The 72,089-nt window shown below is 40.3% G+C and overlaps 1 protein-coding gene across 2 annotated transcripts; it reads right to left on the bottom strand.

The window, feature by feature from the left end:
• Positions 1–20,499: 20,499 nt before the first annotated feature.
• Positions 20,500–70,967, bottom strand: LOC150090154 (E3 ubiquitin-protein ligase PDZRN3-like). Of its 2 annotated transcripts, none has more exons than XM_090389760.1 (8): positions 70,699–70,967; positions 41,885–42,132; positions 40,223–40,346; positions 36,347–36,445; positions 35,360–35,422; positions 35,124–35,222; positions 32,724–32,792; positions 20,500–22,450 (listed from the first exon to the last, which is right to left on the bottom strand). In XM_090389760.1, the coding sequence occupies exons 1-8, from the start codon at positions 70,717–70,719 to the stop codon at positions 20,687–20,689; spliced, it is 2,487 nt and encodes an 828-aa protein (XP_090245886.1). In that variant the 5' UTR covers positions 70,720–70,967; the 3' UTR covers positions 20,500–20,686. The 2 variants fall into 2 exon arrangements, with proteins under 2 accessions (XP_090245886.1, XP_090245887.1); XM_090389761.1 differs by lacking the exon at positions 70,699–70,967 and adding an exon at positions 51,632–51,840.
• Positions 70,968–72,089: the final 1,122 nt, after the last annotated feature.

Below are 72,089 nucleotides of genomic sequence, written 5' to 3'. Positions count from 1 at the left end.
ATAGAGATAGGAAGAACAAAAGATGTCGATGGAAAGTAAAGAGGGAGAGAGAAGGACAAAGAAAGAAAGGGAGAGAGAGAAGGAGAAAGAAAATTAAAAGGAGATACAGAAAAGAAAGAAAGAATAAAAAAGCAAGTGACACGAGAAACAGATCCATCGAAAACAGGGGAAAACAAGCAACTGAAATAACTCATTCTCCATTACAAGTTTTGCTACAGATTCCAGCTAGATGCCCCCTCAACTCCCTCTAACTTAGCCCTCGTGGGTAGCACAGTTCGTAGGATCGCAGTACTCCCCACACTGGGTGGAAAAGACGCGAGTTCGAATCCCATCGATGATGGAAGGAATTTTTATGGGCCTTTTTCACAATGTGGCCGAGTTATTCGGTCTCAGGCAAGGGTAGCATAATTTGCTTCCTAGATATTTAAATTTTTTGTCTCGAAAACAGAAAATCAACCATAGAACACACCTAATTTACAGAAAACATACACGGAGCAATATGGCCTTATTCGCTAATGCTCATAAAACCCAACAACTCTCTAATTTATGTGGCAACTTGCGAACTACCCGATAACGCCATTATCACTTCGCCCATACTGCAGAGATCTCTCTATTTCGGTCTGCTGAATTTCCGGCGCACATGAAGGGCCATCAACACCGATGTTTACTGTTCAAGTGTCACCGACACGTATTGCAGCTACCAAGGAAGGACGAGCACCTCTTGGAGGAAAGTGGCAAAAACGGAGGAAGTAGCTGTCATCAAAAATGTCCTCAGAAGGGATCCACGCAGACGGAGGAATTCTCTTCTTTCTCCGATCTCTGTTTACGGGACGAAAGCAACGAACGACAATACGTCCATTGTGTCCCTGCCAAAAAGAAGGGCTTCTTCGACACACTACAGTTGCATCACCCACCTCAAGAAATGGCCAATTAACAGTAAATAAAGTGAACATCCATTGGGTTCACCCCCAACGACCCTTTCTTGCTACTTAACAACTCGACTGGCAGCCCTCATGAATAAGTCGTTTGTGTCCAACAAATGACTTACTGTAGCTCGGAAGTTTCGAGTTTTATGGCAGTCGACCTACGACATTCGTTCCTTTGTCTCGTTGGCCTTCTTTCTCCCACATCCTGTTTCCTTCCCCCCGATTTAACTATCTCAGTATTGTTGGACTAGTGCCAGTTACCTCTTCGCACTCGAAGTCCAATCCATATCCTTTCACAACGCTACCATACTGTACGTGTGAAGTCTTAGCTACCGAGGAACCTTCTGAGCATGCTCGCCCCGAGTTACAGTGCTGGTTACCATCTCTAATAAAACATGACACCATTTTAACTGTTGTGGAAATGTCTTTTAGTATTTTAAGAAGCTTTTACGATATCTCTTTTGTGACATTAATTCAGACTCCAAATAAATCTTTAATTCCGCATTGGGGAAGGTGGGGGTTAAGAAAATCCTCCTCTCTCTCTCTCTCTCTCCATCATCAATCACAATTGTTTCCGGTACAGATATTGCTCTGTTCTTCTCCTAACCAATCTGTGTCAGCCTTTTAACTGGCTGAGAAAGATGATTGCTAATAAGTGTCAGAGGAGATGTTTCTGTCTCAACTAATAAATATTAGGGGAAATTACTGTTTCTTTTATAAAACAGTGGTGTAGATATAAATGCCTAGTTTTCCTTTCATACTAACCCCTTCATCTATCAGGTCGAAGATTGTGAAGCTGGCGAAGGGGTCGTCATCTGAAAATTAAATTTATTGTAACGTTTGGCCGGGCCTCACATTGCTATGAAATAATATAAAACATATTATTTCATTTATTTAGGGGTGCTCTCATGGGTAGTACATTGGGTAAGATCAGCGTCTTCCCCACACCGGGTGGAAAAGACCTGAGTTCGAGTCCCATCGATGGCTGAAGGAATTTTTATGGGTCTTTTTCCAACGTGGCTGAGTTATTCGGTCTCAGGTGATGGTAGCGTGGTTTTTCCTTCCATAAAACAGAAAATCTACCACAGAACACACAATCTTTGCCTTTGCACATAATAGCCACTGCTGCTAATGCGCCAGAAAAAGAATTTTAAATCCATCCATCCATCTACAGAACACACGCAATTTACAGACAGTATATACTGAGCAATATGGCCTTAGTTGCTGATGCTCCTAAAATCCTACTACAACAACATATTTGGGGGTTAATTTCTCTAAATACAGTTTGTTTATTTTGTGGTTTTGTAATAGATATAAGAAGAAAAGCATATAAGCAAAGGTAGAACTACGAGGAGTCGTCAAAGAGGTCTAAGTACTTTTGATCAAAGAGTGCAGAAATGTTAAAGAAATCTATATTGCTGTAGTGAGGTTTTAGGATCTTCAGCGACTAAGACCATATACTGTCTGTAAATTGCGTACGTTATGTGGTCGATTTTCTACTGCTGGACGAAAAACCCGAAAGTTTCCGGAAGAAAAAACCATGCCACTCTCGCCTGAGACAATAAAAAAATCCATGAAAAACTGACTAGAGCGTTTGGGAGTGAGTAGAATTCAAAAGAGAACGGGAATCAGTTGAGGATTATCCAAGATCTGATCAGCCATCTGAAGCAATCAATTTTTTAAACAGTTGCCATCGTTGAGAAAAGAAATTTTAGAAAACAGAAGAAATTAAAGTGTTCGGAACTTGAAAACTTGACATTTCCCATGGAAGCATTTTAACAATAATAGACGAACATTCGAGAATGTCCAAAGTTTATGCGAGATGTGGTCCCAGGATCCTTTCTATTCACGGACAATTCAAAATTAATCCTTGCTAATGCAGATAGATTTTTATCCCGTTTGGTGACTGGTGATGAAAATTTGCTACATTTTTATGGTCCCGAATCTAAATTATAAAGCATGAAGTGGAAACACAACCGATCTCCAACCCTGAAAAGGTTTCGAACCCAATTGGAAAAATTTTAGCTTCGGTTTTCTGGACACAGAAGGATTGTTGCTAATTGGATACCTTGCGCCTAATACCATATTAACAGAGGAATGTTATGACAACCTTATGCCAAAATTAAAATCTGCAATTCGGAACAAAAGGCTCGGAAAGTTGGGTCTTCGGGTTTTTCTTCTTCGTGACCATGAATTCATACAAAATCATAGGTTGCACAATTTCAAATTCATGAATGTGGACTTGAACAATTAAACCAATCCCGTACAGTACAGATCTGGTCACAAGTGACTGTCACTATTACTTGAAAATGGTGAAGAGCTAAAAGCAGTTATGGAAGCGTGGTTTGATACCCAACCTCAAGATTTGTTTGAAAGATTAAGTCCTTTTCAGATTAAATACGATAAGTGTGTATTGAACTCCAGGGTGAATACATTGGAAAAAAAATAATAAAAAATAGAATTTTTTACCTATGTCTTTTATATTCCGTTCTTAGAGCTCTTTGATGATCCTCATGGTTTACTAGGCCGCCCTCATCAATGTCTATCAATCACAATATGGGAAAAAAATCTGAACCTTCGCTGTCAGAAAGTGCATCTGCCACGTGAAGCGTGCTTTGGTACTATACATTTAAAGAACTCTTCGCACTGACCTATCAGTTGACCTTCGATTTATCTGGGACTGTTAGAGTGTAATTACATGGAACGCTGACTGCTTCGCCATGATTTAAATAAACCAAAGGTTCGGACAAAATTGCGTAATACGTATAATCACCGTATCGTAAACAATTTTTTCCATTTTTCTTTCGCTCCACGGTTTGTTTCTATTGGACAACCATGATCGTACAGTATTTCGTGTCCAAAGGTCATCTGTTTCGCACGTTAAAAAAAGTTATTTAAAGCAAGTTTCGATCATTATGGATCTGTCTGGAATTCAACCGTATTTCTGTTATTTCTTTTTCCTTCTGTATATCAAAGAAACGTGTTACAAGAAGAAGTAGAGCGAGTAGGTACAGAAATGATATTGCGCAGTTAATCAATAAACAGGAGGGTATAAGATCAATGAAGTCTTAGTTATTAAGCGGACAGATTACGAGGTCTGTTCCAGAGAATGAGCATTAAAGTAATCAATATTAATGAAATAATGATGAGGATATAATTAGCATCAGTCCCCATTGGTGTAGATAATTAAATTTCATTCAATGAAATCCAAGCCTTAAGATCATTGTATTTTTCCATGTCATACTGCGAGTAGATCAACAGGAGGGATTAGTAATAACACGCACTGATTCCAGAAGAATGAAATGAAATGGTTAATGGAATGGGCTTTTTTTTCCGTTGTGATTTCAAGCTGTAACACTCACACACTAATTGGAGAAGCCCCTTAAAAAAGAAAACAAACAAACAAAAAAAGATAAATAGGATTAGTTGTGGTTTTAGAGAATTCAGACTAGAAATATGGGAAAGATGTTGCCAAAGACTTAATAAGCTTAATAGGACTATAAAATAAAAAAAGGAAGGCTCTAACAGGACATGAAATCATTCACCATAATAATGCCAGGCCACACGCCGAAATTGCCCCAGACTGAAATTGCAGACCTAGGGTGGACAGTTTCCCTCTTCCTGCTTTAGGTCAGACTTGGCTCCTTCTAATTTTTTTTCTATTTGGACATCAAAAAGATATTTTTGTGGGAAACACTTTTTTAGCAATGAGGAGCTGAAAAAGACAATGGGAGGTTCACTTTAACAGCAGAATCCATCCTTTTGCCACAGTGTATATACGAGTTGGAAAAAAACGATGGCAGAAACGTACTAATAAAGATCAAGTCATCAACAATGCCACCTGGTCCCAGAAACAATCCAGCACATCAACGCAGGGCTGTATCTATGGTTGTGTCTGTGGGTGTACGTCCAGATGAAGTACACTCATAGACACAACCAGGTCGCCAGGATAATACATCAGAAGCAGGCGCAAAAATACCAGTTGATCAAAGAAAGTGTACCGTATTACAAGCATGAACCACAGGCCATACTAGAGATCCCTACTCACAAACTATACTGGGGGCGGGCGCCATAATAACGAACAAGATAACAGACCAAACATTTTCTGTTTACGCTTACTATAACTCTCATCAACAAGAAGGAAATTTCTGCCTATCTGATCAACACAGCGGTGCCCAACGCCAGCAACCTCAGAAAACCTACGAGGAAAAGATCAAGAAGTACACAGGCCTAAGACAGCAAGTCAAAGAAATGTGGCATATGGAACGAGTAATGCCAACCTGATCTCCATGTCAACCACTGACATGGTGCCAAAGAGCTTCCATAAGAAGCCACCAGCAATAGGCCTTTCAGAAACACTTTCATGAAACTCCGGAAAGCCGCGATCATGAACATCTGAATGACAGTCAGATAGTTCCTCGACCAACAGTAATAATAACAATAATAATAGTAACAGGATACATCCAACCAACCATGCACTTGGTACCAGTACCCGTCACAGGGTGGAATGTCCCTTATAGACAATACTTTGTATTTTGTAGAAAAATTCCCATAAGGAAAAAAGTCATAATAATAATATCTTTAATCTTTATATCTATTAAGGTTAATTATTCCGTTGTACTACAACGATTGCACTTTATAATCCTCTCCAAACGTTAACAATCGCACGATCACCTTACATTTTCGATTGCATTTGATTCTGTTTGTGTATGTTTTCCGGACGTTTTTCCATTCCTAAAATCTCGAATGGCACTCATGTTTGGACACAGGACAAACTCAATATTCTTCTCTGCTCTAATAACACCCTTTAAGCTCGCGCCAACAGTCATACCTCATTGGAAGTCCACGAAATCCTAACGATTCCCAATTGTCGTTATACTGAATTAAATGCGACTTTATAGCCCTTTTCTGCACATTGATTTGCATTTATCTCAATGTTTCTTCGTTTATTGGTAGGAAAGAATCCACTTGCTGAAAACTTAAAATTGTAGCAAGCTTTTATTAACAAACAAAAGAATTCTTTACGTCTATCTCCTGCGAGATACTTAAATAAAAGAACGAAGTTTGCTGCTCATTTTCCAAGCTGAAAACGGACAAGAACAATCAGCCGGGTTAAGTTGCTTTCCCAAGAGAGATTGTACGCCGGTCCCAAATCTGAACACGGTGCCATTTGAGGCTTCCCTTAAGTATAGTTATTAAGGAAGCACTCTAAGAAATTGATAATGGTCCATATTATTCTGAAGCGTGTGTGAACTGATTATGAAGTCAGTTAAGAACGAACAGCAATTTGCCTTGAGCCAGCGCCACTCGCATCATTAAAGAGAATGCCATCATTATCCAACTAACAGGCTCGTGGTCCTAATACGTTGTCTGAAACGTCTGGAATCTTCAGAACCATTTCGTCCCAATAAATAGTGTATTTTACATCTACCGTTGTGTCCAATGTCTGTCTACCTTTAATTAAGATCATTTCTGCGAATTGAGATCGCTTCTTCGAATTCCAACTACCTGGGAACCGAAGAAAATTGACGAAATAGCGATGCTATGGGAAAAGTGGCGTTCCCAGACCAATACTATTTCGTGCATTTTCTCCGCAGGACGCAACAGGAAACAATATTTCCCCGGGGAAAGTAATCCCCGAAGTGGCAACGCTGATTTAAAAAAAAAAAAGAAAGAAAAAACTGGTAAAAGAATGCCAAGCAGATAAATCCTTGCAGGGATTCCTTTCAGAAGATGGCGAATAGAGACCTCTGAGTCGCTGTACGTGTACAAATACGGGTTCGTTAACTGCTACATAATGCAAGGACGTCCGTAATCTAGTGTGCACGTACCACCGAATTAGGGCCCCCCCCAGGTACGCCGTAAGATGTTAATAAGAAACTGTAAGGAATGTCACGCCACAGCCGACAGAGTGTCGGCGATCTCATAAGGCACGATGTCATCGAGGTTGGATTAGAGTCAGGCGTTCCATATATCTGACACGTGTTGTCACGTGCCACGTACTCGAGCTTCCCCCTTTCCTCGGGGGTGGTAATTAATCACGTCCCCCATATTACGATGTATGTGTGGCGGAGAAGCCGCACATTACACTGACAACGTCATTAGGGATAGCGACATCCCACGTGCACTCATTCGTCACTGGAATGGTTACTCGGCGTGACACCAGTAAACCGAGAGGGGGGTTGAAGAACCAACTGCACGAGGCTCTACCAACGGCACTTAATATTTTGGCCATCTTGGATTAACCGACGTCGGTGCCATGGTTACCGGTGTTGTTATGTGTGCGCGGCATCCGAGATTGGAGCACGAGCAGGAAGAGAATTTGTTCGGCATAAAACTCGGCTGGTAGAGGGATGGGTTCCCCCTCTGGTGAGGGATTTATTTGGTCGCTTTCAAAGGAAACGTAATAACGTCAATGCTGCGGCAAAGAGGACCGGAGGAATATAGTTGGGTCACGTGCCTGTACGTAATGACCTTCGCACAAAGACAACGTCTTCAGAGAACTCTGATCTCATTGATGCGAAATGCGTTCGCAGAATTCTTGAAGAAACCATTTCATTCTGTGAATTTTGAAACTTAATACTCAACGTTATTATATGCAGACAGAAAGGAAAATCTTCCTCCTCTATTTATATATGTGAGTGCTACGTGACAATGTCTGTCTAGAAAGGGACAATGGAACTGATACTATTGACGTTTTTTTCTGCTGGAAGGGAAGCTTGGTTCATTTTGTTTTGATTCACTCTAATCAGAAGTTTTCAGGACAATCTTTTCCTTTTATGCGTTTTCGCCATTAGTAGTATTTAAACTGCATAGATAATACAATGGTCTTAAAATTTTTACCTTTGCAACGAGTTGGACTGAAGAAAGACCGATTGGTAACGAAAATGCGAAACGGAAATGATGCAAATGGCATCACTTCCTAAATGGTACTAATCACGCTAACTCAGTAACTAACGTTGATTCGATAGAGTACGTAGCGGGCGTAGGCATATAAGGTTACATCGTTCATAACTTCGGTTCTAGCTGTTCGATTTTAAAAATTTAACCAGTTTTATTTTCGTTAAAGATGTTTTCATAAAAAATAAAACATCGTTCGTGTGTATAGGGTACACATACTGCTTTTTCTTTTAAGGTGAGGCACTGCTTTGACAGCCTGTTTTAGGGCTCACTGGTCCCTCATCAGAGAGCAGATGGTTTCTTTAGGCATTACTCAGACAAAGCAATTGCATAGAAGTTTTTCAATGTGAGCTGTCATGCCATATCAGGGCTTTAAAGTTATAATATAGTTATATGGTCTTGGTTGGTTGGTTGTAGTTGGATTTTGGGAGCATCGGCAGCTAAGGCCATGTACTACCTGTGAATTGCGTGTGTTCTGAGGTTTCCAGGATAAAAAACCATCTACCCTCGCCTGAGAACGAACAACTCGGCCACGTTGTGAAAAATGCCCATAAAAATTCCTCACCTCATCGACGGGATTCGAACTCGGGTCTCTTCAACCCCGTGTGGGGAGGACTGCGATCGTACCAACTGTGCTACCCACGAGGGCTATGGTCTCAAGAGAGTTGTAAGAAGTTTAATTGACTGTCATCTCATTTATTTTTTTCGGCAGCAGGATTTAAGCTGCTTAAATAATACAATGGTCAGAAAAACTAACTACGAGTCCTCCTTGTTTTAAAGTAGTGCAATACCAGGAAAATTCGTTATAAAAAAGGAAAAGTTTGTTCTTCTGTGAGCATTAAGCTTATTGCTATTTTTGCCCCTGCGGCTGACTGCAACGTGAAAGTTGAACTTCCTTCAAAACCAATCTTCTATTGGAAGAGCGAGCTATTGGTCTTTCTTTTTCTGCTTCTTAAGCGGAAGAGAGTTGACACTTAATATAACGGTGAATGAATCCGAATCACGCCACACAAATATCCGTTAAAGTGTGTCCTCCCTCGGTACGATCCCTCGTTAATTCAGGGTGACTTCATTACCTGCGACCTCAGCACATAATTGCAAAATGTGACATCCGGTTTCCAATTAATCCCACAAGCAGATGCACGTAATTAGTGAATGCTGTCGAGTTATTTACATCGGGTTGGTCAAAGGATGGAGAGCAGTCCTTGAGGCAACTGGAATCTTATTTCCACCATCAGTTCGGTAAACATCGCCTTCCCTGGCACTGCTAATGCGAAAATGGTGGGTGTATAAGTTTACCGTGCGCCTGAAAGTTTGTACTCTACAAGATGCTCGGGAGAAGTGGAATTAGGTGGGGGAGGGGTTGTCAAGGGGTAGAGACAGAGAGTGATTAAAATGCTAATAGAGAAATCAGTGAGAAGTAATTAGAAAACTCGCTACGACTTTATTTTATCACTTTATCTCTCTAATTCTGATTTTCAAGTGATGAAAATCTGAACAGATCACCAGAGGACGGTGAGTCAGAACAACATAACAGGGTCGTATGCAGAAAAATATCGCCGGAAGTGGAAGGGTTTATCCTAATTTTTTTAATTTTTGTTTTCTTCATTTCTCAGGTTAGCAACATCAAAAGAATGACTGCATTCGTCTAATATTAATTTAATATCCTCCCTTCCTCGTGAAATTTGGAATTACATTTGTGTGTGTGTTAACCGCCAAAGCAACTGAAGCTATGAGGCATAAATACGGTGTCTGTAAATTGCGTGTATTCCATGGTCAAACTTTTAGCGTGCCGGATGAAAAACCCGATTGGTTGGTCGGTTGTTGTGGGGTTTTAAGCGCGTCAGCAACTTTGCCATATTGCACCGTTTATAATACGTCTGTAAATCCCTTGTGCTTTGTGGCTGATTTGCTGTTTACTGGATGAAAAACGGGAGTTTCCTGGAGGAAAAAACCATTCTACCCTCTCCTGAGGTCGGCTATTTCAGCCAAGTTGTGAAAAAGACCCATAAAAATTACTGGCATCACTGCGGGTATTTGAAATCGGACCTTTTCCACTCGATATAGGGAGGACGGAGAGTCTATCAACTGTGGTTCCCAACGAGGACACGAAAAACCGGAGTTTCTAGGAGAAAAAGACATGCATCTGTCGACTAAGACTGACTAACTCAACCACGTTGTGAAAAAAGTCCATAAAATTCCTCGTATCATTGACGAGATTCGAATCCGGATATTTTAACACATTGTACGGGGAAGATGGCAATTATTAATTATTATTAATATTGATATTGATATTAACATGGGAAATGAAAGAACATGAATAGTGGCTGAAGACGAAAGCTGTTCCCTGATGATGCGTCTTCTGTACGATTTGTCCTCTATGAACTTTTTGTAGTCCACATCCATCTCCTGGACGTTGTGCAGCATCTCCATGGGCAGGAATCTCTCCTCAATCCTGAGCCTCCACGCCACAGACTGCAGAGAGGGGAGGGCTCTTAAGGGTTTCAGGAGGATCCTCCAATTGCACATCTGCAAAAAATTTGGCGTATTGACTTCACCCGCTATCATTTTAATTGACACGAGCAAGCGAGGGGCGAATATCCGTTTGGAGACTTTTCTGAAATTTAGAAGTTGGGTGATATCTGAAGTATGTATGAGTGGTGGCAGTTTATGCTTGAAGAGGACCCACCGAAGAAGCCAGTACTCATCGGATGCAATGGTTTTTAGCGTCGTTTTCGTTGCCGAGGCCCAGATTTCTGAACGGTAGGTGATGACTGGCTGCAGAAACCGGTATATGTATTGGAGAGTGTACTCAGGCTCTGTGACATTAAGGAGGTGTTGTTTGGTAAGCCATCTTGATCTGCAGACCTTGTGAATGTCTGCAACATGGTGTTTGAAACTGAGTTTAGGGTCGAATATAACGCCGAGATCTTTGTGCTTGGTGACTGGGGTGATGGGGGTCCCGTGGATTTCCAGGTTTAGTTGCGTTGGGTTTGATTTCAGTGAAAACACTATTTATTCAGATTTGTTTGGATTTATCTTAAGAGAAAACTGTGCCAAGTATGTAATCAGATTCTTAAGGCTCTTGATAATGGTTTCAGAAACAGAATCGGGCGGTCCCGTTGATCCGATAGAGGAGCTTCAAGTCGCCTGCATAACTAATAAATTCTGTTTGCTGGAACAGAAATGGGTGGATGACATACGTAAAGAAGAGCACTGAAAGAACTCCGCCCTGGGGAACACCTGCACAACCTTTCCTTGTGAAAGATATTTTATTGACAGTCAAGTGAAGGACCCTGGTCGTAAGTAGCGACTTCAAGAATTCCAGTATATTGCCTTTTATCTGGAATCCGTCCTCACAAAGTTGCAGGAGGGGCTGGATGTCTATGCTGTCGAATGCAGACTGGATATCCAGATAAACAATTGCCATCTCAGCCCTATCTTGTAGAGCTCCAGAATGGTGTTGGTGGTTTGCAGTAGGTTAGTAATGGTGGGCCTGCGTTTCAGGCATAGTGAATGAATGGTGATTCACATGGAAGAACCTGGTTGGTTAGGATGGGAAGAAGGCATTTCTCCAAGACTTTTTCTATATGAGGAGACATGAGGCTTCCATTATTGGCCTGAATGGTGAAATTTATGTCGATCCTTGTGTTTTGGGGATTTGTTGGATAATATATTAATACCAAGCTGTTGGGAAACTTTTCGTTGTGAGGATTCCATTAAAGATACCTAGGAGTGCATCAATGATGAAAACACTAACACTCTTAAGAATGAATTGTGGGACCCCGTCATATCCAGTGCAATACGTTGGTGGAATATCACTGACGGCCTAGATAAGCTCTCTTTTTGTGATTTTGATGGAAGCGAGGACATCTCGCTGACAACTGTTGTGAATGCTCTTAAGGTCTGACACTAACTTTGGCTTAAATCTTGTGATGTAGTCTAGCCATTCGATTGAATTAAGTTGTTGAGGGAATTCATCATGCCTTGCCTTAAACGGTGTCTTCCCGATCTTGATATTTTTGTCGATGTAGGCTTTAATGGCTTCAGATTTGATTCTATTGAACTGAGCACGGGCTCTTGAGTATGAAATCCTGTCTAGTGGGTCTGATTTTGCTTTCCATTTTGCATGTAGTCTATGTTTATTCTGAAATTTAAGGCTGAGATCTTGGGTCCATCATGCTTTGCTTCGACAGGAGATTGAAACTGTTTTTGACGCTGCACTTCGAGCAATAGACTGCAGTCAGCAGGTAAGAAAGTGCAGCCCGAGTTGTGGATGACATTGGTTTAGGGCTCCTCAAGGAAAAATGTATGCTGCGAAACAGCATTTCTCTGTATTGAGGAGTGAAGGGCTAATCACTGTCTTCTTAACTGGTGTCTGATGTTGCCAGGATGTCCTGGAAGTGATTGGAAGAATGAGGGCTACTGGTAGATGGTCTGACATGAAGGTTGTTTCAGGCTGGCTGTCAACGGTGAGAGTGTCTGTTGCAAATATTAGGTCTAACAGGTTAGCGCCTCTGGTAGGGGAAAAATTGTGGAGGGTCACACCTACTGCAGATTAGAAGATAACAATCTGCGAAGACTGTGTTAGACTGAGCTAATATTAAAGTCTTCACACACAAATAATGCTGCTTTGGGGTGGCATTGATTAATGATCCAGTTGGAGTTCTCTTGTAAAGTGTTCTTTACCTGTGGGAGGGGGATGTAGACTGTGCACGCGTCAAGTCTGTGGCCTTGGATGCTGAGTGAGGCTCTTGTAGCTTCAAACAGTTCTGTTTTTAGAGTGGCTGAGCTAGTCAGTGAGAATTTTTGTGTGTTGAAGGGAATGCCTACACCACCATCAGTCGTCTGTTCCCTGGAGGAAAAAATGCCCGAGAAGCAAGTGGGTTGAGAGAATGCGAGATCTTCTTCATTGGGGGACAGCCATGCCTCTGTGATACAAATATAACCACTGTGCTACCCGTGAGGAAAAATCTTGGAATAAATATTTTTATAAATTTCTTTTTGTCAATATCTACGCATACCCTTGCTACATAACGAGTGTTTCTTGGCCTTTTGTTTCTCTCTAATCCCTCTAAGTTACTCATGTGCCATATTTAAAGGATATTTTATAAGAAAAACTTTGTTTCTATGTTTGTCTCCTTTATCATCTTCATTAGACGATCATATTCCCAATCAAGAGAAATGAATAGAAGTGAAGTGGTCCTTAAAAAACAACCAAAGATTGGTTGATTTTTAAGGACATTTTTGGTTGTTTTTTGATCTTTGATAGGATGTACTGTAATCCAACTAGTTTTATCTCGTTGACTTCAGTGTCCCGAGGAAATTAGAATTTAATGACGTTGTTTAGAATGAGCATGGAGGCAGCCAAGGCCACAAGTTCAATTGTATAGGATTGAAAACAGGAATCTAATCTGAAATTAATGTTGGCAACTAGAGAGACATATATGTACTTTTTACATATAATTTTGTTTTACTTCCGTCCTTATGCAAAATTGGCATCACTCACGTGATCGGTGTCTTTCCTTTTGACCTTGGTACGAAATGTAGCACTGCGTCTTGGAAACTCAACTGATTTAAACGCACTACTGAGCAGTAAGAATATTCGAAAAATCCACTGTCTCTTTATGCGACTGTCACTGGACTAGGAACTCATTGATAACATCAAAAACTCTGCACACCAGAATGTCAATAATTGATTTTAAATTTGCATTAACCGAAGCTTTTTGTGAATTTATTCCTGTCTTACTTTGGAGAAGCTTTTCTATTGGGGTGGCAGCTGTTTCACTAATGATCGCGCTTCCCTTATATTAAACAGGGGGAGAGGGGAGTTGGGAAAAAAAGTACTGTTTTCTGAAAATCATTTCATTCAATCTCTTAGGCGACTGAGTGATGGAAAGATGCAAGACATGCAATCATTCGGCTGTGTGGCCAGATAAGCTTAGCTTAAACGTCTTCCCCGTCCTTCCCTCGGGCCGGTCACCAGGGAGCAACAACTGAGCGAGGTAGCGGTGAAGGCGAAGTAACATCACAAAGCTTCTCTGCCCGCCTGCCTGTCTGGCGATCTAATTGTGTAAGATGTGTAACAGTCGCAGACGAACCTTGGCAGTTCTAGGGTTGTGACCCCTAAAGCCTTCTTCCGGCTCACCGATAGCGTCTTCAAGCAACACACGGTGGGGGAAAATAAATTGCTTCACTTTACCAGCTCGCGATTTTACCGAAGAGTGGTGATTCGCTTCCCCCCCCCCCAGCTTTACCATCCTCCCCTTAAGGTTCTCTTGTATGCGCCTTAATCCAAGATGGTCCCCTTCCCCCTTGCAAAGATTAATGGGGAGTGATGCAGGGTCTCCCTTTTATCTTCCCGACGATTGATGAGGGAACTGCGGCGGTTTTCACAGCTCAAGACGTTATTAAGTGAAAGACGGGAAAAGCGGAAGACACTCGGGTTTCGGACCTGGGAGGAGGCTGGCGACGAATGCATCCTGTCATCGAGGATAGTTCTCGGATCGGAATGCAATCTTAACAGGAACAGCAAGTCGGCGAACACGTCCCATCAACTGAACATCAATCAGCAGTTTCATTTAATGCATTTCTTAGCTGGGGGATTCTCACGAAGGGATTGGGACGGAGTGGGGGGGAGAAGGATGTCACGTCGAAGTACTTCTATAGCAGTCGATATGTCGTGTCCTGTGTGAGATTCTCAATATGTCTGTTTGGGCATCCAGCGGATCGAACTTGCTAAGTGTACGCCACGCCACATATTCCAAAATGTAGAATTCCTTGATATTGCAGTTTCACCTTTTCAATGCAGATTCTTAAGCAGACTGCACTGAAAAGCATTTTACCGAAGAGTCATCGATAATAATAATAATATAATATTTATTTCTACTAATAATTTTTTTACAAATCAATGATTGATTATACAAATCTTTGCAGATTTGTATAATTAAAAGTTCTAATAGCCACTGAAGCTTTAGGGAGAAGGTAAACATTTTGATACCGATGGCATTGAAATCTTCTTGACAATACCTACAAAAAATAATCAGAAGCTGTTACGGGTCCACACTGATTTCGATCTGTTACAGATTTTTTTTTTATTTGTTCAAATTGATTTAAATTTTGACATTATCAGTTCTGAAAAGAAAATATAGACAAATCATCTGTAGCATCATATTCGGAAAGATCCTGCTGAACTATTCTGTCCTAATACTGCGGTCCTGAAACAGAATTTTTTTTATTATTGTTATTTCTCCCTAATGGGGGATTCCGACTATTATTACTATTGGTCGAGGAACTCTGACCTTCCTACAGGTGTTCAGGATTGCAACTTTCTAGTGTTCCTTGCAGGTGTCTCTGGCAGGCCTATTGCTGCTAGGCTCTTGTGTAGCGTATTTAGCACCATGACAGTGACTGACACGGTGATCGGGATGGTCGTTACTCGTTCCATAATGCCACATCTATTTTGCCTCCTATCTTAGGTCCGTTACTTCCTGATCCTACAGGAATGGCTGATCCTAGAGATTGGACACCGCTGTCGATCACGTAGGTAGCTTTTTCCTCCTTGTGGACGAGGATTATGCAGGCTCTCTTGTGCAGAATGGTCTTGTCTGTTACTATGGTCCCATAATAGCTTGTATGATGGGATCTCTAGTACAGCTTGTGGTTCGTACTAGCATTACTGTACACTTTCTTTGATCAATTGATATTTCCTCGCTGGCTTCTGATGTATTATTCCAGCGATGTAGTGATATCTATGAGTGTACTCGGTCTGGATAATTACCTCGCGTCCTACGGTGATGTACTGGATCGTTTCTGAGGCCAGGTGGTATCGTCGACATGTATCACCTGCCATTCCGGATTTCTTGGCGATGCATTTTCTGCAGGTCTTGGTGTTAATTATCTGGTTTTGAATAGCAAACATGAATCCTTCAGTCTCCGGGAAGAGTGTCCTGCTCATGGGTGAGCCAGGCATTGGAAGTCATTTTATCTATGTGGTCTTGATTGAGGTCATTGTAGTGTCCGCCACGGACTGTCTTCTTTACCCATCTTTTTGTCTTTGTTTCTTCCGTCTGGGCGGGAGGGGACTCCTCGCTTAGGCTAAGTGGAGTATGCCGCTTGTCTGACTTCCTCATGGCCTGACAGAGTTTTTAACTATGTTCCCTCGGCTCAGTTTTGCTTTGAGTAGGCTTCTGAATCTCTGATGTTAAGTTTCGGTCAGGTAGGCCTTCATCTACTTGCGCTCTAACTGCTGAGTCTGCATTATCCTCGGGATAATGCAGGCTCAGGGTGGGAAAAGTAGTTGACAATGTAGAATTGCCTCTCCTAAAGCATTCTGTACATATTCAATCGGATTCAAGTCTATAGACTTTAGGGAGCCAACTGAGGACTTACCACATCCCTAAAAAATCAGAAAGAATTCATGGATTTTGTATTTATCAGTAGACACGGATACGCTCCCTATGACAGACTTCCATATATACATTGGAGATTAGCGTGTTTAGCTGTCATGCAGATTATCTTCTGAAAGAATCTCTTCTGTCGTACATACTTTTCGTACAGATGTAATACACAATTAAAACTAATCAATTAGATATGTAGCATTGTGTTACATTTCTGGCAGGTTCGATTATAGAATAATGTATCCTCAGGGATTAAAAACGTGTATACTATAACCAGTAATATCCATTGTTGCATCTACATATAACCAGTAATATCCATTGTTGCATCTACAATATACGATATGTCGATAGCCTATGTGAAAAAAATAATTTCCAGATTTACGTTTTTGTGATTTTAATGAAATTTGGGAAGGCTGATAAGTCGTTCTAAGACACAAATATAAAATTTTACGAAAATTCTTCCACTAGAAGTTGAGTTTTTGCATTCAGACGGAAGGACATGGTGAGGACAGGAGCATAGTTCATATACAAACGCACCTAAAAGAACGTAGCAATCCCTTTCCTAATGTTTATGGGTTGGCTACAGATTTTTCTGGCTTTCTTCTCCAGACATATCTCCTTTGAAAAAAGAGAGAGAGAGGAGGGGGGGACCCGAAATGAGTCCCATAAATATTAGGGAAACAGACCGCTCGGAAGGAAGTGATCCAATGGTGTCGATAGGCAGAATGTGCACCGATATCTTTGAGAAAAGGCTGCAAAATGCTATTCGATGGTGAGACTAAATCCTCGATCCCTATGTCAAACGTCTTAGGGGTGCAGCAGGCGTTAAGTTACTTCTAATGGATGATTAGGCTCTCACTCACAGAGGACAAACGGTTTAAAATTTTCTTCAGGGTGAGAACACTTCACAAATGCAGTGATCCCAGTGTGTTGGCCATTGTACAGGATATTTTCAACCAATTCATCAATTATTGTGCTCAGAAGTCAGAAACATCACGGAAGAAGAGAGCTGGTGCACAAACCACGAATTTTTACCGATGTTCAAGGAAGATGTCTTCAAGAGTTCCCGCAAATCTGCAGAAAACGTAGGTTTGCTATTCCTGAGAGCCTTGTTGGTTAAAAACAAGGACCGATGAGATTTATTGTCTCCAAGATGTGTTGTTTTACTGACAATCGTAGGTGAATTTTCTTCGGCCTAAGTATGAAGTGTTCCATTTCTTGTAAAACATGATTCATCTGTACCAAGTAGATGAGAAATTGAGAATCACGTGTGCATTTCAAAACGAGCCATTGAAATAAGTTTCTACGTTTATTTATGTCTTATGGCAACAATCCATATACAGGATTACTGTGAAATCTCGTATTGTGGAAAACTTTCACTCATTGTGAACGATTTTACAATATGAAATAATATAATAACGATTCCTAGCGTATCTAAAACAATCAAAGTCACGGCGGTTTTAAAGAAACGGTTCACTCAGGGATGGAAGGCTCAACTCAAAGAGGTAATATCGCTTTTTGAATCAACGCCATGATGCATAACGGATTTCAGAAGGGTCGTACTTTGTATTGATGTACGTTACTTTTCTGCATTAAATAAAGATCTTACTCAAGGGGATATTACTTTGATTTTTTATTACCTGGAACAATTTTAATGACGCCGAGTGTAATGAAGTCATTGGAAAATTAATTATCAAATAGGAAGGAATTACCTAGGCATTACGTCTAATGAATTCCTTCTACTATCAAACTGGATTGAAATCTTTACCGTGTGGCATTGAACCTCCATAGAATCCAGGTGAAATTTGAAATCTCGGGTACCAATCTGGTCAGCAAGTTCAATGTAATTGAGCTTCTTTGCAAGAATCTGTCTTGGAGTCAGACGCCAAGAAAAAATTATTAAAACTGGTTAGGTGGCATCTTCGCAACACATCTAGCGATTTATTTTTTCACACAAATATTATGCAACTATTTTTTCAAGAAAAAGTCATTGGAAATACTTTCCAATGACTTTTTCCTTACCTAAGGATTAGGTTAATAGCTAAAAAGTAATGCAAGTCATCCTGATTATAATGTGTGAAATTATGCATATTTAAAAGGTTATCATGAAAATCTTCGTGAATGTTTCATCTCGTTTTCCTAAACTAATCTTTCATTGTCTAATTCAGAAAATACAAAACTTTTTAAGTGAAATCTATAAGCTACGGTTAACTAGTGAATACACGCGGTGTCAGCCATTTTCTTGCTGCTTGACTTCAAACCATAGACTCCTTCCAGAAAATGGGAAAAGCTTCTCGATCCTACTACAAGTTCGCCGAACCATATTTATATTTTGATAACAAAAGAATTAAGCCTTGACAGCTGTTTCGGAAGTAATGTCATCTCATCGGTGACTCCATCCATCGTCTGTTCAGCTTCCCCAAAGAGATTCGATCAAAACAAAAAAAAAATCAATATTTTCCAGGTCAAAGCAAACGCTCTGACCCACAGTACCCCTTCCTCCTATTAAGTATTCATTCATAAGAAATTGCTACTCAGCATGAGGGAGTATTCTTATTCGCAAGGTTGAAATTGAAATCTTTTATGTCGGCTTTGCACGATACTCAGACACTTCGAGTTGTTCTATTACAGTAGTTCCTTTTTTCTATGTTAATAATTATCTTTTTGTTTTATTTATTAATTTATTTAGAGTTTTCGAACACAATTAAATCCAATTTCATTCTAGACAGAGCCATAAGTACATTAAGTACCAAGCACTTTGGTAAACATGTTTGTTCTAAATCCACAATTTAGACAATGTTTGATTTCATTTCATTATGAGCAAACCTTCTGTCGAAACGTATACGAATTTAAAACTGATAAAATGCTCATCGATTCCCTAACCGCTCCCGAAGTTTGACAGGAGACTGAAATTATTCTGTGGGAAAATAGCAGCTTTGGATGAAAGAAAAGAACTGAAGACAATCCTGAGGTCGCACGCACCATTCCTCCATCTTTATCTTTCATTAGATGCAAATTGGCAGCTACAGAGCGAGGAGATTCGTTGTTAAAGATGTCATCCTTGAATGGAACTGAAAAACAGCGTCTCGTGAGCCTCGTGCCATCAAACTCGAAGGAGATCACACCGAACCAAAATACCTGACATACTCGCATTCCAGACACGTGAGAAGGATTTCTGTCGTTGCTTGTACAAACCACCAGCGCGATCTCTCGGCATTCGCCTTTATTCTCCAAAGACATTTGGTGTCTCTTATCTGATGAGCCTGGCACTCTGAGGATGGCGCACGCAATCATTTGTCTGAAACACGCACCACGCGTCCATTCGACAAGCCGAAATTTGGCTCCGTGAACCGGAACGCAGCAAATCAGCGACCGGGACAGTCAGACAGCGATACATTTATTACGTTATTATTTCAAATAGTCCGAGTGCTTCGTCGGAGACGTTACCGGCACTCAGGTCGTTATGGTAAGCACTGAAGAATGAGAATCATTCATTTTCTTAACTTCCTCCTCATATTCCTGACCGTCTGTGTGTCTTTCATGGCAAATAATGCGCACGCTACTTTCGCTCAGCCGCAAATACCCCTACGTATATAATAAGTTAATGTCAGGAAGCTATCTATGATATGTACATGGGTTGGCTGACGGCAGTTCTTTCCTTCTCCTCTCCCTTCCATGCCACCCCCGTTACGCAACCCCCTCTCGGAGTGAGTGCCAAACGTCTGAATCAGACATCCTCCTCCTCCCCCTCCCAACAGCGGTGGAATAACTTCAATTTCTTTAATAACGTTCCCGGAAGTCACGTGACGTTCTTTGAGGGGCCTCCCGTTGTTAGGTTTCATATAGCGGAACGGTATCGGTGACGTCATGAAACTTTTCAACGTAATTCTCAGTATCTTGTTGCAGTTATTGCTTGGAATATGACACTTTAATTGGCTGGAATAAAGGCTGAGAAACCTGAGTATTCGAAGGTAATGTTGCTTTTAGGAGCTTTGATAGGAAATTCTAGTTTTTTTTTTTCTTTCTTTCTTTTTTTTTTTTTTTACAAACAAAATAAGAGGGCCTTGTTCATAGTGTAGTTTGTTCTCGCAATACTGATTCTTTGGATAACCAGAAAGAAATTATGGACAATTTTCTAATGGTTCATAATGAAATCATCCGAGAGAGGGAGTATGACTATAACTCCCCCTCTCGGCCGATCTGATTATTTAGCAAGCTGAACATAATCTTTTATTTGTGTGTGAAGTGTCAAAAATGAATCACACGATTATGAGTTCCTTGAGAGAAACGTACCTTTATTAATGTAAAGGAAATGTTTGTGACATTATGCACAACGGACACACGGGGATGCAACCATCCCTGTCACACACAACCATGCACTCACGCATGCGCACACACGCACACACCATATATAACACAAGACTGCACGAGCTATATACATCCCTGTCTATGTACAGCCTCTCACACTGTGGTCACCGAGAGCAACCCGAACGGTTTCGTTCCCGCATTCTGACCTCTGCTACCGTGGACTAGCACTTCCTGAACAGTTGTGAAGTCGTCGAACACCGCCTTTCCTCTTCGTCTCATCATTTTCTTGTGGGACAGTTCCAAGATGTTCATCTCTTTCTTGTTCTGGTTCAAGCCTTCTTCGTTATCCTCGGCTTGCTCCTTAACGCTTGCCATCTTATTTCTCATCAACATTTCCTTCCTCTTCCGGTCACGTGCTCGTTCCAGATGCCTCTTTCTCTCCTCTTTTGTCCAGTAGCGTCCTACTTTCAATTCGCTGACGGCATCGTCGTCCGTGGTAATCCCGCATCTTTCCTCCATTATCTTCATAGCTCGGGCTTTCAGCAGTTTGTTCCTGACTGGCCGACGGGTGATGTAGCGCGTGCCATCAGCCCGCCGTTTCACCTTCCACTCCATCTTCAACTCTTCGTCTTCCCGAACGGTGCTAAGGGTTAACGGTCCCGCAAAATAATTACTCCCTCCGTAAGTCCCCGATGTCTTCTGGGTCATGCGTTGTACAAACCCTTTGGTGTGACCGCCCTGTGGGGAGGGGCCATGCGGCTTGCCCTTAGTGTCCTTACGCTTTTGGTGGGTGATGGCTTGGCGGAACATCTGCTGCTGCAGCCAAATGGTATGCTGGAGGTTTGCCTGGTTAGTGTACATCGTGGCGCAAGGGTAAAAGGTTACATAATTCTTATTCCTCTCCTGCATCAGCATGTCCCTGCTCTGTCCTAGAGTAGAGTCCTTATCACTGTGACTTTTAGAAGGGACCTTCTTGTTACAATTATTGATTTTGGTCGGTGTTGGTGGCAGTCCAGGAGGATACTTAATCGGAGTGCCTGGAGGTACAGAAGAGTATTTGTTTGACTCTTTGTCGCTTTGGATGATGCTTCGACAACATTTTTTGCAACTCTCGCAGCTGAAAATGCTCGCCACGTCCGACTCGTGAAGCTGCGTGCCTTTATCTTCCATTCTTGGAGACACCAGCGACATCACTGATCCATAGATCTCTCCATTGCGAGCAGGAAGGGCAGTCAGTTCTAGAGTTAGTGGAATACTACCGGAACTGTCGGCAGTATTGTACGCGCTGGAACTGTCTCTGTCACTCAGACTGCGGTCAAAGTTCATCTGTCTGCGACTCAGCATCATACTGTTCACCCATCGTTCCACCGACTCCTTCTTGTCGAAGGTGTCGCCACTGTCGTTCGTAGGAAACTTGCTGGCCTTCCGTAGATCTGCCAGGTTGACGTACACGTGATCCAACTGCACCCTTATCCTCTGCTGCTCTTCCAAATGGCGGTTCACTAAGGACTCGCACTCCAACTGAATGTTCTCCATTTCCTTGTTGAGCAGCGCCATCTCGCGGTCTAGACTAGTATCAGATCGGAAACGATTCAAAGGTCCATAACTTTTAACGTTGGTGCTGCCCTCTACATGACACAGCTCTTCTTCCAGCCTGATAATCTCTTGCTGCAGCAGTTTGTCCCCTTCTTCAACGGAACTATCGCTGTCCTTGCACGAGCCCACCTCTCGTCTGCGACTCAACTCGCTGTTCACATCGCCACACACTGAACCCGTTTCTCCACCTTCCGGTTCGGAGCTCTCGTCGTTTTTTGTACTCTCATCGGTGCGTCCGACGCCGCTGTCCTTCTCGTGTTGATTGGAAGCATTTTCGGTGGTTCCAGTGTCTGTAGTGACGTCATCTTCCTCAGGCTCTTCCTAGTGAAATATAAAACGAAGAAAAGAAATATTAGGAGTTCACAAAATAGCGAGATTCTCATTTGCTTAAATAAAATAATCATAGCAACAATCGAATAACGTCAATTACAAGTTAGTTAATACTGGTGTGCAAAACTTAAGGATCAGTCAGGTTTTCACTTGTAGCTTCTCATAGGAGTGGCCTGGATATGGAAAAAGCATACCAAAGGAACCTCGTGAGGTACAGAAATGATGAAGGAAACAAAACGGTACAGGGGGACTTTATTCAAAAATTGCAACATAGCACTGGCTGCCACGATATAGATGCATCACTGCCAAAGATGGAACAAAGGGAAGAGGTGGTCCTCAGTAGGAGATATGGCCACCCCTAATGTCGATGCAAGCTTTGCACCACCTGTCCATACTTAGCTGGAGTTGTATACGTCCACCCAAGATAACGCTGCCTCAGACGAGAACACCTCAACCGCCCTATCGATCCCTTTCAGTGATGTTTGCGGGGTGACCGTGTGCCACTGACGTCCCGAATCGTTGCTGAGTTACTGAATCTACTCTCATCAGTAATGAGTACCTTACCCCATTGCGCTGCTGTCCAGTCCTTGTGTTCGATGCCCCACTGTAAACGGTGTCTCCTATGGGCAGGTGTTAAAGGGACTTTTAAAGGGACACACAGCGTACTGGCCGTCGGGCAAACAGTCCACCTTTGTGGAATCGCCTGGCCACAGTAAACCGCGATATCCAGCGTACTGTGCAGATGGTTTGCAATGGATCCCGCTGTCTGGTGTCGGTCCCTCTTGGCCTTTAGGGGTATATAGCGGTCATCACTTGGCGTTGTTTTTCGTGGATGACCACCACTGGTCCTTCGAACAGCTGTATCTGTCGTTCTGAAGGCCGACCACGCACGTGAGACGATGCTATGGGCGATACCGAACTCTGCACCCACACTCCTCGCACTTCGACCTTCCTCGAGCTTCCCAATTATTCTACCCCGGGTAAAGTTATCTAGACGTTGTCTACTGCCCATTTCGTTGTCTGTAGCAGTGTATGAAACCAATCGAACGTTATGTGCAAATTACCGAACCAGTTCGGTAATTTGCACATAACTGGTGAACTGCTGCTTTTATCTGTTCATGTGAGCCCTCTCATCACGATTCGAATTTTTGCATGTGCCCCAGCGTTCTACGGAACGGCCACAGTTATGCAAATCGCCACAGGCTGTTTCGTTTGATTTTGTGGTTGTAACCTTTAGAAATTGTGCTGATCCTTAAGTTTTGCACACCAGTGTATATACAGTGTTTATCTTGCTCATATCTTCCAACCAAACATTCATTCCACGTTTTCTAATACTCTATATTCAATAAATGAAAAAAAAAAAAACTAATAATTTCTTATTTCTATTGTTCTAATTCTAATTAAATTTGAGAAGGTTCGAAAAATCGTCCTAACAGAGCGATATATAAAAGTTCTCAAAAATCCAACCACCAGAAATCGAGTTATTACATGTGGACGGACTGGAAGATAAATAATAATTTCCAGATTTCTATTAGTCCGATTCTAATGAAATTTGGAAAGGCGTAACAAATCTTTCTAAAAGAGCCAAATATAAAATTTTGTGAAAATCTATCCACTAGGAATCGAGTATTACATGCGGACGAACAGACAGACAGGTGGACAGGGACGTTGTACGTATATATGCTAACGCCTGAAAACCAAACAAGATACTGTATAGCAGCAGTGGCCAACTTAATTTGTGATGCGATCTACTTTTTTTCTTCAAAATGTGCCGCGATCTACCATCTCAAAAATTTCATTGCACAAGGTTCACAAATCGAGGGATGACTGTATATTTAAAATTCGTCGTGATCGACCGAAATTAAATCCGCAATCGACTCGTTGGCCACCCCTGCTGTATAGTGTAACATTTTCAATCATTAAATCGAATAAAATCAAAAATAATATCATAATAACATATCGCAGTCACGTAATGGATCCAACACCAGATGCAGAAGCGTACCAGAAACTTTCGTAGAAAAAGTAGATGCTATAAAATCAGTGAAAAATGGTAAAGCAGAAGGATTCGATAAAGTCGCTGTTGAAATGTTTAAAACTAGAATCAGTCAGTGTAAAGCTCTGGCCAGAATGTTTTCAAAATGCCTTCTACTTAACAAATTGCCTGTAGCATGGTAAAATGCAGAAGCCATCCTACTGAAAAAAAGGTGAAAAGGCAGATTTAAAAACTACCGACTGATAAGCCTATTGCCAGTTGTCTACAAAGATATTTTCAAGAAGAATAGGCACAATACTTGATGTACCACACCGCAAATAACAAGCCGGTTTCAGAAATGGCTTCAGTACAATGGATCACATCCAAACAGAGCAGCACAATGAATACAACCTCCCATTATCGACTAATAAAAAAACATTCGACTCAGTCGCAAAACAAGCAGTAATCAGCGCTCTAATCAACCAAGGTGTTTACATCAATATTCTCCAATCAATATATTGAAAAGGCGACTGCATCAATACGGGTCAACAATAATAAAATTTAGATCAACATAGAAAAGGTGTACGAAAAGGAGACAATCTCCCCAAAACTATTTCCTGCCTGTTTAGAAGAAAGTTTTTTCAAGCTAAATTGGGATAAAAAGCTAAAAATGACTCAAAATAAATGGAGATTACCTGAATCATTTACGATTTGTAGAATGATGTCATTCTCTTTGCCAATGATCCAGAAGCATTGCAGCAAAACATTGAAGAACTGTACCATGACGGCAAGTTCGGTTTGAAGATGAATATCAAAAAAACACAGGTTACGTTCAACAAATTCACCAGACCAAAGAAAACCATGGCCAATGGACAAGAACTAGATGTGGAAAGGTATGTTTACCTTGGAGAAGAAATTTTAGCAGATGGAAATCTGCTAAGTCATGATGGGAGTTGAATGGCGCATATAACTTGGATGGTAAGAATTTGGAAAGCTTAATAGTCTTCAGGACAAACTTGCCACTCTGTCTCAAACAAAAGATTTTCGACCACAGTGTTTTTTGGAGGGCAGCACCGGGGGTTTCTCGCATATGCGCAAAGGTTTTTGATCAATGTATCCTCCCTATCCTAACATATGGTTGTGAAACATGGACATTGAATACTAAAGCTTTTCAAAGACACAGAGAAGTATGGAGCGCCGAGTTTTGAACATAACCAAAAGACACCGAAAAACATGTGCATGGATTCGCCAACAAACCAATGCCAGAAAAAAAAAAAAGAAAAAAGAATATCGAAAGAAAAACCGCTTAAAAATGGAAACGGGTAGGTCACATAATAAGAAGAACTGACGACAGATGGACCAAACGAATTCTGGAATAGATAACGCATGACTGTAAGCGTCCAAGAAAAAGACCAAAGATGAGGTAGATCGATAAAATTGTTAAATTTGCTGGTGTAGAATGTCAACACCAGCCAATGTCAATGCCAGAAACGAAAGCACAAGACTGCAGTTGCTGGAAACGTTGAGGAGGCCTTCATCTTGGAGTGAACGACAATGGATGAAGATCATTCACGTGATGAAAACTATGAAATGCTAGGAAGGAAAAGCAATAATGGCAGCAAGAAACAATACAAAAACTCTTAAATGTAAGTTAAATATATCCTTCCAGAAATATTAACCATTTTATTTTCCAAATCAAAGTAATTACATGTTTTGACAATAAAAGGTCCTGTTTTTTTACGTAATTTAACCGTATTTTACGTAATCACTCTCTCTCTCTCTTCTTCCAAACAGGATCCTTTGCCTTCAACATAACGAAAAAGTGAACATTAGAATTCCTCCAATGGAGTTCTCCAAAGTGAAATCCTCTCAGGGATTTCTAGTTACATCTCTGATAATAGACGCAAAAGCGATCAAAACTAGACACTCGACCTATTCTTCCTTTATCATCTCCTGCCCTGCGAATGCAAAGCATATCGTCTTGGATTCTAGCTGCTGGCCGGTAGGCACCCTTATAAAGCCGTTCCAAGAGAGGAGCAAATCGATCGCTTACAGCGGATCCAGGCGAGATAAACAGCCATAGCTACAAAAGGATGACTTGCTACCAGGTTCACACGAAGGAGAGATTCTTTGGTTTATGCAGAATGTACGCAGCCTAAAAAACAAGCTTCATTGTCTCCAGACACTCCTATTGCTTAATGAGTTTGATGTCATCTGCCTTACAGAAACATGGTTAGCGGCAGATAGACAGCTTGATCTTACCCATTTCAACACCCCTTACAAACACATTGGGAACCACAGAATTAACGGGCGAGGCGGAGGTGTCGAAATCCTGTTCAACGATCGCTTCCAGCCAATAAGGACACGAGTGAGCCAGTCTAACAACTTTGAGGCAGTCTCCCTGACGCTGAGGAGTCCACTTCTTCAAATCCAATGCTGTCTGGTTTACCTTCCTCCAGACCACAATGATGACTCTAGAACGGAGCTGCTCACGTGGTTAGCAACCAACTTAATGCCTAAAATTCCAACTGTTGTAGCAGGTGATTTTAACTTGCCACTGCCCAGGCATGGGAATGCTCTTGAGGGCCTTGAGGCCACTCTTCGGGCCTTTAACCTTACACGGTTAGTGACGCAACCAACTAGAGCGTGTCAAGCGCTGGACCTAATCTTCCACAACTTACAAGATATTAAACTCCTACCTAGCAACTTTCGATTCCAATCTGATCACTCGCCAATTGCATGTATACTATCCTTACAGAGCAATTCTCTTGGGTTACCTGACGAGTACTCTGCTGAATTGCCTAGGATAGCCTTCTCTACCAAATATCTGAAGCCAGAGATCATTCTCCAATGCTTGATTGGGTTTGACTGGGGGCGTCTCTATTCTGAGCCGTTGGAGGATGCCATTATGCTCTTGTCGGAACAACTGAAGTTAATTGCACTACATGGTGCAGCCAGAATCACCAGGAGTGGTAACAGGTCGAATCGGGGTTTCAATAAGGAAACTAAGATGGCTTTCATCAAGAAGCAGAAGGCCTACCGGAAATGGCAGAAAACTCAACTTCCCTCAGACCATTCCATTTTTAAGAAAGAAAGAGCTTGCTTCTTGAAAAAGAAAAGGCTGGTCCTTAACCAAGCTGTTCTCAATAGGTTGAAGAGTGGTAGAAGGATCCTTTCGCATCATCATCATCATCTAGCCATTGACAAAAAGCTGGTCCAGGAATGGGCACAGTTCAGCTTACAGCAGGCAGATTTTCCTGACTCTGATTCCTTTCTCTCGCACGACTGGTTACCTAGGGCACACTTGTCTGAAATAGAAATAACTAGAGAGACCCTAATAGATGTCATCAATAAACTACCCAACAAAGCCACTGTAGGTCCGGATGGTTTCCCACTCTTTATTATCAAAATTTGCAGCCCATATATAGTCGACCTTCTCCTTCACCTTTTCAGACAAATCCTGCAATCTGGAATAGTTCCTTCAATTTGGAAAACTTACCATGTTAAGCCCATTCCAAAGATCAAGAAACCCAAATCTCCTAAAGGCCTGAGACCAATATCCATCAGTTGTTCTTTACTCAAAATTTTCGAAAAAGTAATTCAGCCAACAATTGCCCAGCATTGCTTTGCACACAGGCCCGAGTACCTCCATACCGTTCTACAAAGGAGATCGACAACTACCAATCTTCTTGATACCCTCTTCAGAATTCAGCACACCCTTAACAACAAATCACAGATTGATATCATTTTCCTCGACATAAAATCGGCTTATGACAGAATACACCTCCCAGCTCTTTTTACCATTCTGAAACATTACTTCGGCCTGGCGGATACCTTACTTCAAATTTTGAAGTCTATTTTACTCCCTAGACATCTGTCTGTGACCCACAATGACTTTCAAGTAACTACTGACGTCTCAAGAGGCATCCCACAAGGAAGCGTACTGTCAGCTATCCTGTTTGCAGCAGTTTTGGAGCCTTTCCTTGCTCAGAATCCGAACTTTGTTTCTTATGCCGACGATCTGAAGTTCTACGTGAGTTCAGATCATAATCATCAGATTCATGATATCAACCAACAAGCTTCTAGGCAGATATTGAGCTTGGAAAGTTATCTTGCCACAATAGGGCTGCATCTGAGCCCTTCTAAATCAGCACAACTGACGATAACCAAGAAGAAAGCCAAAAATAATATCCAAATCTTTGTGAGTGGGGAACCGGTGCAAAAGGTGACCTCTCATACTGATCTTGGCCTCACTTGGGACGTTGGACTCACATTTCAGCCTCACTTTGCCAGGATGAGGCAGAAGACGTACGCTGCTCTTTGGGCAGTGCGTCAAGAGCTCGTTGGTGTGCATCAGCCAGCGCTGCTTGTTCGGCACATCCTGAGGTGTATTACGCCGATTCCTCTCTATGCTTCAGAAATTTGGTCATCTGCCCCTGCCTCATACCTTCAGAAGTATCTTAGTTTAGAGTACTGGTTGCTTAGATGGATGAACAGGGTGGTAGGCCACCCCCTAACTATCTCCAGATCTATCCTACAAACAAATCTAGGCACCACTCCCTGGAGACATATCATCATGACGAAAAATGTCCTCACGCTTGCACGGCTTATAACGAGGCGAATTGATGCTCCATCAGTGTCCACATTAATCTCTGGCCCGAGGAGGGCAAGAGGGAAGCACCCCGACTCCTGTCTCCCTCTACGTCTTTCGCTGTCAAGCATTGATTCCCTGAGGAACATGTTTCCAGCCAATTGTCTTCGGATCTTCAATAAATTTAGGATCCACCCTGATAGGTTCTGTGAAGACAAGCCCTACAGGAAGGAAATCCTCAAGAACTGTTACCAGATTATGAACCTATAATACTCACCTGCTCCTGGACAGACCTTTTTTTAACTTGCCTATTTGTATATGACAAAGACTTTCTGTCTTCATGCAATCATATATTTTGTATATTACTGTATATTTTGTACATTATTGTATATTTAATCCTGTAAAAGTCTCGGGTCGAGCACGCATGTACTCTTGTTTATTGTACATTGTGTTCCTCGCACCTTAGTCTGTACTCACACCCTTCTGGCACAGAGCCGTCCCGGGGTGACCCAAGGTTTCTTGGGAAATAAACTGATTTTAATAATAAAAATAATAATAATACCAGTTACTGGTAAAAGAAACAGCATTCCCTGTTCTGCTGATTACCCTAAAATCTGAAAACATTAAATTTGGTTGATTGCTTGTGACAAGAATGTCACAAGCAATCAACCAAAAAATTCAGCACTTTGAAAAATATCTTCCTAAGTACACTTCCTGGCCACTTTATTAGAACCATGGGGGTTTTGGACGATATGCAGTTATCTATGCAAAAATACGTAAATCAAATAGGTCATATGCTGTGACGTGTACATGAAAGAAATCAGTGCTAAACTCAATGGTCATATTGCCCACTGAGTTCACCAGTAATTGAAAACAGACCGGATCTCGTGGACTTTCAAAATGATTTTTGGTGAGCATTTGGCAGTCGCTACAGACAATAGAGGACGGCTGTGCTTATCGAGTGTTCGTTGATTAATGTTATCCAATACTTTAACTAATGGAAACACCTCAGGAAAACATTTTAGTCTTCCACGATTGGCAGTCCACGATTATGGTTCTAATAAAGTGGCAAAGCAGTGTATGGCCTAAATATTAATCTCCAGACGGCAGCTCTCGTGATATTTTACTAAAAATTTAGGTGTATAAGCACCGAAGGCATTGAGTAGGATAAAAACTAAAGGCTGTCCGTCGGTGCAAGTGTATTTTATTTAATTTATATTAATTTAATTTAATTATTAGCAATTTAAATTAAATTTAATAACAAATATGGTCAGTATAAGTAATAATATTGCTTGATGTACAGTACAGACTTCTTTAAACGGCCAGGGCTATCAAAGACACGTACAGAAAGAAGGCTGCAGCTTTCATGTCTAGATATCGGAATTCCAGACGTCAGGGTCAGTCAGATAAAGAGAGAAGTATTTACAGCTCCGAATACCGAAGAGGTACCAGAAGAAGGGGGAGAGGGTGGTGACCGAAAAAAAAAAAAGTACATTTCTTGGTAGTCCACAAATAGCAATAGAAAGCTAGACATGGAGTCACGATAAGGAGCTACGAGGAAGAATTGAATATCACGGATACAACGTGACCAAGATGCAAAAGATAACATCTAATGGACGGTTCACAGGTGGAATATCAACACGGCTAGCAATAGGTATTAACAATTTCATTCATTCATTTTGGAAATGCTGATATTTTCCCATACTGGTATAACTTTTATTATTATTATTATTAGCATCTATCCAAAATATGAAGGATCTGAAAGTGGTTTCCTTCGATTGAACTTTGGGAACTCCACCTCTGCTTGATTGTATACATGATCCTCATTGGCACAAATATGCAACAGGGTTACATACAAATAAGGCTAAAACCTTCACTGACAGACGCCTAAAAATATGTACACGAGGCCAGGTCACCCACTTCAAGATTTTGTTACCAGAGGTTGGCCAGGCTGACTGTTGAATCAAACACAGTTTCAGCATGATGGTTACCAGATATAAGTTAAAAGTTCTAATTTAAAGTAGGTTGCCCAGAGCAGTCTACACAGTGTAGTTTACAAGAATAGGGATCACTGGCAGAAAACTATGGCAGAGTAACAGGGACAGTGCCCTGGAACAAGATGGCGAGAAGAAAAAGAGCCATTGTGCGGAAATTATTATTATGAATTTTTTTCTCCTATGGGATTATTTTTTATACCCCGTGACGAGCACTGGTACCAATGCATGGGATGGTTGGTTGTGTCCGGTTACTATTATTGTTATTACTGTTGGTCGAGGAACTCCCTGACTATTCTAGGTGTTCAGGATCGTGGCTTTCTGGAGTTCCATGTAAGTGTTGTCTGGGAGGCCTCTTACTGCTAGTTTCTTATGGAGGCTCTTTGACACCATTCAAATGATTGACACGGCTAATCGGGGTAGTCATTAATTCTTCCATATGCCACATTTCCTGTCTTAGGTTAGTGCACTTCCTGATCTTTCCCTAGTAGGTTTTCTGGAGGTTTCTAGTGTTCAGCACCGTTATGTCGATCAAGTAGGTAGCTATTTCCTTCTTGCCAATGAGGGTTATGTCTGGTCCGTTGCGCGGGATCATCTTATCGTTAATATGGCGCGGTTCCAGTATAGTTTGTGAGTAGGAGTCTCTAGTACCGTCTGGAGTTCGTACTTGTAATACAGTATACTTTCGTTGATCAACTGGTAGTTTTGCGCTAGCTTCTGATGTATTATCCTGGCGACCTGGTCGTGTTTGTGAGGGTACTTTGTGCGGGTGATAACCCTGCATCCCGCGATGATGTGCTGGATTGTTTCTGGGGCAGGGTGGAATTGTCGACATTTGTCATCTGTCACTCTAGTGTCCTTGGCTATGTATTTCGTGTAGTCTCTCGTGTTTATTTTCTGGTCTTGGATGGCAAGCATGAATCCGGTCTGAGGGAAGAACCTCCCGCTCCTCAGACATACGTTGGAAGCCACCTTATCTATGCAGTCTCGATGGTCATTGTAGTGTCTGCCATGGAGTACCTTCTTCGTCCATCTTTCTGTTTTTGTTTCTTCTATCTGTGTGAGGGTCTCCTGTGCTGAGGTTGAGCGGTGTGTGCCGTTTGTCTATCTTCCTTGTGGCTTGGTAGACTGGCGCTGTGTTTTTCTGGAAGTAATCCCTCGGGTTATTATTTTTAATTATTATTATTTTACTACAGCGAGGTTAACAGTTTATAATAAGAGTAATAATATATTTATGGAAATACGTATGTCAGACTCTTCGAGTGGTTTATATCATTATTAAGAGTAGTACCAAGGCAGATACTTAGAGGAGGGGGGTGGGATGCAGCGGATGCAATGTCCCCTCAGACTTCGGACTAAAAAGTCTCAAATCCCAAAATGGGAGTAGAGGGACTTCAATCAGGCAAGGAGAACTGCTCTTTGCTATCTTTTTCCCAACATTAATTCCCACAGTCTGGGTTCCCCTGAAATGAAGACCAGCTCTAAGTTCTGTTTAATCCATAACTTAGCTAAAATCAAGGTCATTTAAGTATTTAAGTTTGTCGTAAGTAATGCTGAACTCTGACTTAGAGCTTATTGAGATTAGGCAATGTGTTCTTCATTGTTTAATACGAAACAAACTGTTCCAGTATCGTATTTATACGTTTTACATACCAACTCAAAAGTATTAAAATCATTTAAGGAATGCTTAATAAGATATCAACTGACCAGGAGTACCCCGTATTCTTGGCACAGGGCAAGGTCTGATGGTGAATCCTCTAATAGGTAATCTTCTAGCTGAAAAGAGAATAAAACTGTTTATTAAACAGTGGGCATGTAATGAACAGACATCGAAATTATATTCAGCAATATTATTAATTATCTTAAGTTACGCATAGAAAACAATTTATATATATATATAAGAGAGAGAGAGAGAGAGAGAGAGAGAGAGAGAGAGAGAGAGACTAAACAGCACTATTGTCCGAGTGGTTAAAGCATGACATAACCGATTATTATAGATCGTTCTTTGTCGATTATATGATCAATTAATTTGCATATAATCAATTGTTAATCATTCGATTGGCCTGACATAGCCGAGTGGTCAGGAGCGCGAGTGCGGTAGCACACGCTCTTTGAGTGGACCGCGGTTCGAGCCCGTGACTGCTAAATACGATTAACAATTTGTATTGATTGAACATTAATCAATAACATTATGCGCTTCACTGGTAAGAGGATACTGCACATATACCAGATAATCAACACGATAGTGCAACTTACACTCTCGATGATAGATTGAAAATTATAATTTCAAGTACAATTTTACAAAAATTAAAATTACACAATTATAAATCAAAATACTCTCGCTCTGATCTTTCAGTTGATTTTTGAATAGATGTCAGAGGATTTTGCTTTTTTAATAATTGAGAACAAGGATAATAAATCTACAGCTACTTCTTGTTCTTCAAAAAATAAACTATTTCTAAGAACTAAAACCTGCTTCCAGTCCTTCAGGAGACCCTCTGTTTACTATTTAGAATCGCAAACAAGCAACGCATCACCAGCCCCAAGAAGTGCAAACAATAATTATCCATCGAAAAGGTCATGACAACAATCTTAGGGTGGACTGTATAGAAGAGGGGAGAAATTATGAATAAGTATCTTCACAAAGGATTAATTATACTCAATGTACTGAAAGAAATCAGATCCAGCGAAATGAAAGAAACCTGGCTGAATTATGCATTTGAATGCAACTTGGAATGACTTATTCGACTCTCTTATTCAACTGATATGGCACCACCTGAAGAATTCATTCTCTAAACAGAAAGGAAATTTCAAGAAGACAACAGGTGTAAGTTTTGAGTCACCAGGAAAACATTTTGAGATGACACGAGATGAGATGAGTGACGATATGGTGCAAGTTTCAAGAAGTATACTCGATTATGTGGAGCGATTCAAAACGGAAACACTTTCCGATGTTCGCGGAACACCAACCATGCATAACACAGTAAATTCTCAAATGCCTAAAACCTGATAAACTGATTTTTTTAATCCCCACCAGAAACGTAATTTCCTTCATGTCCGATAGAATGACATGTTAGTCCACGTCAATTCGTTGTACGACAGTCCAGTGCAAGAAAATTTGGTGAATGACATTTCGCTGTACATGAAAATTTGATGAAAGACAATTGGTGTCTACAATTCGGTGAGTACGACTATTTGCTGAAATACAGAAATTTAGAAAAAAAAAATATATTTTTTTTTAATCCATTTGTTTGGTACCAAACAATTCACGCCAATTATTCCCATAGGTAAGTTGGAAAGTGAGTATTGCCTATATCAGCATGACTCCGTCCGTATTGTAACACCTTTAATCCAGATAAGATTATTTATTAATCTTTTTAACATACCTCCTCAATTGAATCCTATGCTTCTCCAGGAGCATAAATTGGTTGAGGGTTGGGAAGCTAGAAAGAAAATTAGGGCGCAGAAACCAGATTAAAGGAACAAACCATCGTACCATCCCTTAGGAGCGTTGAGAACTACCAAGGGGCTATGGTGAAACTGCTTCACTGGGCCAGAGCGCTTTTCCATGTAGGGAACTCTGATTTCAATTTTGACCCCTGCACAATCTCTAGGGAAGCTTGCTCGCCTACTCTTAACCCATCTACGATATTAGACTACTACTAACTTCTTTCAATAAGAACTATAGCGCTAGTTACAATATAAATGTCAGAAGATGCGCTTCCTGCACTCTGTAGAGTGCAGGAAACGTACCACAATGTAAGTCAATTTACAAGTGGCCCAAGCAGTTTGAAAACGAAGGCTGCTGAAAGCTGAGGAGTTCCGATCGTCTTGGCGCCACCGATGAAACAGTGCAAATAAGTCTTTCGGGGAAGCCCGATAGAGTCCATAGGTCCCAATCAACCAATCTACGAAAGCTTACAAGGCTGAGTTAATGCATGCGTTAAAATCGAAGAAGAAACCGACGAGTTTCGCTTTAACTTTAAACAGAGAGTGGAAATGATATTTTGAAACTAGTTACTTATTTTGAATCCACATTTACCATACTCTTTGACTCGATTTATTTCTTTATTTATGTATCATTATGAAAAGAGATCTTAAACTTACCGGCAGTTGCGGACGCGCTACCAAGAGGGTGAAATCGGAACGATTCTCTGAAAAGAGAGCAATGGCTTGGTCTCTGTTATGTACTTCTACTCCATTAATCTGCGAAAGATAAAAATAAATAAATAAAAATATTTTATTCATAACAATCAGGACACTATTAACTTTCTTTTAAGGATCATGCAAACGTACCATTAACATTATTAAATTACAAGGTAATTAATATAAATTAACCTTACCTGAAGTAACTGGTCACCTTCCTGAATCGTACCCTCTTTGGCTGCAGCACTCTCGGGTTCAATCTAGAAAAACCAACAGAGAAAAGACAGTTGAGAATTTAATACAATGACAGAACTCAAGTAACCTGCGCACCACTATAATATAAATTGAGCACAGGGTAACAAAAATACTCTCAATTTGATTGTAAAAGTGTTTTCAATAAGATGATGGGTGTAGTCTAAAATATATATGTTTCTTTTGCTGGAATAAACTGGACTAACAATATATTATTAAAAACAGATAGTTGGGAAGGCTTCTTAAGATTTTGAAGGCCCAAGACATCGCCCGGACACAATTATCTCGGGCCGGCCCTGCGCATACCATCATTAGGAATAATCTCAATGAAGAACAGCTTCGTATAGATCACATGCAAGCCACCAGTGCCTTCCCACAATATTAATTACGCTTTAAGACTTCAAATGATGATGTCAATGCTGCTGTCCACTACGTCACCGGCAAGCTTACCACTGACTAGTGTTTTCATACCCATGGTCACAAAGGCGGAACAATACGATGGGCGGGCAGGTGCATGCACCCTGCCACGATTGGGACAATTAGATGTCAAACACGTGCCGAGATCTGATTTATGAAACCACCCTCACTCGCGACGTTGGCTTGATAAACCCATCTCCAAGACGCCACAACCTCATTTTAATTCCAGAAGTCGTTGCAGGAGACTTTGGCTCGCAGGAAAGAAGAAGGTAGATCACACGCTAATGGCAGAATTATCTTTCTCATCACGCTACTCATCGGAAATAAACGACCTCTTTTTTGATTTGGGTGTCTACTCTGAATAAATCTGAACGTTGAGAACATGAGTCATTGATAACAGACAGTGGAGTGGACAGATTTTTTTTTTTTTTTTTTTATTAGTCAAGAGAATGGTAAATTGTTGATTAATATAGAAAACTCCTTCAAATGTGGTTAAAAGCAAAAAAGACACTCACCTCACTTATGAAGATGTCTGTATCAGCTTCTTCGGGGGCGCCATAACACAGCGTTAGCCCTAACTTTTCGTTGTTGCTACTTCGGTGAAGGGTTATTTCCTAGACAAAGACACCAGGGGTTTACTTAATTCCCTTCTAAATTAATAGAGACAAGTACAATATAATTGTTGCTGTCTGTTTAATATTATAAACTTAAGATTACGTACTAGAAAACTCAAGGGGGCGATTATTCACTGCGAATACGTCAGATTGAAGTTAGAAAAGTGCGCATTCGCAACAGAAAGGGGAAAGAATCCGGCAAAGCAGAGCAAGAAAATTAAACGTCAGTCGCAAGGTTGAATTCCCTGAGGGATGATGCGGCGACCCTCATCTCGTGTAGCGCGTACGAGTACGTTACCACCAGATGCACGTGAAAGAGATAAGAGAGCCGACATTCATCACGGGGAAGAGTTATTATGACGAGCAACGAAGTGACAGTCCCATCGCCGTCAGCGGAATGGCTCTATGACACCAGACGCACCTGTAGGATATCACACTGAATAAATGGCACAGGGCTCAGGCCGTAAACTTCCGAATTTATTTCCTCTTGTCTTACTCACCGCAGTGCTCTTTCTACATGCTTAGCGTCAGTTTGCCGGCACTAATCATCACTCTCAAAATATCGCACCTCGCCTTTGGGCTCGAGAGAAAGAAAATATCAAGTTCTTCAAAGTCCTCCGAAATCAGTGGCATGTCTGAAAGAACCTTCTGTAAAAAAATGTACGCATTTTAAGTCCTCTCCAGTCATAATGACATTTATAACCAATCAAATCCTCGCTTTTCATAGTTTTATGTTTAATTATATTTGATTTTTTCTAAATTTATTTTATTTATTATTTGCCTTATCTTTGTGTGGTAGAGATGTAAATAATTTGAACAGTGAACTCATTTACGTTGTTTTCAATGTAAAGGATAAGATTCTATTTCAAATTCCCATTGCCGGTTTGTATTTTATTGTAAAATACAATAAAATACGCCGGTGTTTAAAACCGGCGTATTTTGTTCTATTTAAGTCTGAAAGCATTTTGCACAGCATTTTAAGTCGTCTCTAGGCAAAATGACATTTATACACCAATCAAATTCTCACTTTTCATAGTTTTATATTAAATTATATCTGATTGATTTATTCTAAATTTATTTATTTTTTTATTATCTGTTTTATCCTTGTGTGGTAGAGATGTAAATAATTAGAACAGTGAACTCATTTACGTTGCCTTGAATGAAAAGAATAAGATTCTATTTCAAACTTCTAAAGCTAGTTTTTTCCATTGCCGGTTTGTATTTTATTGTAAAATACAAACAGGTGTATTTTACAAACCGGCATTTTTTAAAAGTAAAAACGGGCGTATTTTATTCTATTTTACCCTTCACTTTACAAAGTATCCCGATATAATTATAAGGGATGAATTATAATAATTAAACTTTGCTACAATTTATTTATATAACTTATAAAACTTCCTTACAAGAATTATATAACTTATTTAAAGTTTACAATTTGTTTACTCTATAGGAGAAACAATTCTGGTTAAATAATAATGATCCTAATAATAGTAATTACTATTAAAGCTTTATTTTTGTAGCAAATTAATAAACATTCATTTATTAAATACAACAAATATATTTATATTCATTGCTACAGCAATCTCGATAATCCGTGTTCCACTTAATTCGCAGTTATCCTCTAGCAATTATCAAAACAAAAATATGCAAATTAAAATTTCTTATTATTAATCATCAGTTGACGAAAAAATTGCTTAAACACAAGTTGAAAAAAGTTGTAAAAACTTTTTTTTTAATTCTATAAATTACAGCAGAGGGAATAAATAAAATATGCATTTTCATTTTAAAAAAACTTTTTTAATTAATTAGGTGTTACTGATTTAATTAGTTATAAGATTTTATTAATTTTAATAAATAAAATTACTAAATACACTTTCGTTTTATCATTAAAAATTCACCTCAATAATCCGAATTGGGCTGGTTTATGCTTACTTCGGATTATCGAGACTATTGTATATTATAACCATCAACTGATTACATCAGCCATATTAGGGATGTAAGAACAATGCCTTTGCCATGTCGAAAAGGCGCTTTTTATTTATGGAGCCAGTTTCTGAAGAAAGCAGGGCTTCTGATTTCAGCACGTCGAAAGCTGAGGGGGGTCACCTATCTAGTATGGTATATTACAATATCAAATATTATTTATTTTGTTAACAAGGATTAATGCGCAGATTTTCATTATACACCAGAGGGGTACTACCCTGGATTTATCATTCTCTCTTTTTCTCTCTCTTCCTTGGTTATTTATTTCCATTTATGTGTCACCCCTTCAGTTGTTGGAAATCGTTTTAAGTCCACTAAGTAATGACACTGAAAGCGACCCATTCAAGTAAGTTTAATTTTTTTCTTAGAAAAATCTTGTGAGGCAGTGAGAGAAAAGCAAACCGTGTTTAGTTACCATGGTTACGTATAACGTGATAGCGAAGTGGAGGGTTGCTGTTAGACGCAGGTGTACCGGCGAGAAAGGAAACTCCGTATTCATCGGGGGCGACATTTTCACTTCGTTTGTCCGCGCACTGTTCGGACACTAAAACAGGGTCAAGACAAATGCGAGGTCATTTTTCACTGTGCCAAGAGCGAGCGGTAATCCATCACCTCATCAGGGAGACCGGTGAAGGGAAAGGGAGTGGGGAGGATGGGGGTAGCCTTACGACCTTCATCGCAGCCACATTTCCAGAACGATGAACTAATTCTGTCGTTTACCCGCTTCCTGACTCTTTGCAGCGGATTGTTTCCAGCCACGTGCGTTTCAAATTAATGCCATCAGAAGCGTCGAGGTTTGCAGGCTTGTTCCGCCCTGGCAGATACATTCCATTAGAGTTAGCGGCAGACACGGACGGGACCCGACTGCCCCTGCGCCGCTCAAACATCGAGTCGTGATTAGCATCAGCGTCGGCATGCGAAATAAAAAAAAAAAAGGAGAAAGAAAGAAGAAACCTCCCTTAAAATCTAATGCTAATAAGAGCCGGGTGTACTTGCGGCATTTGAGGACCGGCTTCTTACATCTGTAGCGTTTCATTACCGTCACAGCCGCCAGCGACACAAGAAGAAGCTCAATTACTCGCGCAGCGCTGTTGTTTTACGGTGACTTCGTTACGTTCAGTCCGCACCCCCGCCGGTAGTAACCCGGCCGTGACCGCTGCGAGTGGCGGCATCCGTGGTGAAAGAAGAGGTAGAAGACTTCATTAGTTTCCGCAACGGATATTTTTGTCATAACTGAGAACCGGGGGGGAGGGAGGGAGTGGAAGAGTTTCTCCTCTTCTTTATTCCGCCCTCCCCGATGGTACCCCCACTTCAGTTCGCCAAAACGACGCCTTCTTCTTCTTCGCCAGACGTCGCTTAAAGTATCGACGCTAACCTAGAAAAGGGGAAGCTCCCACTTCATTTCTCGCTAGTTTTTTAAACTTTCAGAACGATAAGAATGCGAATAGAGGGAAGGAGATATTTATAGGAAGACATTGAATGGGAAATCGTTAAGAATGCAGATGCATTGTGGGTATTTAGGAAATAATAGACAACACTAAGGACGGACGGAGGATGAGACAAACACACGAGAGAGAGATAAATGAAGGATAAAAGAAACGATAAGATAAAATGTCACGAGACAGACGAAGAAATAAATATCGGATGTGGAGAGAAAGGGAGAGAGAGAGATGAAGTATCCTCGCTGAAAGTGAAAAGAGCGCAGTGTGATGTCTTTGAGGGGGAGGTGTTGGTGCAAAGGGGGCATCTCGTGACCGCCCCCGTGTGGAATCGTATGAGAGAATAAGGATTTACCTCGTACTCGACATCGCAGCCTTCGTCGTCGTCTTGATCATTCTCCGTAACTAAGGGATCGTAATTATTGGTCATGACGTCAGTGCTCAGTAGCGCCATCTGCGGAGATCCAGACTGCATTAAACTGTGAAAAAAACAAGACAACACTCGTTCATTTAAAATGTTTTGTTTTCAATATAGTAGGGAAAATGTTATAATGTAGAAAGGACGTGGTTGGATGGCATTCAAATAAAATCTGTTACTTCTCGCAATACTTTTCAAATTATTCTAATTCACTTAGCATTCTCTCTCTCTCTTTCTCCGTTTTCCTTTTTCTCTCTCTCGCACACTTTCTTACTTTCACTATTTCTTTTCCTTCTATCTCTGTCCCACTTTCTTCCTATCATTAATTTTTCCTTCTCCCCCCCCTCTCTCTCTCTCTCTCTCTCTCTCTCTCCATTTTCTTCTTTTCTCTCTCTTTCTGTCCCACTTTCTTTTCGCTCTCTCCCACACACTTTATTTTCTTTCTCGCTATCTTTATCTCCATTCTCTCTCTCTCTCTCTCTCTCTCTCTCTCTCTCTTTATTTTCTTTCTCGCTCTCTTTATCTCCATTTTCTCTCTCTCCTCCATTTTTTCTTTCTTTCTTTCTTTTTTTTCTCTCTCTCACACACGCAGTTTCTTTCTTTCTTACTTTGACTATTTTCTTCCTTCTCCCTCTGTCTTACTTCTTTTTTGCTCTGTCTCTGTGCCCTATTTTCTTTTCTTTCTCTCTCTTTCTGTCCCAATTTATTTTTTGCTTTCCACCCCCATTTTCGTTCTTTCTCTTTCTATCTCACTATTTTCTTCCTTCTCTCTCTGTCCCAGTTTCTTCCTTCTCTCTCCGTCCCACTTTCTTTTCCTTCTCCCCCATTTTCGTTCTTTCTCTCTGTCCCACTTTCTTCCTTTCATTATTTTTCCTTCTCCCTTCTTCCCTTTTCTCTCTCTCTCTCTTCCATTCTCTCTCTCTCACTCACTCTCTCTCTCTCTCTCTCTCTCTCTCTCTCTCTTCTCCGTTTTCTTTTTCTCTCTCTCATTTTCTTTCTCTCTCTTCCACTTTCTCTCTCTCTCTCTCTTCCACTCTCTCTCTCTCATTTTCTTTCTCTCTCTCTCTTCCACTCTCTCTCTCTCATTTTCTTTCTCTCTCTCTCTCTCTCTCTCTCATTATCTTTCTCTCTCTCTCTTCCACTCTCTCTCTCTCTCTCTCTCTCTCTCTCTCTTCTCCGTTTTCTTTTTCTCTCTCTCTCTCTCATTTTCTTTCTCTCTCTTCCACTTTCTCTCTCTCTCTCTCTCTCATTTTCTTTCTCTCTCTTCCACTTTCTCTCTCTCTCTCTCTCTCTCTCATTATCTTTCTCTCTCTCTCTTCCACTCTCTCTCTCTCATTTTCTTTCTCTCTCTCTCTTCCACTCTCTCTCTCTCTCATTTTCTTTCTCTCTCTCTCTCTCTCTCTCTTCTCCGTTTTCTTTTTCTCTCTCTCTCTCTCATTTTCTTTCTCTCTCTTCCACTTTCTCTCTCTCTCTCTCTCTCTCTCTCTCTCTCTCTCTCTCTCTCTTTCTTTCTCTCTCTCTTCCACTCTCTCTCTCCTTCTCCACTTTCTCTCGGCTTTTCTTTCACCCAGCACGTAAACTTTCTTTTCGTGAACGTACCTCGTCTGACCCAAGGGAAAGATGCTGATTGGATGACCTTCCCATCCGCCGGTCCAGTCCGTCTGCGCGTAGCTGTTACAGTAATTGTGAGACGGAGGTGCGGAAGGCTGCATTTCGCTCGTGTTCGGCTTATTATTGGGCTGTCTCGATGTCCGCCTCTGAACTTCCACCACGATGGGCTCCTTTGCCGAGCTGAATGCTTCTATCGTCTCCTCGTGCGTGGCCTCTGACATATCGCGGCCGTTCACCTACAACGAACGTACAAAAAAAAAATGATATACACAAAAAAAACACAAGTTCAACGTCTTCACTTTGTGGTACAGTGGGAAAAAAAAAAATAGAAAAAAGAAAGCCAAGTGTAAGGTGGATATCATTGAAAAGAAGAAATAAGTATTACAAACAACTTATAAAAGTACTCGAAAGTGAAATATTAATCCTCGATTAAATTAAATATTAAAATTAATTAATAAATTTAAAATGTAAATTTCCAGAGGTCGTGTTCATTTCAATTTAACTAGGCCTGACCAAAAGATTTAATGAAATCTAAACGTTGCCATTTTGAATTAGGTTTATGTATTGTGGTTAAATCAATTTTATCAGTTTTGCGGGATGAAAACCCCTGCAAAATCCTGTAAAATTTCTGGAAAAATAAAGCATACAACTGCAACCCCTTCCTACAACCGAATAACTTGAAAGTATCTTCCAGAAAAAATAGAGAACGAGTTTCTAAAACAAAAAGTACTTTAAAAAAAAAGCATCCATCAAAAAGTTTCTGATGCACAAAGAATCTCATTAAGAAATCGCCTGATGACATCGACAACCTATTTCAGTTACTGAAATTGAGATTGGAAAAATGAAAAACAAAGAAATTTGTTCTTAAGTACATTAAAATGATGATGCACGACAAATACGTCCAAATTACGGCACGCGATATTATGGGGATGGTCGCCGATGATATCAAAGCCACCTATTTGAGAGGACATTCACTCCATCATATACAGAACACAAACTGTGATCCACACAAAATATTGATCTTCCACGATTGCATTATATACATTCCACTGACGCCAAAAATAAATCAAACAAGGTTATTATAATCGACATCACGTGACTGGCTTTTCATTGGATACCTGTTCTCAATGATGGAGTTGGGTTAGATTCTGCTCCAGAAAAATAGAAATCCTTCTCTTTGAATTTGTCTGCAACACATCTTCCCAGAAACTTAATCAAAATTATTTTATGTACGCTGATCCATCGAATTCGTGACAATTTCCAATCGTTATTCTTCTTCTAGGTCCCTGTAAATAGTCCCCTACACGTGGAAATGAATCGGTCTTTAATGCTCTTCCAATAAGTAAATCCTGTCTTCCTATTGGTGGATGAAGCAACGTGAACAAAAAGGGAACAAAACAGTTAATTAAAATTTCCAGACAGATGTCTTCATATATTATTCACCAATATCCCCACGCGGCATCCCTTTCCTTTTTCCCCTCCAGCAGAATTTTTCTAATGAAAGTCCTTCGGTGGGTTGTGGACGTCAGCGTGAGTTTACTCAGAAAACTCTGGCTGTGAGTCGTGTGCCTATCAGTAACTATAGCAACGTGAAGAGATTTTTGCAGGACTTTCAAAATAATGAGACCAGGTGTCCACTCTTGGGAGTGTATTCTGATTGGGAGATTCGCTCGAAGTGATTCTTTACTAACATCTCTTGTTCACACGGGCTCACGTTCAGTTTTCGTCTTCTTTCGATCTTGACACTCTTCCAGTGAAAGTAAAACAATGAACACTTCTCAACCGGCCTAAAAAGAAGAAAAAATCTTTAAAATACTCTCTTTATCTCGTATGTCTAAACTTAGAGAGAAGTTATGACACAGTGCTTCTCAAAATGGTCTAATATTTCTGGTCTTCCAAAAAGGCCCAAATTCTTGAGCTGATTTTCCAAGTACAAAAAAAGTCTTATTACGGCCACTTTTCCTTTCAACCAAGTGATCCGTCTACAATATCAACCCACTGTTTTCCAATGTCTCCTCCATTCAAAAGACTTCTCTACCCTTCTCGAGCATTTAGAAGTGTGGTGAAAATAATCGTGACCTTCATTCACATGAACAAACACGCCGATATGAAATCACTGTTTAATGCCCTCTCTCGCATTGCAAGGACTTGTGTAATCCAAGACTTAGTAATTCATGCAGTCATGGAGACCGAAGCTTAAGACAATGCGAAGGGATTGAAACCTGGTTTACTCTTCAAGTCTTACTTTCCTGAGTGCCCCATTCACTCGCGCACGCTTCGCTGATGCCGCGGCATTCCAGTAACTACATCAACGTGAAAAGGAAACAATTTCTAGAGGAGTGTTTCAAATAATGAGACAATCGGCTTCTCCTCTTCACTCCCACCTGTGTCTTCGTCATTCGCATCCCCCCCTCCTGCAGAACGGTGGTGCGTAGTGTGTGAGTGGGTCTCTGTGGAACAATCCTACAGACGCTCGGTAATGCGGGAGGATATCTTTCGTATCCATCTGCTCACTCCCCACCTTAACAGTGTGTGTGGACACACTCACGTGCCCGAACGAATCCCCCAGCTTCTACCCACCCCCAACAACACCGCCTTCTTCGCGTGTGCTTCTCTCAATCTGTTTACTGCACACGGTAACCGGAAGCAGCCCTAGATAATTGAAGAGGATCAGCACGGCTGTCTCCAGATGGAAAGCATGTGGGTCTGAGGAACGAGGAAGAAAGATGAAGCACCGTGGAAAAAGTCTGCTATAAACTGATTGCAGCCGACGTTCAGCAAGAAGTTATCAGACCACCCTGCACTTCATATCAAACAACATCCACGAACTGTTTATTCGTGGCTAGCAAAAGACCAAGTCAGCATTAAAACTTTCTCCATTTTCATAAATAGTTCACGTTTTGCTGACTTTGATCGAGCTGCAATGTCAGCAATGAATTCTGCATGTACACGTGACTATAACATCAGTTTATAAATCCCTCTTTCAGGATTTCTTTTCGTGTGTTGGAAGTATCTGCCTTTTTCGTGGACACTTTTAGAACCGGCGTGCTTGATCACATATTATTGAATGTCTACTGGCACTGCAAAAACATATTGTATGTTCCAAAATAAACATACGCTTTTCCCAAGGAAAAATCCATATTACACCCCGCATTATAAAATGCTGTACTGATCCCCAAATACCACTGCTGTCACAACGAAACCGCCTTCTGTCACCTATACAAAAATATCTCGCTCCATATTCGATGGCATCATATGCTGTTTGGCCACAATCTCCTCGGCACTCATTCACCGTATTGAGTTCATAATTCATGATGCTATTTGAGTGGTTGGCCAGTTTTAGATTAATCAAACGATGTTCTTTGAAATCTGTTTATACTCAGGAAAACGACCAACAACGATCAGAGGAGTTTTAAAAGACAGAGACTTAAAGAAAATTACAGTATTTTGTGGTATCCTAGATTACTTCCAAACTGGACTTAGCAAGGATTTAATCGCCCAACAAAAATATTTATCTACAAACAACATGGTTCAATACATCTGCTTTAACTAGAACGATAAAGAAAATCTTTCTTTGACACCTGAACTGATGATCGATAAATAACGGGATTGGGTTGCTACCTATCCTCCTCTTTTGATGGTTGAACCGTGTATACATCAATTTCCTAGTAAGCAAGAGTTGTGCAGTATTCGCTTTATGCAATATCTTGAAAACTTTCTTTTAATGTGTTGATTGAAATGGAATCAGACAACAAAAAATCTTAATTATCCAACATTAAAACCACTTTTTAATTAGTGCTGGTGTTCCCCAAGGTCCATTTCTTACTCCCACTCTTTTCTTCTTCTGCATTAATGACCTTCTTCCACTGACTCGAACTCCTATCCTTGGTTTTGCTGATGATAGCACATTGTATTCCACCTTCCGGTTTTAGAAACCTTGCCCTCCACAAGCAGCTTCAACTTCTTCTCAAATATCCGCTACCAATTCCTTAAATGCTGATCTCCAGGATCCTTCTAAACTCAGTCTCTTGTTTTATATTAGCAAAAAGTATTCTCTGCTTCTATGCTCATCTTCGATGACACTCAGATTTCTAAAACAAGATCACATATCTCTATTAGGGATTATCTTGAGTATAAATCTGTTTTGGCATAAGCACATCACAAATATTGCTTCCTCTGCATTTAATCACCTCGTGCGCTAATAGTTACACACTCTGCACAAATTTCTAATCCGCCCTACCATAATCTTGTTCCAACATCTGCTGTTCTGCACCCGAAACCTCTCTCGGGCTTTTAGACTATTCAAAAGAGGGCAGTCAAGTTAATTAATGACCCATCTCTTACAAAGTCTCTTCACTCTGGTTCACTGACGTTCTCTTTCTGCTGCACACCTTTCTATAAATACTTCCATGGGCACACCTCTTCTAAATCGGCATCTGCAATTCCCTTGAAATTTTCCAAACAAGTTCAAACATGTACTACAGTCAGTCATCATCCGTTCTCTGTCCAACTTAAAACTTATAGAACCAACTTTTTCTTCTTCCTCATTAACCCTTCAACTGGAACAACCTTTCTTCAGGAAGAACCTTCCTTCAGACATATTCCTTGAAAATTACAAACTACAGAAATTCGAAGCTAATTTGAACAAGTATCTTGACTTATCAACTATAATACGTGTTTGAGGTTTTCAAAAATGAATAAATAAATGCCCTCGTGGGCAGTACAGTGGTTATAGTTAACGTCCTTCTCACATTAGGTGGTAAAAGGCCTGAGTTTGAATCTCGTCAATGTCGCGAGGAATCTTTATGGGGTTTTTTCAAGCTTTTTTTTGTGGCTGAGTCAGCCGGTCTCAGGCGAGGATATCATGGTTTTTTCTCCCCCAAAACTAGGAGTTTTCGTCCAGCAAACCGATCATAGAACTCAAACAATTTACAAACATGTACACAGCACTATGTAGCCTAAGTTGCTGAAGAGCCTAAAATCCAACAACCACCAACCAAAAATAAATAAATACGAGGGGTGATCATTTAATTCGCGGGCTGGTGCAAGATTTTATGTTTACCGCGCGAACTTTCCATAACTGCCGCCAGAGGCGCTTTCACTAATCGCTACTCAACAGACTGTGCGTTATTTTTTTTCCCTCTCTCTCTTCTTTCTCCTGCACATGGGCGGTGGCGCTTGTTACTGTGGCCTGTGTGCAGGATGAACGTTTTTATTTATTTTTTTTTTTCTTTTCTCTCTCACTTATGCGTTCTGCACTCTTATGTAGCTGAAAAAACTTTTTTTTGCACCGAGGGATTTTTTTATTTTTTTATTTTTTGTCCTTCTCTGGAGTGGGCCCCTCAGAGGAATTTGGCCCACCTTTTGGCAACAACAGGTGGGTCAGAGTCTCGTATTGAGACAGTACAAGCTCCATTGGGATTGGCCCACCTTCCGGTGGTATGGACTGTACCCAGAATCATCTGTCCAGGTGACTGATGCTTCTGGGTAGCCAAGAGACCTTCGTTATTGTGTCAGAAGGGGCTTAAACAACAGAATACGCACAAACCTATACCAACACATTTCTAGCCCTTTACAGTTGATTCTGTTCTTCACAGAGTTACGAAGAGGAGTTGAACTGACGTTCTAGAAGTCGCAACTTACAAAAACATGTCCACATGTGCGCACATGCCAGTACTTGTCGAGCTAGTGTTGGAGAGTTTTTTTAGCCGCGTGTCACTCACAATCGTTTTGAAGCAAGTATCATGTCGGACATACAGATTGAACAGAGATGTGTGATTCGTTATTGTATCAGAAGGGGCTTAAATGCATCGGAAACAGTTAAAGAGATGAATGAAGCGTGTGGCGATGAGTCTTGGTAGACAGCCATATTCCGGTGTAACCGAACTTTCCAGAGTGAAGTCAAGACAATGCCAGGCACCATACGGCTAATATTGTGCAGGCAGTGATCACTGCCATAGATCCAAGGTTCTGTCACATCCCCCTTATTCACCGGACTTAGCCCCGTGTGATTTTTTCCTGTTTCCACGTCTGAAGAAAGCTCTGAAAGGCAAGCGTTTCGCGTCAGACACACCGATGCTCGTAGGGCCACAAAGGAAGTACTTCGCAGTCTTTCGAAAAATGGCTTGCAAGACGCATTTAATGAGAGTATTTCGAAAAGGAAAAATCCACAGAAAATTCAGATGATACTTAAGATAAGATCTTGCACCAGTCCGCGAATAAAATAATTTCAAAGCCCAATTAAACAATCAAATTCACAAAACCATGGGAAAATTCAAACCAACACCGAGTAGCACACAGAATTGTGGGAAGAGTATGACGTCATAGTTTACCAGTTCTATGTATACTTCTCGGCAAAGTGATTTATCTGTCAGCTGCAATAACCGACCCATGAACCTAGTTATTCACGATGACACCATCAGGAGGAAGGAGGAGGAAGTTACTAATACCATTTACTTTACTAACACGGCTCACCAAAGAGTTCTCTGATAACTTTATACGTTTCACCGGTGCCACTGCCGCTCATGTTTTGATGTCTAATTACAAACCGAATGAAATAGTTCCCTCGTCGAACAGCCATTGCCATTAATTTAACGCAATTATTGAGAAACGAGAGCGGCACTTCCCCTTAAATGATTTCCCACGTCCCCCTTTCCTCCTTTAGAGGACGTATGTTAATGTGCCCGCGTTTCATCAACTCCTCCAAGGCGGAAGAGAAATCATAATTAGCGGCCTCACTGATGTAAGTCTACCGCAAAAAGCTAATTAATTCATCTATTATAGGTGGGGGGGGGGCAATTATTTTCTAAATCACCTCCATTGCTTTAAAATGAACCGACATTTGATATTTGTACTGTCGGAACAGACAGGGTTTCTCTACCTTGAACACCCCCCCTCCCCCATCATCCTTTTTCCACGTGCAAGTACAACGGTAATTAAACCAAGGCGACTCACTCGGGGAGAGAGAGAGGGGGGGAGGGAAGGGAGTGATGTCACTTCTTGCACGCCGCTGTTTTCGTAATTATGTCTGCATTAGCTGCGTCAGCCGATAGCGGCTATTATGTCAACATCACGCGCTCTTGGATAAACAGAGACAGCAAAACAGAGGAAGACTGCTCGAGCTAATTAATTCTTCCCATTAGTACACTCGTGTTCAATGGTACTCGGGGAATACCTCAACTATCAACAGATCTAGCAGTCCGTGATTCGTTAGCCAACCGAAGGTTGCGCGAGCGTGCCTGCCACACTATTAAATAGTGAAGGAGAATCTCTCTTTCTCTGAAGAGTCTTTTGGAATTACTAATTGTCGCAGTGCAAGTTGTGTGAAGCAAGGATTTGAATTTCATTTTGGTACTGGAACTGTTAGCGCCCCCTATAGGCTGAAAGGGAAAATAGACACACACACACACACACACACACACACACACAAAGATGCTTTGAGAAGAGGTTTACCTTCAAATCCTTTGAGAACTGCGCCGAGCTCTGTATTTTTCTTAATAAAATTCTTGAGGATAAAACTCGTTTAAAAATTCAAAAAAAAATATGCTTTGAAAACTGAAAATGATTGTAATTTATAGAAGTCTGCACTGTTTCTTCACTGATGCAATTAAAATTGAAGAATATCTTAAAGATAAAATAAAAAAGGGCATAATAGTTAGAGGTAGTGGAAGTACACAGCCATGTTTTTTAAGAGACAATACAGTTATTCTTATTAAAATGGCTCCGTATGTTTAAATTATTAGCCATTTGAATTATCAGATCAATAACAGATAAATTTTATTACTGTATCTCATTAAGTCACAAGATAACAAGTCTGGACAAATTCGAACAAGTTATAACCTGTTTGGTGAATGCGCAGAGAAAGTGTTGTGTTGGCGCCGTTGTAAATTACAATTGTTGGTTACTATGACGCCCTAAAACTTTATTGCGATTAGCAATTTCTAGATAATCTGGACCTTGGATCTAAAATTTAATAAAAAACACTCTCAGAGGCATTCTTCACTTGGAAGAAAACTATAAGTTAGTAACTAAATACATTCACCTACGATTTTTTAAATATGGCACACTTCCCATTTCACCTATCTATTCGCTCCAAAACTTTGTCCAGTTCTTCCTTGAATTTATTTAAGCTATCAACTTCCACAAGGACAGATGGAAGTTTGTTCCAGCAATCAACCATTCGCTAGTTAAAGGCAAATTTCCGCACATCTATGGTGCAACTGTCCTTCCTCAATTTCAATTTATGCCCCTCAAATGCGTAATCTAAGCAAGAGGAAGAATCCCATCAGCATTGAGCTCAAACCATTAAAAGCACTAAACACCTCAATCAGATCACCTGGAAGGTGCCTAGTCACCAGACGCTGCAATATGCAGAACTTAAGCCTTTCTTGGTTTGTTCCCCTCACCAATCTAGTTGCCCTTTTCTGTACTCATTCCAACAGCTCTACATCCTCCGTAAAATGAGGCCTCCAGACCTGTATGCGGTACTCAACATGTGGTCTGACCATTGCTTTATACAAAGGGATAATCACCTCCTTATCCCTGCTAGCAAAATTTCTGTATATCATTGACAAGATTGTTATACAATCGAATAGAAATTGCTGGAAGAAGATCGGTATAAGAAATACTTTTGAGAAAAGAACAGAGCCTTTTGGTAAACCACTATTAGTTGTAAGAAAAATGAGAATAATGTTTCCTTTACCAGTATAAGATTCCGAGAAAACATTCAGTCACTCAAAGATTAAGAGAGAAACCTATCCATATAACAAGATCGATGTGAAGCTATGGGGTGGCTAACGTTTAAAATTGCTGAATCGTAAACGTTCTCTACTTCATTCCATCGATTAAAATGAACTTATTCCAGAAGAACTTACAAACGTTAAAATGGTTTACATGAAAATATCAAATTGAGAGGCTAAAACTCATCAGCTTCGTCCCCTCCACAAAAAATATGAAAGATTATGCACATCAACTGGAGCGAAAACATAGCGAAATGTGATGATGACTCCTACAATAAAAAGAAATTCGAAACTAAGAATTATATGCGATGTCCAGTTCAGTCTTTTCCCTAATATCTTCTGTTCGGAATTATGTCCATGAATTGCCTACAAAACACTTGAAGGATCGGAAGTTCAAACGCCCTTAAACTGAGGTGTACAATCACTAGTGATTCAGTTTACCAACATTACTCAGAATATCTAAATGTCAGTTCTCATTAAATCACAATGTCTCTTTTCAGCATTCTGAAAAGAGACATCGTGATTAATAATTAATTGTGAATTCACTTCATACTTTCCTTAAAATTTTCATCCCTTCTTATTTATGAAAGCGATGAATTCGTTCAATGCTCCTGAATGAAACAAAGTTTCCTCTTGAGATAACCATACCATCACATTCCATCTAAAACGTTATCTATTCATTAAGAAAACAAAAAAAAAACATAAATAAATCGCTCTATATTACTATATCATTGTACTCTACTGTCTTGAAGTTTTAATCCTTAAGTTACGTTCTCCACTTAAAGATCATTGCAATTATCAAATGTACCGGGAGCCAAGAAGAAATGTTTCTTTCCCTGCATACATCTCTGCTATACAGGGAAGCGCACTCGTGTACATCGAATACCGTTTCCATAGACAAACACAAGGATCATATCTTTCCATCTTAGAATTAATACTGTATAGTAAAAAGAAAAAAGCATCATCAATCCAGCATTTAGTAGAGAAAAAGTCTTACCTCATTCACTGGCGACCGCGAAAGGTACCCTCTAAATAAGAAGCACGGCAGTTCAATCAGAGAGGGAGGTCAACAGATATCTCGCGACTGCCGGTCGTTTGCGTCGTTCACCGACCCTCACTACCTGTCTATCTGACAGAAACAGACGTCGGGCTGGCCGCTTCTTGTTGTCAAAGGAAATCCCACGTGGAATTTCACAGCGCGCGACTTCGATGCCGTCCGCCACTGTAATGCCGCTAGCCAAGTGGTGTCGTACGATACGTCCTTATCGACGTAGCGAAATGGATTAGGTCCACCCTAGACAGGGAGGGAACGTCAAGAATGTGGGGGGGATGAACTGCGATGGTGTACTAAGTTGGTCGACAAAACAACTACAGACAGCTGAAGACGCTAAGAGTGACGAAATGCGCAAAACATGTAATGATCGTGCTGGTTCACGCAGGAAAAAAATGCAAAGAAAAAAAGTAGAAAGTACAACGAGATATTTGAAGAAGGAATTATTTAATTTGTAAAAACAATTATAATCGGATAAGTCAGTCAATTTTTTTCGTTTTGGCATGTCTTGTGTACCACAAATAATAAGGAATTAAAGATAAAGAGACATGAAAAAAAGGGAAAAAATAAAGAATACAAAGATGGAATTGTTCTGGATGTACAGGTAAAGGATACAGAAATAATCCTAAAAGCTTCTAAATATTAATAACAACACTACCTCTTCATTTTTTGTAAGGACACCAAAGTAAGAGAGAGAGAGAGAGTGATGAGCAATACTTTTGCAGTGCACCGATGTGAATTCAACCAATAAAATAACAGAATAAGATTTGGAGAGAGGTAGTGCCCATTGGGAGGAGAAAACTGGCCAATGGGCACCGGAAGGACAAGCAACAGAAGTAATCAGTAAATTAAAAGTCAGACAGCGGAAAGAGTTAAGATACCAATGCGAGGGTGTTAATCAAGCGTAGACTGAAGGGAAGTGAAAACGAACAGATAAGAAAAACGTTGGAAGGATTGGGAGGAATGACAATGGCAAAAGTGGAAACGTTGCAGAAATGAGGAGAACAGATCGAGCAAGAATATGAGAAAAATGGTTCGAAAGTCTCTGAGGAATTCAGATCAGAACGTGAGGAAGCTCACAGACCCTAATGTTACCATCTCCACGAAGAAGAGGGCCAACATTCTTAAGAAAAACTTAAGATAAGAGAGAGAAAGGAAGGGGAGAAACATCAGAGTGTAAATAAAGCTGCAATGAAGGAGCAACCAGACTAGCAACCACAGATGGAGTCATAATAAAGGCCGGTGTTCATAAACGTGGTATCGATATTGCTACATCGAAGTGAAGATACATTCTGATGTCGGTTCCCATCGGGGTTCATCCTCCCCCACAAAATGAATTTTCGTCGAGTTTTTCCGCCCACACACCACTCGCTCTAGAATACACACTTCTGCGGGCATTACAGCACCGCAGAGTTAGAAAGCAATGGAAACCACCACATGCGTGCATGATTTCCCACGACAACAAACGTGGATTATCCACATGTCGCTAGAGCCAAGTGGTCGGTAATGTCTGACTGATGACAATTAGAATCAGAGAGTGTTGTAAATGATGGCCACACAAGTGAACTTACTGATTGATGAGTAGCACGAATGGTAGTAAATTAAAGCGTGGATGGCCGGTAATGGTGCTCGCACCCTGATGAGATGGGGTCTAATTTAACGTATTCGTGATTGCAAATTTCACTGTGGCAAAATGCGTAATCCTACGAGATTCTGGCCAAAAGTTATGCGAATTTGTAACAACGCTACCAATAATAGTATGCATTTTTACAGATAGGTGGCGATAGACTATACTTTAGTGGTAGCTTCCTCGTCGTGTGATGCAGGGGAAGCTGTTGGAGATTTGTACAGCGTGGTCTGCGACTATTTTGAAATTCAAGAGTATCAAAATCAGAGTTTACATAAAGTTTTATCTTAAACTTCAGAAGCATCAAAAGAGCTTCAGAAGCATGGCATGTTACGAACAGTCTTTTAGAGAAGATGCTTTATCGAAAGCTCCATTTCTCTGTCCAACAGTTTCGGGCTAAGAACAAAATGTCTGTGATTCCTCTTCCTTTTACATCCCTCCTTAGTTTCCGGACTTTTCTCCTTGTGACTTGTTTTCCAAAGATGAAACTAAACTCAAAGTAGAGATATTTAATAATTTCTTGGATATTCGTCAAAAGTCAAAGAAATATTTGAAAGTTTACGAGAAAAAAAAGGATTTTAGATGGGTGTTTTAACAATTACTGAATCACTGCCTAAATGCATTAAGTTCTAATGGAGCCATTAGGTAAGTTAAACGAATCTTTGTTTTTAAATGGGTTTCTCATAAATTTTGGTAGTGCCTTATATTATTTGGGCTTGGAACTACTTTTTTAATTTAGAATTTTTATTTTTAATTTTTTAGATTTAAATTTATTTATTTATACTTATGAGTAGCATAAATTCAGTTAAGTATACTACAAAATGTTTCTTAGTAAATCTTACGAACTTTCAGAGGATAAAAACCATACCTAACTCCTAACATTTATCTGAACACATTCTCAAATATGTTTATCTGAAGTCAAGTTTTCAAAAATATTTTATTACTAAACGAAAAAGATAATTAACATAAAGGTCAAATATAAAGTTTCAGGTTTAATTTTCAGTGGATAGTTTAATAACCAGTAAATTCCCTTTCTAGTGACATACTTTTTTATTTATATTTCTAATTTATAATTACTAATGGTAGAGATGCTCCATGTTTTTCTCTCTTAGATACAGTTGAACTGGAAGTATGCGATTTGTCTTAGTTAAGAAGATGAAGAAATTGGGAAAGGCTTTGTTTTCTTATGAAATAACAGGTTGATAGTTATAAAGATGTACCATTCAAACATCTCTTTACTCTTTCGAGTAAGTTTAAAGTACTCTACACAGAGCTGTTATCCCTGCTGCGAGATTAGTGACAGTGGTGTTAAGATGGGTGGATGGCTTCAAGGTCACGGTTCCTCCGGCACTGAAAGTGTGGCGTGTAGTGTAAATGAATAATTTATATTTTTATATAAATTATTTACAGAACAACGCAGGGCAGTTAATGTAGCGTAGATTTTGAAGTATTCGAGTTCGCAGTCAAGCTGAAAAGAGGGCTAAAAAGAACTACTGAGAGCGAAGTTGGCTTGAATGGCTCGGCACCACCCCTGCTGCAATCCAGCATTAGCACACGCAGAAAGGAGAAGATGCTAATGGTGCACATTTGGGGTTACGCCGAGCATTTCAAGAAACGTTTAGACCGAAGAGTGCGTGTCGAGGAATTGGGTGAGAGCCAACTACGGAAATCGACAACAGAATCCACAAATCACGACAGAAGCATTCGTGTTGCTCGCTGTGGGGATTCCAACGCCATGCCAGTTCACTCTGTTCATGCCATCCGACGGCTTAATATAATAAATGCCACTTCTGTCTTTGTCCTCGAAGAGTAGTCGCCATCCTGACGAAGTTCCCCCTTCGATAACAGAAGACATTGTCACAATAACAGTTGTCCAGAGTGTGCCAGTAACGCCCGCTGCAGAAATTCAGATATGATTCGAAGCCAAGTTTCCTTTCACTTTAATTCTGAAATCTAAATCACTTCTCTCTTTTGACAATAGATTCGTAATAAAGTGCACATGCGCTCTAAAATCTATAGTAAAATTTTTGAAGCTGCTGATCCCGAGATTATAAAATCGAATCAAAAACAGAATCGCTTGTTTTTTTTTTTCAATAGCTCAACATATAACTATTGAACGCACAACAAACATTGCTTATTCCATTCTCATGAAAAGCATAAACTCGACTGATGCTAACAAATCCTCTGTCCGTTCTATGCACTACCAACTACTTCTTGTTGCTCACATCACCATTCTTCTATACACTAGTGCTCAAAACATACCTTAGGAACAAACACAAAGAAAAACACAAAACGAGCACAAATATAAGATATAAAATAAGACTAAATATTCGTAATTTATGGATTAAGACAACCTCTCTTCATCCTGTCAACAAAGTTTGCATACAACTTGTTGCAACGTATAGACCTGATTCCCTTTCCAAACCTCTAATTCCTTTTATTGTTCGCACAATCGATTTGGTAAAGGAACAATTTGGACGACTCCGGCCCTAACTTCGAATGAAATAGACTTCACAGCCCGGCAACTTGCCATTAGAGCTCTGAATCTAGGGAACTTAGAGCGAGACATATAAGGCAGAGATGGGTCTTTAGGCATCATGACTGTGTCTGTGTTCCATTGACCCCTATACACAAAACCAGTTTGAATTGGTGCCGACATCATGTCGACGGACCCCAAAAGCAATTGATCATGATTCTTTTCGCTGATCAATAGAAATATATTCTTCGATCGGATTCTCGACCCGATTTCATCTGTAAGGAATGAGGATCCAGATTCTATCCCAATAAAATTGTGAAAAGTGACATGTTTGAAGGTGATGTTTAATTTTATTGTAAACCCCTAGCTTGGTAAAGCTGTAAAGGGTATTGTGTACGGCGTGTGCCTTTTGTATTCAATAAAGAGTTGTTGTTGTTCTTCTTCTTCTTCTTTGAGGTGGACTCACCATTACTGACCGTACAGATCTCTGTGTTCTCACAATTAACCCTCATGTCTGTAAGGAATCCAGATGAGTTCCTTGATCCTTATGTTCACCGTTTAGTAACAGCAATTGGTCGATCGTCTTTCATTTAAAAGACGAAACTTTGGTGTTCAAGAAACTAATCTAGGCTTTCTTTTAATGGACGAAAATACATCTCCTCACAAATATCTCCCAATAAATCAATTCCTTAAGAGGTCAAATTTGGCCCTTATGGAGTGGACAATCACATCCTCCAAACATATTTCCAAACGGAGGGCGTACATGTACTACAATTACTTAGAAATAACGAGATGAAAAACATAATTTGAATTACAGATAAAATATTCCGATGCGTGAAAGTATCTTCACTGTGTGATTTATGTTTTTCTTTCTATATTTTGTTTTTTTGCCATTTTTATTGTACGCAATTTGAAGGCGAATTCCGATTTGGAAATCTCTCTCACTAAACAGCTACTTTACTATTCTGTTTATTACATTAATTTCCATTACTATTGTAAAACAGGGCAAGTGGGCTCACACACCAATGCAGACCAGTCGTGATAATAAATAAAACAACCAAATACACAACTTGGGACATTTCCAAGAAGTCGTTTCACGCACAGTTCACAAAAGTCTTTTAGACCGAGCAAAACATTTGGCCTCCATTCAAAGTTTCCCATTTTTACTGTAAAGTGATGGAAAACCATTTTTGTTCTTGTATACATTGTGTGTGCAGTTTAGAACGAAATTCTCGTGATAAGAACCACGCTTATCTTCTGACACGGAAAACCAAGGCCCTTGTCTACTTCTCGGAAACAAACCCGTGGTTAAATGAAGTGTGCATGCTAAAACGTTCTCTACAATGACGCCCCCAAAAGTATCTTTAAATTACGTAAATCCTTGGGCATTTTAACTGTAGTACGTTTACAACTTTCTTTTCTGTCTAATTCATTACCAGAGAATCGGCTTCGAACATAAAGGATCCGATCTGTGAAACATAAAGGCAAGCGTGTGAAACTGGGCGTGTCCTGATGAACGTAACTATACCATCTGGGTGTCTTTCTCCCTCTTCCTCCATTTCACCCACTTTTCTCGATGTTTGCTTCCCGTTTGTAGAAATAATGCAGAAGTGTTATTCCACAGCAACCAGAAAAACATCCGACAGTCGTTAACACAACGTTATTCGACCACTCACACACACACACACACACATGTGCACTGATCCAGCAGGTCCTCTGCTAACAGTCTTCCGTTCTAGTATCAGGCGGTAATGTGGGCCACTGACAACGATATTACGTCGTCTAAATACCGTCTTGGCTCTCAACAGCTACTTAAAGTTTCCCGTTTCCGCACCACCCCATCAACCACGTCTAACCCCGGGACCTGGCGGGTCAAAAGGCCTTTCATAAGCAACCGTACCAAGTGACAAAATTACTGTTGTTAATGGTGCAGACACGATGCCGCTGTCTTTGATGTGAACCCTGAGCGTAGTGTACAATGGCGGATTGTGAGATAGGTTTACAGCACTGTGGACGTGTTTTGTTGTTTCTAGCCCCCAAATACGCTTCCCCTCGGTGAATTTCTGCCTGTTAAGAGTGGAAAATGTTGCATTTAGTGTCACAATTGTTTGCCGTGACGGCGAAAAGTTGCCGACTTGCTGACAATCCTGTTAACGGGGATTCCAGAAGATTTTTTTTATTCCGCCGATGACCTCGCAATACGTTAGTACGAACAACAGCCTTGCAACGACAGTTTTCAAGTAGCAAGAAGGAGGAGGAGGAGGAGGAGGGAGAAAGCTGAAAACGCATACACTCGGAGTCATTTGCCATCGAGGTCACAAGAAACAGAGGGTCACTTGAACGCTAAATTCTAGTCCCGAAAAAAAAAAAAATAATAATAATAAATAAAAAGTGTTGCGAAGTAGACCTAACTGCCTCCCACTTGTTAAGGGAGGGCGTATTAGTGTTTTTAAAGGCCACCGAACAAATAGGGGTCATTTCAACTACTTTTCTGCTCACTTCCGGGAGGGTGTAAAAAGTGTTCCACTGCGCCCTGCGGGGTAGGCTGTTCTACCTCCGGTGCCTGTCAGGGCGTACTCAGCAGTCTGGACAGGTGTGAACCACTTAGAGGCGCGTGCCTGAATACCTAAACACGTGCAAGGCGGTGTACAAATAGCGTCTTCACTCATTTCGATGGCTCGCTGAAATTAGTGTCACACGAGTTTAGCAGCAACCCACACACGTTTTAAATAAACACAAATAATATTCCCAAACACTTGAAGGAGATCTCTTACCACAATGTTACTCTAGAAAATAGTTATTTGGTAAGATCATAGTTGACAAATCAAGAGATATTCATTTATAATTGATAATCAGTCGAACTACTGCTCTGTATGTCTAGTAAATGGTTCGCATGAAAATGAAATATATATAGACAAATTTGTTTATTTTGGAGAGCCCATCCACGCCCGCCTCCCCCCTCTTCCCAAAAAAGAAAAGGCTTTTGTCTTGACTTTGTAATATTCTGTATGGATCCGTGTCATTTAGGGTTGAAAGTAGATTTAGGGAGCAGATGTATGTATCTGTAAATTACATATGCTCTAAAAGTCCGTTTTTCCGATTTTAAATAATGAATTCAATCCTACAAAACGATGGATCATCCCAAGCAGAGATCAATAAGAGAATTACAGATGGCAGAAAGGCTATCGGCATGTTAAATTCCGTTCCATGGAGCAAAAATTCTAAATAAAACAACGAAACATATTTTAAACGATAGTACAAAGTATTTTATTATATGGAGCTGAGACCTGGACTTTGAACAAGTGAGGGGAAAGCAAATTGCTCTCCACAGAAATAGATTTTTGGAAACGCTCAGCAAGAACTTCTAGGAGAGATAGAAAAGGAATGAAGACATAAGAGAGAGAGAGAGAGAGAGAGAGAGAGAGAGAGAGAGAGAGAGAGAGAGAGAGAGAGAGAGAGAGAGAGAGAGAGAGTGGAAGTGAAAAAGGATATAATTGCTACTATCGAAGAGAAGCGTTTAAAATTGTATGGACAAGTAAAACGAATGCAAGAAACCAGATATCCAAAGGCAATCCTGGAGATTGGGTACCACAGGAAGGAGGAGAAGAGGAAGACCTAGGAGGACACGGATAGTTGGAGTACAGGAGTGCATGACAGCTCGAAGTCTAACTGACCAAGGCATCTTGAATCGCACTTCTGGAGGGAAAAAATTACCACGAAAAATAACTTTTAGGCTGAGGAAGTCCATTACAAATGGAAATACTCCTCTATAAAAAAAATTTAAGTCCCCAATATGAACTCTGCTGAGACCGAGTAGCCTAGTCCAGGTTCAATGAGATCGACAGGCAAAATGGGTACCGACTAAACTGCGATGGCCTCTTTCATGGAGAATTCTAATGGTTAAGTAGATTTAGAAGGCATGGAAGTGTGAAAGCAACCGCATCTAGTTGCGAGTTCTAAGGGAAAATCCTAAAAGAGGACACAGTAACGGGGCAATTGCCTTGGGTGCATGGTTGAAAGGGACGCAAGACTTGTGGAGTTTAATTAGTTTTTTTTTTTTTTTTTGTGTTTTTTTTTATATGTAAACCCCAAACACGAAAGATATTAGAACCTATAATACTTATAGTACCGTGCTTGGGTTGAAGGTTGAGAAGACGAAAGAAGATATTTGTTGACATTGGACTTGAACTTCTGTAGACCGTAATTTTCAGGAAATATGTATAAAGGAAGGTTGTTCCAGAAAACGGCAGTTGAATGAATAAATGAGGAAGATGAAAAGTTGGTTCTGTGAGTTTGGAGTTGGTTATATCAGTTCTGTGAGTTTGGAGTTGGTTATAGTTTGATTATATCAGTTTGGGAAAGAGATTGGTGCACTTTTAAATAGCTACTTCTGTTGCAGATATACCGTGGCAGATCTGTTCAGAAGCGGGAAAGCGTATACAAATTGGCCTATTATTGGATCCTTTCCATTCAGTAGAAGCATTTCCTTGTTTGCATCAGGAGATCTATAAGTTTTGACACGACTCTGAACAGATTAAACGGATAATAATAATGACTGGGATATGGCCGAAATAGTATTTAAAGGATTTAAAAAGAGCAATGGCTTGAGTTCTTTAATCTAAATGTCAAGGTAACTGTGACCATGAGGCAATATTATATAGTATCTATAAATTCTTTACGTGTATTCTTGGCCATCTCGTATGTACGCAAGAATTAAAATTTCTCCAGCTTCGTTTGAAACCAACTAGCCACAATCCTGGCTGAAAAGCCCTGTAGAAGATTACTCTGGGTTGGTCCTCGCAGTCCGTATAATGAGTGAGACCAATGGAAAAGGCTTGAGTTCGAATGCCGTGTAAATGGGAAGGATATTTTTATGTGCTTTCCATCCTTATCTTTCTTTATGGAAAGGCCCATAAGTTGGTCTCCTGCTTTCGTGTTTATCCTTAAAAATAGGTAAACTGACTATAGAATAAACATAATTTACTGCCACGATATACTGATGTCACATAGCCTTAGTTGCTTTATCGCTTAATCTAAAATAACTCTGGACGTGTCACGGAGGAAGCATGATAACCATTTAAGTATCTGATTTGATAACTTAGGAAGGAGATGCTGCTAAACACTCCAAACAGAGCATAAGATCTGTGAAGAACGTGTTCAGAAAATCACGTTTAATTCGTGTTTCTTTTATTTTCTCCTCCTCTTTTAAGAAACCGAGGCGCTTCTTATCTGAGGGGGGCAAACGATTCGAAGTGTTAAAAGAAATGTTTGGACGAAAGAAGGAGTCACAGCGATGAGAAACGACCCTTGAAGCAGAATTGTCAGACAATGCAAGGTTATCAATGCCTCCAGGCGGCGCTCTGTTACCACGGTATCATTAGTCTCCCGTACAGTAAGAAAGGCGAGAAGACAACGAAGCCGACACCCCCCTGGCGTCGTGTTTGTGGGACACTCGTTTCTTCCTCGGGCGATTCTCACCTGCTGCTGCAGGCAGGTGATCTGTTTTACCAACAATAAGAAGCTGCCGAAACTCGCAGAACCGAAGCGAAAACAATCGATTAGAAGCGATGCTATCTGGCGGCAGTGAATGCATAGAGCACGCGGTATGCGGAGCCTGTTCTTTTATCAGAGTCTCTTTATCAGCACTCCGCTATCGCAGGAAATCTCGACAGGTAAACCTCTCTGATCCACGGTTGAGTGCCGCTATTCAGAGGTTAAGAGTAGATTGCTGCTATTCCCCCTCCTCCCTGAAGCCACTTCACACAGCAAAACTAACCTCCCTCACTCCCCCTAATTCTTAATAAAGAAACGACACCAAGAAAAATACTTTCCTGGATTTTTCTTCGGTAACCAACCTGATAAATATATCACAACAGACGCTAGTTGCGTCACTTCCGTTCCATCATTTATGTGGATAATCGGTGATGGTTCTCTTCGTGTTTCCCTGACAGCCATTATGTATTGTTTTCCTTTTCCTTTCGCTGTTATTTATGTTCATTTTGCTTTTCCTGACATTAGTTAGCGGCTCTATTAACGCCTCGGTTTTTATATATTTTTTTATGTTGTTTTTCAAATTCTTGCCAGTGTACGATTTACGATTCAATCTTAGGACTTCCACTCATAATTTCAGCCCAATCAGCGAATTGGAGAACTTTATGGACTAACCTGCTCATATGACGCTCGTCTACGTGATTTAGGTAATAAAATGTTATTTAAAAAAAAAGAAAAATTCCAAACTATTTCGGTTTAGTAATGAAGCCAACGATTATTATTAAATAATATCAGAAAGCTTCAAAAACACTTATAGACTGTGCTACATGGAAATGATGTTTTGTAATCGATCAGTGGATCCAACTTGATTAATATAAATTGCTTTTTCTTTTATCTGGTTCTATCCAAATATCTGTTTTGTCAGTTTTGGTATAGGGCAAGGCAATTTGTTGGATTCATTCACAATTTAGAAGTTGTGTTTGTAAAACGGGTAGTTTTTTTATTATTAAATCAGGTTAGGTTAAAATATTCTCAAGCAGTAGTAGTAATAGTACTATTAGTGGCATGTGATGCAAGAAAGCAAGTGTATGAGCTTATGCAGCATCAGCCAAAAAAAAAAAATCACACCATTCCCTCCAAATGCCTGTCCAGTTCCTCCTTAAATTTATTTAACCTATCAACTTCCACAACGACAGATGGAAGTTTGTTCCAGCAATTAACCACCCGCTGGCTAAAGGCAAATTTCCTTTTGCCTTCGTTTGCGTTCGTTCCAAACTGGAACGAACAGTCCTGGGAGTAACTTCAACGAATAAAATCCACGCACCGAAGCGATTAGTTGGTTCTCAGATCATGTCAAAAGTGGCCGGTGAGCCCTCGTCGGAAAAGCAGGTTGCCGACAGAGCCGAGGAACAATGAAGTTACAAGTAAGCAAATTGCCTGTGTGCAAGCATTGGTAGAAGCACATGACAGAAGAAAGCAAGCTTATACAGCATCAGCCAAAAAAAAAAAAAAAAAAAAAACCCTTCCCATTCCACCCATCCATTTGCTCCAAACGTTTGTCCAGTTCTTTCTTGAATTCCACAACGACAGATGGAAGTTTCTTCCAGCAATCAACTACCCACTGTCTAAAGGTAAATTTCTGCACATCTATTCTGCAACTATCTTTCCTCAATTTGAATTTATGCCCCCTCAGGTTCGTAATCCGAGCAAAGAGGAAGAATCCCATCAGAATTGAGCCTACCCAAACCATTCAAGACCTTATACACCTGAATCAGATCACCTCGTAGGTACCTAGTCTCCATACGCTGCAATTTGCAGAACTTAAGCCTTTCTTGGTAAGAAGACCCCTTCGTTCCCATCACCAATCTTGTTAGTATTCTCTGTACTCGTTCCATCAGCTCTACATCCTTCCTAAAATGAAGCCTTCAGATCTCTACTCAAAGCGTGGCCTGACCATGGCCTTATACAGAGGGAAATCCTTTTTCCATCAAGTAGGTTGGATTTTCTAATTAGTTTTAAAGTTGTTTAAAAATCATTGTAAATTCTTTTTTGTATAGTATGGCTTTCATTTGTAACGCTAATAAAAATAACGATAAATAGATATGCAGGGATTTGACTAAAAGTATAATTACTTAGAAGTGAATATTGATTTTCTTGAATCCTCTGAACAACAGTTAGTGATTCAAACACATAAATGGAACATTCCTATCTTCGTTTACTCTTCGTGAAATAATAAATCCTTTTTATGCCTTGCATCGTTGCATCAGCTGATGAAAGTGAACTCTTCAGTCCGTCTCTTAAGAAGTCATCTAAAACTCTTTACATCATCTCAGTGAAGGTCCTTTCATACAGCCTTCAGTGTAGACTGTAGACTAGTGGGAAGTCGGGGGGAGGGGGGAAGCGCTAGTCTCAAGAAATGGTAGAGCAGTTACCTTGAACTAAGACCAGAAATACAAAACAGCACGCGAGGTATCTCCCATGAATATACAGTAGGCTTCACTGACTTAAGTTGTTCAAGGAAAGGCAAACATACCACTCCGACACCTGGCAGACGGTTTCTGAGAATTTATACGTTGAATTATAGTATCAGAGAGCACAAATACTACGTTTGTGGGGCTTCAGCAGCGAAAATAGATCCTCCATCCAGTGAATACTAACCACGGATATCATCCGTGTTGGAGCACATTCAGCAAGACTAAGCAGACAGATAAACTATACATCAAAAAAAGAGAGAGGAAAAGTCACGGGTCAATCGATTTTAAAAATCAAAACAATTATTCTAAATGTCTACCATTTCTTGTTTCTATGATTTTCTTAAAGACCATTTATGGCTGTACGCTTATACAGAATTGCAATGTCACGGGTTCGAGCCTCATGCTACCAATTCGGTTTCTCAAAATTTTCCAGATATTTCTGCTTTAATATCGTGTACTATATATCGCAACTCAAACTGTGGTTTTAAAATTAAACGATAATGCGCATGCTCCATTTGGAGCGAATGGACATATTTTATTTGTTTATATGGGATCAAAAAAATTTTGCTTTTGAGTAGTTTAGTGTCGACATCTAGCGACGATCGTTGTAAGTATTAGAAAAACAAAACACGTCCTGGACCAACCTAATTGCACGACATCAATCAAAGGTGTTAGGTAAACAGAAAACAGAAAGTTCCAGCTCTCCCCTGTTATACATTATTAACTGCTTGTTCAACAGAGAGACAGAAAAATACTAAATTTAGCGATTTACTTGTCCCATGGGAAGTAAGACCAAATACAAAGAGCAATGCTTACTAAAGTACCTTCTAATGACAGAATCAATCTTCTCCGGCCCCTCATTTAGCTGTCTTCCTATCGCGAATCAGCCCCCACCCCTCCCACTTCTCTCATCCCCAAAACGTTGTTTTTCATTATCTGTCTCAATCTACGCTGGAGGCGAAAAGATCGTTACTCAGCTGCGATCTTTCTACCCACCAGTAGAGAAAGGTGTCAGAAAGTAGAATACAGCACATCAGAACGATTTATCACTCAGCAAGACTGAAAGGTGTGACGCGAAACTAAAATTACATCCGCATCTCATGTAGTGCAACGTGAAATATAAGAACGCAGTGAACATACTCGTAAATACGTTTAGGGTTTTATTTATTACAACTTCATATTACATTTGTTGTACTAAAAACCCACATCATCTTCACAGCGATATCAGCTGAAGAACAGGCATCGAAATAAAGGCTTCCCATTAAAATTCAAATGAAAACCATCGTGGTAAGGCAGCAAAGAGTACTGAGCAGCACAGCGGCAGGGGGAAGTCCCAGGATTTATTTTTAATTGGGCAGTGTTCTGGGGAATCCCTGAGCTTTAATCATCATGTAGCAGTTTAAAAAAATCCACATTTTTTATTTATTTTATGATAAAAAGCTGGGACTTTCACTGCACAGTAGTCTTTCCACGAATTGTGGAATAGATCTGGGTTTGAATCCTCTCAAGGTACGAAGGATTTTTAATTTTTATGGGCCTGTTTTCACACCAAATGGCAATTGGGCTGGTGGTGGTTTTTGTTTCCAGAAAACTCGGGTTTTTTATCCATAGAAATACACGCAATTTGCAGACACAATATGCTGACGTCTTTGGTGCTTTAGTTTTTCAATTCGAATATTAAATTTGAATTTTTCATTTTTGTCTAACGGTTTCCAGAATTCTTAATCAAAAAAAAAAATGTCATTAAGTGAAAATACAGAGCTTCTATTGCTTTGGTAATTGAATAGATGACATTGCTGCTTAGAAACATTCGCGCTCGTTGGGCCAAAGGAGGCTGGCAACCACAGTGATTTACAAAAGAAACACGACACCCACTGTAAAAACGGACGGCATATTTGTGGCATAGTGCCAGATCGAACTGGCGCATGGGAGATTTTGCTTTTTCAAGCTACTTACTGGGCCATGGCTGGTCAGCAGACAGCATTTAGCTGCATATTTAAAAAAAAAGTAAATAAATCAACGACCTAAGGTACATTCTCAAAAAATATTTGTGTTACGATAAAGATAATTGACTTAAAAATTAATTCTGTCTAGAACGAGACACTAGTCTTTAGTACAAAGTCTCCTAATACTTCTTTTTTTTTCTTTTTCTTTTAATCTGGTCATCTGAACATTGTGGTAAGTTTACTACTCTTTTGGTGCAAAGAAATTATTTAAAAGCCACTAATATAGATTGAAATACAAGTCTCGAATAAAGAATTAATAATTTCTTTCAAAGTAGATAAATCTCTTGGCAGCAGAATACAACTAAACCTTCAAATATTGAAATCAGTCGATGTCCTAATGTCTGCCAAACTCTTTTCTTTTAATGATGTGTTGAAGAGTATAAATAAATGTAACAATTCTTTTGGATTTGGATATTTGTGGTCTCTCTCAGCCCTAGGCTGCCATGGCCGAGTTGTGAGGGTACATAAACACACGTGCCTTGGATGGCCGTAGTTCAAACTCACGTGACTGCTAAATACGGTGCTGTTTCTCGTATTCTCTTTATCTTGTGAATTTCTCTGACCGTATGGTCATCCCGTGGTATAAACAGAAAATCTATTATTTTTTTAAATTTATCTATTTCACTTTAAGGTAATCCTTTCTAACAAGATGTAAATTCTTGTATTGCTGATGCCAGGCCAACTAGTCATTCCTTATTACAAATCCCATGATGCTAAGTAATGAATATAAGTAGGGGTTGCATTCGGAACTTAAGAATGGACAACTCAACAGCTATCTAACCAGGAGAGCGTTGGAACAGATCTCGCTACTATCAAAGCATGCGAATCATCTTTGAAGGCAATCAGAATTTCATAATATCACTATTCATGTTTAAGGCTCATTTCGATTTGAACGGATGGTCAGGTCAATAAACAAATAGAGACCTTATAACTGTCTGAAAGCTTCATTTTAGGATGGATGTGGATGTGTTGGAATGGATACAGAGAAGAGCAAACAGTAATCAGGGAAATAAAAGGGTACTGGAAATTAGGCACCCGCGAGGAGACCTCATTGAAGCATTTAAAGCCCTAAATGGATTGAGTAAATTAAAAGCAGATAGTAGCCTAACTCTATCTCGCACAATACACATGGGGGGGACATAAATTAAAAAAAAAAAAGGATGGCTGCAGGACAGATGTGGGGAAATTTGCTTTGCCAGAAAGTAATTACTGTAATTGGAAAACAAACTACCATCTCGTGTTGTGGAGGTGGGTAGTTAGGATAAATTTGAGGAAGCATCAGAAGAGATGCCTCCTTATATTATTAAAGGAGATGAACAGATGAGTTGTTGGGTAGGAGTTTTATTTATTTATTTTATTTTATTTTTTGGCTGGTAAGCTTACTTTCTTGGATCATTTGTCACGAATAATAATGACACCAAGTTCCTGTATATGGGATGAAGAATTTAGAATGTTTGTTTGCTTCTCAACAGCATAAACGAAGGATATTATATTGAATGCCTGCTGTAATGATTTTGAATATTACATTTTCTAATGATATTTGTGTATTTATGTTTAAAAATTCTCGGATCACCAAGCCCGGCCACATTTTACATGTAGAATAAAAACACTAAGAGGGTCAAGGAAAATGAACTGGTGAGCAGCTAGTTTGAGGCCCGTCTTCTAGAATATCAGGCAAACACTATTCATGCGTTAAAAAAATGAAAAAAAAAAACTTATGGTGGAATGAACATTTTCAATTCTTTTTCTTTTCAATTTTTTGAAAAGAGAAAGAATATAAAAATTTGTGTTAGCCTTATTACAAATATGAGAAGAAACATTTGAGAAGAAAACTTAATTTTTAAATTCCTCTAATCCAATTAATAACTTTCAAACGTCCTTAAAAATGCACGCTCCATAAAACAAGTCAGTAAATAGAACTTTTCACACAGAGGATTGGTTCTGTCAAGTAAGATATCTGAGAAGTCTGAGATCTGATCACTAGGGTGACTCTTGACCCCGCTCTCAGGAGCAGGAAAGTGGAAGGGGCGGGGGAATTAAACGATTTCTCCGTTCTCTTTAAGAAACCCACCCCTGCTTTTAAACCAGAAAAGTCTGAGGTTTTTAGTGATATTTCGGAGAGAGGACTTGGCTTTTGACCTTGAGAAGTGAACACGGATAACCCATCGAAATAAAGAAGAAAAATAACATGCTGAAGCTTTTTTGACAATTACAGACCAGCACCATCAGGCTGTCCAAAAGCACAGTAGTGATTGCATGTAGAATTTTGGGCCTCTCTTGCTCTATGGTTGGAACAGTTACTGCAATTTTTGCCGGCAATATAAAAATTGATACTGACTTAACTGTTGTTGTACTGTCCGCTATTTTTTTTTGAGCTGGATTCATTGACATTGGTAGAATTACTCACTCTCGTCAGAAGCCATCATCTTATTGATGTGGTGTTAACAATAGCGATAGTCCGGCCATTGATTTGTCTCAATTTGAAAGCATTTTGGAATGCTTTTTGTTTGTTTGTTTGCTCAGGTATATAACATCATTTTTCATGTGTGAAAAACAACAGACAACTTCACTTGACTTTGGAGATTCCGACCGGGAGGATTTTTTCTCCTATTTTTTCTTCCCTGAATAAATAGACGTCTTTGAGTGAAGCTCTCATTGATCAATTGCTGAAGTACCAATAATAGCTTTACTCAATGACGTACATTTGTTGGTCAGGATTAAAATTAGTGAACGGAATATAATTCCCAACTCCTGGATACCTTCTTATCTCCTATTTTCTTCGAGTTCAGGAACCAATCTGCTATATGAACACAGGCTTCTTTTACTGTTCTAACAGCTCTTGAGCTGTCTCAAGTAAATCCCACCCAAACAGTCAAAACTAAACCTGTGTCTTATGAGGAACATCTTCGAAGACCTCAATCTCTAAAAGGGTTCTTGAACAAAGGATAAAATACAAGCACCGAAATGTATCAAAATAAGTCATTCTTTCTTTCCTAAACATATCCCTCAGTTTTGAAACAGTAGGAAAGCCTGAAAAATAAATTATCAAAGCAATGAAACAGAGCACCAGTCGACTCCAACACAACCTTGTTCCCCTCCCCTGATGAATAATAGAGTAATCCACTTTCTTAGACAGTTAATCCAACCTGGTTTTGACTATGCATGTAAACACGAGCCTCTTTGCAACAACGGAAATACGTTTTTCCAGGATAGGTTGTCACTGAAATGCTAATAATTTTGGAGGGTGTACTCTGCATCATTTATTTTTTAAAAATATAGCTTACTGCTTTCCTAGCTATTATAAGCAGATAGTTATGGCGTATAGAGTCGCAAACATAAGGATAGGGGTCGTGCGTGGACTGAAGTATGTATTTGATGCTCTAGTGGGGATCATATGCTATTTTCAGAGTACGTTACTTCAAACTAAAGCACCATTACGGTTTAGATTTTGAATCAAAGACGACATTTGAAGATTTTTATTTATTACTAGGTGATTCCTATGCATTGAACATGTGATCATTTTCTTGCGCAATATCTGACCTCTCTCAATGATTTGCTGCGTCTTGTATTATGAATTTTATGCGAATAGATTCCATCTTCGGATAAATTTAATAATTGAAAAGAAACGAACAAATGAAAAGCGATCTTTCCAAAACCTTAAAAACTGACAGAATATTGTTATCAGACGTGGAAATTTAATGAAAAATTGTTCAAGAAACCATAGATGTCTCAAGAAACATCAAGCGAGCTGAAACTAAGGACAAAATATATTGAGTTTCATGGGTCGATTGATGATTTCCATGAAGTCTGTTTAGTATTAAACACTCATTTCAACACTGTGTTTCTGTGGCTAATTTAAGTGGTACACAGAACATCTGGACACGTATTATAGTTAACAAACACGAACATCGGCCCTCTTCTAGAAAGGTTTCACGTGCAGTTAAAATAAGACCGGAGAAGGTCATTAATCACAAGCACCTGACTACTGCTATAAAACACAGTAGCCTGCATCTAAATTTAGCTGGTACCAGGCAGCACGTGAGTGCATCCATGACTCTATCAGCTGACGAGTGCTTTTTAACCTTCAAGAGAAAGATGCTGCGGTGGCCATTGGAGAAACTTAATCCTCCGTAATTCAACACGCTCTTAAAGAACCTTTTCCCCCAACCCCTCGATTGTACACATTTGCGACCTTGTTTTTGTTGTACCACAGGGGATATCTCGTGTTACCAGCTATGTCCTCCGCAGACACGAACGATCTGGTTACCACGATGCTCACAAGCTCTGATGGCTTAAGTCTTTCCATCTCTCCTTCTATTCCCATACGATTACCCAAAGTCACAAATACATTGCTTAATCCTCGAGTTGTTTGCCAATGTTTACTGGAACAGATCATAAAGATAAATGGTATATATATTTTATTTTGGCATACCCAAGAAGTCAAATCTATTAAGCCCCATACTATTTCCAAATGAATATACGCTTAAAAGTCACAGCCATCGATAAAAGCGCCCCCCAAAGATTTAGAAGACAATATTAGCACCCTACTTGCTTCTCTTCCTCATGGATAATAAATATGTCGTGTAAAGTATTAAAAATGAAAAGTAAACTCAAGGATCGTTAAAATTTCTTCAAAACAGAAAAATATTTCGGTGGAATCTGGAGTAGATACTAAATGGAGTCGTTGCTCCGAGTGATTTCTAAGAACCAAAGTGGAGCCAATATTTGAACATCTTCCAATGCAGCTACCTTAGTGGTACAGACAGATTGATCATGCTAATGACCACTTCCAGCTGTCGCACCGACTGCCTTCAGCTATGCAAATGTTCCACTTCCCAGCAACGCTACCGGTGAAATGCGTGCGCATTGGAATGAAGTGTTCGTCGCAGCCGAATCCACGTGCAACAGGCATACGCAAAAACAGACGGTACAACACTTACCGAGAGCACGACGAAGTCCATGATGGTCAGAGATGGGATAGCAGTCACTCAGTCAGTTCACCATCAACGAGTACGACGCACACAAACGCCTTAACCCCCTGTCGCTTGCACACGTTCCTTCACTAAGCGTCGTCCGCAGGCATATTCCGACGGTCAGTGACGTTTAGGCTTAGGTCAAGTAATGAGGTCGGTACGAAAACCGATGGGTTGGGCTCTCCGTACGATGCAGACCGAACATATCCGGCAGCTCGAAACTAGACGCGTAGATTCACATCCCGTCGGTACGAGAGAGAGAGAAACGCGTCCACTCCCGTCTCCGTCTGCCGCACGAATGACCCACTAAAATGGAAATGACGGATACGTTAGATCCAACAAGTCAATGTCAGGTCACATGCGCACCCTTTCACCGTCGTTTCCGTTCCCGCGCGCACCATATTTCTACCTACGGAAAAACTTTGCACACGTGCAAGCTAGCTGCACTCTCGTCCCGCAAAGCCCGAGTACTGCGTGTCCTGTAGCGCACGCCACCCCAAGTTTATAAGGTCCACTCCCATTCGTTTCCTCCCCCGGGCGTTCGCGCGTACCGTCCCCCCTTTCATTAGTACTTCCCCGAGAGCTTCGTCCCGGGGGAGCGATGCATGCCGGGAGCCCAACCACCTCCAGTCCGTCGGTGTAGGAAGCGAAGTACAGACCTCCGATGCTGTTTATTAATTCCTAACAGCAGGAAGTGGTGCCGGACTGGGAGCAGCGGCCCGCCACAGCGGCACGTTCTTAGCTCACTTAGTGGCGTCTTCGGCAATAGTTTCTGTTTCCTTTTATCAATTCGTTCGTTCTCGTTAACGGACTTTATCTGGCATCGCCCGTAAATGACTCTTCCCGTTCTATTGTTTTCTGCGCTAGAAACTATAACGAGACATCCCAACTGTCCCATTCTCTGCTGCAAACAGTTATTGGCATTAATTACCATAGTGGTTCAGCGCCTTCTGGTGAGGTAATTGCAAAATACCGAGCTAATTCGGGTGAAACGAAGCGGGCAGAAACACCTCCATTCACCAGTAGCGTAAATACACTTATAGTGAAGTAGAACCCCCACCCCCTGCAATGAGGATCCCATTTCTCAAAGGGGAATAATACTTAAGGGAAGTAGCACAGAAATCGAAGTCACTGAATGGCATTTATTTGTTTCTATACGCAAATGGCCTGTGAAGTGTGGACAAAAATGATTCCAGGATTGCACACAGGGGAAACTTTAATGGGAAGGGTGGGTAGGGGGTATGAACTCAGTAAAAAAGCTTTAACTCAGAGCTATAAACGGGAATATAATACATCAGTAAAATCATCCCAAGATTAGCCTGTGACTAGGACCACCCTTTGTTTTTCGTTTAAAGAAT

The sequence above is a fragment of the Mastigoproctus giganteus genome, chromosome 2 (assembly GCF_048544385.1).
Source record: "Mastigoproctus giganteus isolate SK-2022 chromosome 2, ASM4854438v1, whole genome shotgun sequence".
NCBI classification, from domain to species: domain Eukaryota; kingdom Metazoa; phylum Arthropoda; class Arachnida; order Uropygi; family Thelyphonidae; genus Mastigoproctus; species Mastigoproctus giganteus.
Note: the sequence above shows the minus strand (reverse complement) of the source record. Positions and strands in the feature narration are given on the sequence as shown.

What these genes read in the sequence shown, in the direction of transcription:
- LOC150090154 (XM_090389760.1), bottom strand. Translation starts at nt 70,719, where the DNA reads ATGGACTTCGTCGTGCTCTCG. An exon ending in CAGACATCTTCATAAGTGAG is followed by an intron (nt 35,423 to 36,346) that starts GTGAGTGTCTTT and finishes TGGTTTTTCTAG; the next exon opens with ATTGAACCCGAGAGTGCTGC. An exon ending in AAGGTGACCAGTTACTTCAG is followed by an intron (nt 35,223 to 35,359) that starts GTAAGGTTAATT and finishes TATCTTTCGCAG; the next exon opens with ATTAATGGAGTAGAAGTACA.